Raw genomic sequence first — 72,089 nt, forward strand, 5'->3', positions numbered from 1 at the left:
TCATCATTTCAAGCTGAAGCTTGTGATAAGAAAGTGAACACTAAAGACAAGAATATTTATTTTCATTCAACTTACTGTGGTAATATATTGGTAAATAATTAAACAAGGAAAAGGCATCTGGTCATGTCTCTTGGTGCAGACTGATGGAAATATTACTTCTATCTACACATTATCACGGGGAGAACCATATTAGTATTCTAGAGTGCATATTGCCTCTGCAGAAAGGCAGCTTTGGGAACTACTCCATGCCTACTGCTTTGAAGACTACAATACCATTTTAGTCCCAAAAATACAACAATTTACAATATACTGTATGTCTCTCTTCCTCTGGTATTTGAGAATTAGGAAACCATCCAAAATGCTGTCTGATGCTGCATTAGACCAATTGATAGAGTTTTGCAAAGACTGTTTCCTTGTAGTTATTATATGGGATAGAATATAGTTTGAAAGCTGATAAGGTCTTTAGGTATTCCAAGGGTGAACTGGAATCTGAGACATTTTATCGGGAGTATGATAATAAGATAATAAGATCTTGAGTCAGATTCCTTCTGCAGTTGTACAGAGCCCTAGTGTGCAGTTTTGCTCCCCTAATTTGCGGAAGGACATTCTTGCTATTGATGGAGAGCAGCGTAGGTTTACATGGGATGGCGGGACTGTCATATGCTGAGAGAATGGAGCAGCTGGGCTTGTACACGCTGGAGTTTAAAAGGATGAGAGGGAATCGCATTGAAACATATCAGATTGTTAAGGGCTTGGACACGCTAAAGGCAGGAAACATGTTCCTGATGTTGGGGGAGTCCAGAACCAGGGGCCACAGTTTAAAAATAAGGAGGAAGCCGTTTAGAACGGAGACGAGGAAACACTTTTATTCCCCCACAGAGGGTGGTGAGTCTGTGGAATTCTCTGCCTCCGAGGGCAGTGGAGGCGGGTTCTCTGGATGCTTTCAAGAGAGAGCTAGATAGAGCTCTTTAAAATAACATAGTCAGGGGATATGGGGAGAAGGCAGGAAGAGGGTACTGATTGGGGATGATCAGCCATGATCACATTGAATGGCTGTACTGGCTCGAAGGGCTGAATGGCCTACTCCTGCACCTATTGTCTATTGTCTATTGATTGCATAAGCTTTTGGGAATGCAATGTTTTACAGAATCCATTTTGTCTAATCTGTACAGATGTAAGGATTGATCTTCAGCAATTCCGTTTTCATTAAGCTACCTTTATAATTTTCAATGGTTTAAGTCAGCACTTAAGTTTGAACAGAATATTTGTTACATGGAACTAACTTAACTTCTGATATATACTCCCCTTGTAAATTACTCATTTTGAATAGATTTCATTAAGAAAAAAAAACTATGATGTGATTGATATGGAAAAGTATGCAGTACCAATTGAGTAAATGTTATTCTGGTTGATTAACATGAATAAGCAGTTCATTTCCAAACCGTTTGAAAAATCCTCACTAATCACAATATATGGCTATTGTCATTTTCTTCACATGCGGAAAATGAACCATCAAGTCAATATAGATGCAGTCACACAAAAATATGATAGTTACTTTAAGCAGCCAAATAAAAATTGTTCAAATACGTGTAATCTATCATTCCATTAAAAAGATTATTTGGATTCAATCTAGGAAAGAAAAGTGGCAAAGTGTAGAGAAAATAAAATCTATCAATTTGAACTAACTTTCATCTGTTGTCCTTGACTTGCATTCAGCTTATGCAGCCTCTTGAGAGAGGTGACCAGAAAGAACATCTTGAGTCTGATCTCACTGCGCTTGGACTGCTGACTGCCATTGCCCAGGTTTTCCTGATCGCACGCTTTCTTGGTACAGATGCAAAGGTAGAATCACATCATGACTTTGGAGGCACCAGGTAAGGACTAGTGATGACTAGTGATGCATTCTCTGGAGGACTGCCTCAAAAATGTCTGGCAAATTCTGATGAAAGGTCAATCTTGCAGCAGAGCTATGACTTAGAGTCAGAGTCACTGTGTCCTACATCATACAAACAGGTCTTTCTGCCCAATTTGTCCAATGCTGACCAAGATGCTCCATCTACATAGCCTGCATTTGGACCTTATCCTTTTAAATCTTTCCTATCCATGCACCTATCCAAATGTCTTTTAAATGTTGTTATAGTACCTGCCTCAACTACCCCCTCTGGCAGCTCATTCCATATGCCCACCTGCATCTGTGTGAGAAAGATGCCCCTCAGGTTTTCTCTTCTCCCCTCTGCCATCTGCCAGGTGATGCAAAAGACTGCAAGCACCTACAACAAGATTCAAAGACAATTTCTTCCCAGCTGTTTTTTGAACAGATTGCCCATGCTAAAGATGAGTTACCCATCTTCCAATCTACTTTGATGCGGCCATTGCACTTTTTACAATCTTCACTTTCTCGGTAGCTGCAACATTATATTCTGCAATCTGTTTATTTTCTCCCTTGACCTACCTGATAACTCATTATTTGCCTTGGTGGCACTCTGCACTACCAGCTATGGTTCTTGGTACACATGACAATAATAAACCAATGTAAATACCAGTCAAGGAGAACACAACTTAATTATTTCCATATGGTAATAGATCCCCTTTGTCTAACTGTAGCTTTTAAAATATTAATTTCATTCTTGTTATTTTAGCCCAGCCCTGATTCCACATCTAAAAAAGGCCATTAATGATATACCATTAATTGCTTTGTGCAATTGAGAAGCTATTCCATATTTCGGCAGCTCAAAAAATCACCTTCTGAACACCACTTTCCTTTGATGCCTGTTAATTTTGTATTTATATCCTTAGCTTTAGGCCCTGGAACCACTAGGTAGAAAATTGACAACATTCCCACTTCTGACTGATGTTCAGTAGCTCCTGATAGAAATGTATTTTTTTCAGAGAGGACAGAATGAGGCTTGACCGTCAAGTTTCTGAATGAAAAATAAAAGAATACCCACATCTACTATGTTAAAAACCGGCTGGAGGCAAGTATGCAGCAATTGCAAAGCCCTGTGAGTCCAATATTCATGGAACTCTGTCTCAGCAGGAGTCAAAATCGTAATCGGAGCGAGAAAGGGACAGAATTATTAAACCAGTTTCTTTCAATAATGTTATGATATCTCCTTTAGGATGAGGATATTTTCAATGTTTTTGACAATTTTATGGATTTTCTTTCAAAGTGCTTGGTGCACAGGAGAGAAGCAAGGCAGAAAGAGAAATTATTTATTTATTATCTGGCCCTGTTAATCTTTTACATTTCACAAATAAAAATGTAAATATAAATTGTTGGTGAACATGCAAGCTAATTCACCGAGCTGCCAGCAGGTATTTGTTGGCGGATAAGATTAGGTTGTTGTCCGCATGTCTGGCTCCTGGCTCAATCCACAGCAGTGCCAATTTGAACAAAGCACTTTACAACGAGATCCATGACAGCCATCTGAACCACTATTAGTGCAGCCAGTTGGTGATTTCCACTGTAGTTCTGGATGCTGATGTTCTTCCAATGGCATAATCCTATATATTTTGGCCCTATCAAGGCTCCCTGTGGTTATGTGGGCAGAAGAGTGGAGAGGAGAATTATTTTCCTTCTTCTGTGGGCATGTAATAAGTGCTGAGGGATTGCTTCTTGATTTCAGCCAGGGGATTGAGAAGCATCAGCAAAGCTCAATAAAAGAAGCCGCCAGGCCTGCCTGTATCACAACCTAGACAAGAATCCATCTTGGGCTAATATCTACCAAGTCACATAAGTACCCTGAAAGTGTCAAACACTAACATTTCCGTCGAGATATCATTTTTCCGTGACATTCAAAGGCATTTTAATTGGCAAATTCACTAGTTTCTTCCGTGTGGGAGTTACCATTGATTAGAAATTTAATTGGATGAAACATAAAATGATGTGGCTGAAGATTATTACGTGGCAAAATATTCACTGAAAAGCATTTCCAACAACCATTAGTCAAGATTGTGATGTAATTTTGTTTATCTGATTCAGTGCTGCCCTAACAAAATTCATGGCTTTGATATCATCCAAACCAAAGCAGCCCATGTGAGTGACTGGTCCATTAAACACCCCAAACACTAAGCCAACTTCTCCTCTCCATCAGCAGGGTATTCTGCAGCAGTGTGTACCATTATACATACTGCATGGCTACGGGTTACCAAAGCATATTCAACCATACCAGTGAACCAGTCGGCTCAAATAATATTACACAAGGTTGAAAATTGTAAGGATCACCGCAAAGTCACAAACTATTCTGACGTGAAAGGATATTTGCACTTCTACTTGCATGTAGCTTGATTGTATTCATGTATAGTATTATCCGATTTTATTGGATTGCACGCAAACAACGGCTATTCACTGTGTCTCAGTGCACGTGGTAATAATAAGTAAATAACAATATTGTTCAACCAAGATCCCAGGACTCCATTCCGAACAGCAATGTGAGAGTTCATTCACTACAAGTACTACAGCCATTCAAGGAATTGACTTTCTACTGGTTTCTTCAAAGATGATGTGCAAACATTGCACTAATAATAATACCGTTCGACCTCGGGCCTCCATACCTAACAGCAACGTGAGACTTAATTCACTGCAAGTTCTACAGCCATTCAAGGAATTGACTTTCTACCAACTTCTTCAGGGTCTTCTGAGATGATGGGAAAATATTGCACTGTTGGCCCCATTCCTCTGTGGCTGCAGCCAGGCTGATGGAATATAATTCCTTTAGAGTGGAGCTGGCTGCAGATGGCTTGGAAAGATGAGCCTGCACAGCTCTGGGTTCAGCCTGATCTGTCCTGGTCAAAGCAGTAGTAGGTTTTGGTCAACCTTTTGACAGGCAACCTTTTGACAGGCAACAGCAAGGTCTCAGCTGACGTCGCAGTGTGAGATCATCAATACGTCAATCGGTCAATCTGTGCTCCCCCAAGGGAGTTTGTCCCCCTAGGAATCTGGCACATGGAAATTCTTATACCCTGCCCTAGTTCATGCCCAGTAACACAACACATTCAAACTAGCCTTTAGACAGCAGTGAGTTGATGGCCATCAACTATTTGATCAAACGATAGGAACCCTCCTTGGTTCCCTGCTTGATCAAGAGTCAAGAGTGTTTTAATGTCATATGTCTCAAAATGGAACAATGTAATTCTTGCTTGCAGCACCACAACAGACATGTAAACACAATACAATGTAAACACAATAATACGAAGAGTCAAGGGCCTGTCCCACTTACGTGTTCTTGGCACGCAAATTACGTCCCGCTGCGTTACTCCAGCTTTGTGCCCATCTTCATGCGTCACGCGCTCCAGACGGCTGTGCGGTCGAATGAAATCGCGCACGACCTTCGCGGGACCGTCACGGCTCAACGCGACCATGAGGTAGCGTAATTTGCATGCCAAGGACACGTAAGTGGGGCAGACCCTTCAGGGCGGCACACATTGGTGTAGCCATAGAGCCACTGCCTCACAGTGCCAGAGACCCTGGTTCAATCCTAACCTCGGGGTGCCGTCTGTGTGTTTATAGGTTCTCCCTGTGACTGCCTGGGTTTCAGTTCTTGACTCTCTGTCCAAAGGAAAATGCTATGCATAGGGCCATAGTGAGGGAAGAGGGAAAATAAGAGACTTATATTTATACCAGATGCAACTTGTAAATGAAAAGTAATCATGATGTGGACAGATGGGAAGTGAGAACATGGATACAATGATCGTGTGTTCACCTCTTACCCATCTTTTCACTTCTGACCCTCACATCACGCAATCTCTTTGAAGGTTGCAAATGGTGTCAATATGAATCTCCTATTTCTCATCACACCAGGATCCTTGGTCCTTTTGCACTGGGCTTTGTGTGGCCTAATGTGACAGTTGTTTCCCATAATTCCCAACTGCCTTGCAAGTGCCCTGCGACTGCAAGCGCTAACTTTTTATCTGAGAAGACAGATGGAACTGATTGTGTTGCAATGGGCATGGATGATGTCTGTCTTAGTTGGATCGCTGGGACTATGTGGAAGCTGAGGTGTGCGCGTGGGACTTAAAGTGGTGGTAAGTATGTGAGGATGCGGCAAGACAGCTGAAGGTAAGTTTTGTAATTGGTGGAAATTTCAAGAATATGTGCAAAATGCACAAAGAGGTAAGTAAGATGAGCAATGCAATTGTTGAGAGAAGGAATTTGAATATTTTTCACTATTTGCCATACAGTAGATATCCACCAATTGCTAGATAGATAACAGCAGAATGTAATTAATTTAATTATCCTGAGTCTCATCTCCAGAGCAGTGGGGTGAATAAGTAATTTCCACTGCTGAAAATAACCAAGTGTTAAAACCTATCTGCAACTGTTGTGTATAGAAACAAGGAGACAACTGTTGCCTAGCCACAAAAAGCTGGAGAAACTCAGCTTTCGGGTCGAAACGTCACCAATTCATTTTCTCCAGAGATGCTGTCTAACCGACTGACTTACTCCAGCTTTTTGTATCTATCTTCGGTTTAAACAAGCATCTGCAGTATGGTGCTATGCCCCAGGTAACACATCTCAGTGCACAGAAAGCTCAGACAATTATCCTCAATCATTAGCTGGTTGGTGTTTTCAGTCTGCAGATATGGTCATCTGTATATCCCGGTAATCCTGGAATTCTATCTTTTTTGGCTTTGAAATTATGAAATACTCGGATGATTTTTCAGCTTCAGTCAGGGTTTAGAGCTGGAGATGATGGATGCACACGTTCAACGTTCCTTTCAGTTGTCAGGTCTCCAATCCAAAAGTGTCAGTTCTCCACCCCACTTTGAAGTGCAAAGTACATCTACTTGCATTTCAGACAAGAACCATCGCTGTGAGCACAGGCTCACCCCAAGGCTGTGTCCTAAGCCCCCTGCTGTTTAGTCTGCTTACACATGACTGTACTGCTAGACTCAGTAACAACTATATTAACATGTTCGCTGATGACACAACAGTGGTGGGTCTCATCAGCGCCAATAATGAGTCGGCGTACAGGATGGAGGTAGAGCTGCAGTGGCAGCCTTGTCCAACTCCTGGCAGTGGCAGTCTTGTCCAACTCCTGCTCTCCACACCTCGAACACCTGGCGGTGAAGAGCCGTCCCTTCTACCTCCCGAGAGAATTCACCTCCGTTATCCTGACCGCGGTCTACATCCCACCCCAGGCAGATGTCCGTCTGGCACTGGAGGGGCTGCACGCCTTGGTCAACAAACACCAGACGTCTTACCCCGAGGCATTTACCACCATTGCTGGGGACTTAAATAAGGCGAACCTCAAGAAATCACTCCCCAACTTCCACCAACATGTCTCCTGCTGCACCAGAGGACCTAACACCCTCGACCACTGCTACACCACCATTAAGAATGCCTATCATTCTTTCCGTCGCCCTCATTTCGGTAAGTCCGACCATACCGCGGTGCTGCTTCTTCCTGCCTACAGGCAACAATTGAAGAGCGCACCCCCAGAGGTGAGGACAGCACAGAGCGGGGGGTCGGGGGCTGGGGGGGGGGGGGGGGGGGGGGGGGGGGGGGGGGGGGGGGGGGGCAGAAGAAAAAAACTGCAGGACTGTTTGGAGTCTATAGACTGGGCAATGTTCAAGGACTCGGCAACAGACTTGAACGAATACGCCACAGTCGTTACAGACTTCATAAAGAAAAATCTTCCGAGTGTTTCCCAATCATAAACCTTGGATGAACTTTGAGATCCGCACTCTCCTGAAGTCCAGACACAGGGCATTCACCTCCAATGATACAGTGGCCTACATGAAGACCAGATACGACCTTGGTAAGGCCATCAAAAAGGCGAAAAGGGACTTCTGCTCCAAACTGAAGGACGAGACAGATGTTCGGCAGCTGTGGCAGGGCCTGAATGCAATCACCTCCTACAAGGCAAAACCAGGAGGCAGCTCGAATGCCAGTGTAACATCACTCCCTGACGAGCTCAATGCGTTTTACGCACGCTTTGACAGGGAGAATACTGATGTGCCTTCCCGATCCCCCATTCACTGTGATGGCATTTCAGTCATAGTCACAGAGGCCGATGTCAGGAAATCCTTCAGAGGGGTGAACCCTCGGAAAGCGCCTGGACCTGATGGTATACCCGGTCGTGTTCTAAAAACCTGTGCTGACCAACTGGCGGTTGTTTTTATGGACATTTTCAACCTCTCACTTCTGAGGTCAGAGGTCCCCACCTGCTTTAAAAGGGCATCAATTATACCGGTGCCCAAGAAGAGTAAGGTGACATGCCTCAATGACTATCGACCAGTGGCACTAACGCCGGTGGTGGTGAAGTGCTTTGAGAGGTTGATCATGGAGCAAATCAACTCCTACCTCGACAAAAACCTGGACCCACTGCAGTTCGCGTACCGCCACAACAGATCAACGGTGGATGCGATCTCGCTGGCCCTCCACTCCGCACTGGACCACTTGGACAACAAAAACTCATATGTCAGGCTGTTATTCATTGATTACAGCTCGGCATTTAACACAATCATCCCCTCCAAACTGGTTACCAAACTCGCAGAACTGGGTGTCTGCGCATCCCTCTGCAACTGGATCCTCGACTTCCTCATCCACAGACCAGTCTGTTCGTATTGGTGGAAATGTGTCAGCCTCGATAACAATCAGCACGGGAGCACCTCAAGGCTGCGTGCTCAGCCCCCTGCTGTACTCACTCTATACCCATGACTGCATAGCGAACCACAGTGCGAACTCCATCATCAAGTTCGCTGCGACACCACTGTTGTGGGATGTATCACTGATGGGGATGAGTCAGAATATAGAAGAGAGATCGAGCAACTGTCCATATGGTGCCAGCACAATAACCTGGCCCTCAACACCAGCAAAACCAAGGAACTGATTGTGGACTTTGGAAGGAGTAGGAGGGGGACCCACAGCCCCATTTATATCAACGGGTCGATGGTTGAAAGGGTCAAGAACTTCAAAGTCCTGGGCGTGCACATCTCTGAAGATCTTTTGTGGTCCGAGAACACTAACGCAATTATCAAAAATGCTCATCAGTGCCTCTACTTCCTGAGAAGATTACAGAGAGTCGGATTGTCAAGGAAGACTCTCTCTAACTTCTACAGGTGCACAGTCGAGAGCATACTGACCAGTTGCATCGTGGCTTGGTTCGGCAATTTGAGAGCCCTGGAGAGGAAAAGACTACAAAAAGTAATAAACACTGCCCAGTCCATCATCGGCTCTGACCTTCCTTCCATCGAGGGGATTTATCGCAGTCGCTGCCTCAAAAAGGCTGGCAGTATCATCAAAGACCCACACCATCCTGGCCACACACTCATCTCCCTGCTACCTTCAGGTAGAAGGTACAGGAGCCTGATGACTGCAACAACCAGGTTCAGGAATAGCTACTTCCCCACAGCCATCAGGCTATTAAACATGGCTCGGACAAAACTCTGATTATTAATAACCACTTTCTGTTATTTGCACTTTACCAGTTTATTTATTCAGGTGTGTATATATTTATATCATGGTATATGGACACATTTATCTGTTTTGTAGTAAATGCCTACTATTTTCTGTGTGCTTAAGCAAAGCAAGAATTTCATTGTCCTATACAGGGACACATGACAATAAACTCACTTGAACTTGAAAAGGTGAATTTATTGTTGGGAACAAGGAATTGGCAGATGAGTTGAACAAATACTTTGGGTCCGTCTTCACGAAGGAGGACATAATCTTCCTGATATAGTAGTGGCCAGAGGATCTGGGGTGACGGAGGAACTGAAGGAAATCCTCATTAGGCAGAAAATGGTGTTGGGTAGACTGATGGGACTGAAGGCTGATAAATCCTTCTGCATCCCAGGGTACTCACGGAGGTGGCTCTAGAAATCGTGGACGCATTGGTGATTATTTTCCAATGTCCTATAGATTCAGGATCAGTTCCTGTGGATTGGAGGGTAGCTAATGTTATCCTACTTTTTAAGAAAGGCAGGAGAGGGAATTATAGACCAGTTAGCCTGACATCGGAGGTGGGAAAGATGCTGGAGTCAATCATAAAAGATGAAATAGCGGCACATTTGGACAGCAGTTACAGGATCGGTCCGAGTCAGCACGGATTTATGAAGGGGAAATCATGCTTGACTAATCTCCTGGAATTTGTTTACGATGTAACTAGGAAAATGGACAAGGGAGAGCCAGTGGATATAGTGTACCTGGACTTTCAGAAAGCATTTGACAAGGTCCCACATAGGAGATTAATGGGCAAAATTAGGGTACATGGTACAGGTGCACAACCTTTTATCCGAAAGCCTTGGGACCAGACACTTGTCGGATTTCGGACATTTTCGGATTTCCGAATGGAAGATTTTTAGCGTAGATTAGGTAGGTAGCGCGGGCGGCTTGAAAAGTCTGGAGCAGCTGCCTCCTCCCCGGAGACCGGGAGAATCATTGCATAAATGTTAGTCAGTTAGTTTGGAGGGATTTTATGTGGTGGTGGTGGTGGAGTAGGGGTGAAGGGGGAAACTTTAATTCTTAGTCCCCTACCTGGTCGGTGACTCCCAACCTCGCGGAGCTGGGGGCTTCGTCCGGCCGCGGGCGGCGCCGGTTGGAGCTCCGACCCCGGCAACTCTACCCCTGGCTGCGCGGCTCCAAATCCAGCGCCGCCCGCGAACGTTGGGTCGGCGGCCACAGCGCTCCGGAGCTTGCCGCACGGCGACCCGGTAAGGCATTGCCCGCTCCCCGCTGGTATCCCAGCACTGCGACGCCGCCGACTCCCGACATTCGCGGAGCTGGGGCGTCCGGCCGCGGGCCGCGCTGGATTTGGAGCACCTCGCAGCCAGGGGTAGAGTTGCCGGGGTCGGAGCTACAACCAGCGCCGCCCGCTGCCCCACCGGCCACAGCGCTGCGGAGCTTACTGCACGGCGACCCGGTAAGGCATTGACCGCTCCCCGCCTCTCCGACCAGGTAGGGGACTAAGAATTAAAGTTTACCCCTTCACCCCCCCTTCACATAAAAGCCCTCCAAACTAACTGACTAACATTTAAGCAATGATTTACAGATGTTTAATCGTCTCCTGGTCTCCGGGGAGGAGGCAGCCGCTACAGTAGTACAGACCTGGGTTGACCGTGGGTCGTTTCGGGTCAAGTTTGGCGCCAAACGCGAGCTTTGGTGCGCAGACGACATCTGGAAAAAATGGCCGGTTTTCGGAGTTTTTCGGTTTCCGGAACACCGGATAAAAGGTTGTGCACCTGTATAGGCGGTAGATTGCTGACATGGATAGAAAATGGTTGGCAGACAGGAAACAAAGAGTAGGGATGGCAGAATGGCAGGCAGTGACTAGTGGGGTACCACAAGGCTCGGTGCTGCAGCTATTTACAATGTACATCAATGATTTAGATGAAGCGATTCAACGTAACCTTAGCAAATTTGCAGATGACACAAAGCTGGGTGGCAGTGTGAACTGTGAGGTGAATCCTATGACAATGCAGGGTGACTTGGACAGGTTGGGTGAGTGGGAAGAAGCAAGGCAGGTGCAGTTTAATGTGGATAAATGTGAGGTTATCCACTTTGGTAGCGAAAACAGGAATGCAGATTATTATCTAAATGGTGACAAGTTGGGAAAAGGGGAAGTACCACGGGATCTGGGGATCCTTGTTCATCAGTCAATGAAAATAAGCATGCAGGTACAGCAGGCAGTGAAGAAAGCGAATGGCATTTTGGACCATAACAAGAGGAGTTGAGATTAGGAGCAACAAGCACCTTCTGCAGTTGTACTGGGTCCTAGTGGGACCACACCTGGAGTATTGTGTGAAGTTTTGGTTTCCTAATTTGAGGAAGGACATTCTTGCTATTAAGGGAGTGCAGTGTAAATTTACAAGGTTAATTCCCAGGATGGTGGGACAGTCATATGCTGAGAGAATGGAGCGGCTGGGCTTGTATACTCTGGAATCCGGAAGGATTAGAGAGGATCTTACGGAAACATAAAAGATTATTAAGGGTTTGGACACGCTAGACGCAGGAAACTTGTTCCCGACATTGGGGGAGTCCAGAACCAGGGGCCTCAGTTTAAGAATACCGGGTAAGGCATTTAGAACGGAGATGAGGAAACACTGTTTCACACAGAGAGTTGTGATTCTGAGGAGGCCAGTTCTTTGGATACTTTCAAGAGAGATAGGGCTTTTAAAGATAGCAGAGTCAGGGCATATGGGGATAAGGCATGATTGAGGATGATCAGCCATGATCACATTGAATGGCGGTGCTGGCTCAAAGGACCGAATGTCCTACTCCTGCACCTATTGTCTATTGATCCACCTACACTAGTCCCACCTGCCTGCATTTGTCCCATATCCTTCTAAACCTGTCCAAATATTTGTTAAACATTGTGATAGTACCTGCCTCAACTACCTCCTCTGGCAACTTGTTCAATATACCTAGTACCCTTTTGTGTAAAGAAAACTTGCTCCATCTATTTAATCCCACCCCCCCCCCCCCCCCCCTAACTCTTTGTAAAACACTCTTTGCATTCACCCTATCTATTCCTCTCATGATCATACACATTGTTATTGTATCATAAGAAGGACAAGCCAATGGCAAATGCTTTCTCAGGCATTTACTTTACTGAGCATTGATTAAATCTGGGGTCAAAACACAAAGTTAATGTGAGCTACTCAGCATAGGAGGGCACTGATCAGTAACCCAGCAGGAAGCCAGTACATGATTGAGAGAGTATGCTCTGTGACAGCTCTGTATATCTGTGCAACTATTCTGTCAGTACAAAGGAACATTACTTAGCTCTCATGCACATTGGCAGAGGTTGCCCACAACATTAATCTTCTTATTGAGTTCTGATGCAAAGTTGTAAAGGTACCCAACATGTAATTTGTGAAATATTTTGCAATGTTAAATATGCTGTGTCAGTACGAGTTGGTATTTATTTCACTTAATACATTTTGATACTGAGACCTATAAGGAGGTAATCAGGCAGATGGCCAAATGTTCATTTAAAGCATACATTTTAAAGGGTATTATTTGGAGGATAGAGAGATCCAATGGTAAAGAGACTTAGGGAAATAATTCCATAGATTCCAGGGGCGGCACGGTGGCGCAGCGGTAGAGTTGCTGCCTTACAGCACTTGTGGCGCTGGAGACCCGGGTTTGATCCCGACTATGGGTGCTGTCAGTATGGAGTTTGCACGTTCTCCCCGTGACCACATGGGTTTTCTCCAACATCTTTGGTTTCCTCCCACACTCCAAAGACGTACAGGTTTGTAGGTTAATTGGCTTGATATAAGTGTAAATTGGCCCTAGTGTGTGTAGGGTAGCATAAATGTGCGGGGATCATTGGTCGGCTTGGGCTCGGTGAGCCGACGGGTCTGTTTCCGTGCTGTATCTCTAAACTAAACTAAACTTCAGTTAAAGGCGTGGGGGTTAATGGTGGAACCGATAAATATGCAAAGAACCAAGAAGACAGAGTTAGAGTTACAAGGGTTGTAGGACTGGAGGAGATTACAGTGATAGTGAGAGAGGCAAGCAAGTAAGCATTTGGAACGTAAGATGGGAATTCCAAATTCAACTTCTGACCATTAACTTCTCTACATCGGTGAGACCAAGCGCAGGTTCGGCGATCGCTTTGCCCTACACCTTCGCTCAGTTCACAATAACCAACCTGGTGTCCCGGTGGCTCAGCTCTTCAACTCCCCCTCCCATTACGAATCTGACCTCTCTGTCCTGGACCTCCTCCATGGCCAGAGTGAGGCCCAGCACAAATTGGAGGAACAACACCTCAGATTTCACTTGGGTAGTTTACACCCCAGCAGTATGAACATTGACTTCCCAAATTTCAGAAAGTCCTTGCTTTCTCCCTCCTTCCCCTCCCCCTTCCCAGCTCTACCACAAGCCTACTGTCTCCGCCTCTTCCTTTCTTTATCCCCCCCCCCCCCCCCGACATCAGTCTGAAGAAGGGTCTTGATCCGAAACGTCACCTATTTTTTCTCTCCATAGATGCTGCCACCCGCTGAGTTTCTCCATCATTTTTGCCTACCTTCAATTTTTCCAGCATCTGCAGTTTTATTCTTAAACATAACAGAAGCTTACATCAATAATCCCAGGGGGAATGATACTTGGGAGCAGAGTTCTGGAATGCCTCACCTTTAAAGAAGTTCACCGTGATGGAGGCTGGCCTGGAATGTACTGTAATCGTCAGGTCTAGGGATTTACAATTGATGGGAGATGGTTTCAGTCGGAGCTGAGCTGAGAAAGAGATGCAATTGAATTATTTCACGAAGGTGTAATTAGGCAGCACTGGCGAGAATATAGGTAAACAGCCTGAAGCTGTTTACATAACACCAAGCTCGTAAAAATGTCTGGTTAAGTTTCTAGCAGTAACTTGAATTCATAGCTTTCCTTGCTGCATTGCAGATATATCATCACTATGGACTAGTTTACTGCTGCCAGTTATAGCTGTTGTGTGTTTTCCTGTGTCAAATATATTCTAATGCAATTATACGGCTGTCATATGTTAGATGGTTATTCTCCACAACATGATAACAGATGGCTTAGAAAATAATGTATGAATGATGTACATTTAATAAAACTATCATTGTATTATCCTTCAAGCAGAAGTTATAATTAGTAGCCTTTAGAACTATTCAAAAACGCATAATAGAATTGCCTTGGGCAATGTCAATTCAGAATCAAAAAAGCATTATCCATTATGTACCAGATACATCATCAACATATGTCATATTTGTTACAATTTACAATACTTTCAAAATGTAATACCACATTGGAGTTTGGCCCAAATGAACACCATCTCCTGGTGGATAATTTACACATTTGTTCCTGTTATTTCTATAATGTGATAAAATTGAACCACAGCAAATTGCAGACATAAAATTTGAAAGATCCGAGGTAGTAATTATCGCATCCTATCTGAAATACCATAAATGTAAAGTTGTAGATCAGTACAAGATGTCTGAGGCTTCCATTCAAGCAGTAGTCCATTTCATTTACCAGTTTATATAAAGGATTTATTCATTTTCTCATTTACTTAAAGATTTAGAATCAAAACATACAAATTAAGTTCTACATTTTGTTCTCCTTAAAGCTTTGAATGGTCACTTTTGTATAGATATTAATATAGTATTGCTTCAGAAGAGCTATCTAAAGGAAATTAAACCTAATTTCTATTTATTGAAATGACATGGCAGCTTTGCCACTAATTATTTTGGCATCTTATTTTCTTTCACCAGTTGACTAACATCCATCATTTAGTAAAACTGTCGGGAGCTCTTCAAAGATGTGTTTCGTTTTTTCTGGCATTGATTTATATTGCATTTGTCTTGTTAGATTGTCAGTTGATTATCCTGTCAAATCAACGCTTTTGATGGTTTATTACCTCATTCTTGGAACTGAGTAGGGAATTTTATCTTTCTAAAAGAATTCTTAGTTTATCGGTTTATCATGTTGCTTCTATTCATGAATTCATGCAGAACTAAAATTAGAACGAAAATTCCATAAATTCTTATTTTGCTCTTCAATCTTTGCAAGTAAGCTGAATTAAGTGAAGATAAACAAAAAGTTTAAAAAAAAACAATAAGTACAGACAAGGAACTGCATATGCTGGTTTATATAAAGGGACACAAAGTCCTGGAGTAACTCAGAGGGTCAGGCAGCATCTCTGGAGAATATGGATAGATGAAGTTTTGGGTTGTGATCCTTCTCCATTTAATGAGGAGAGATGTACATAGGCACTATTCTTCTGTGCTTGTACTTCTCCGTGGATTGTCACCTTGTCATGGTGGAAAAGCTAGTGTGGTCCTGAGATCCTGAGAACAATGCCCTCTGAAGCTATGCTCCTGGTAGGGCCACTCATGGCAGTAAGGTTGAGGAGTCCCTGATAAAGAGCAATCCAACCAAGACCTCAACGGTGGAACAGCCGGAGGATGATGGCTGACGTTAGTGGAGCGTCGCAACGGCTGGGATGGCAGATGAAGGCTGCAGCAGAAAAGGGTCCGGTGGACATCTTGGACTCCATGCCACTGGATCCTGACCCAGACCTGTCAAGGACCATGTGGTGGCTGTCTGTGCACCAGTCTCCCCACGTTAAACAAAGTCATGCACAGGCATCCTCCATAGAGAGGAGCTCCAATGATGATGAGTATCCAGCAGATGAAGAATTGTGTTCAGCCCTGAGTTGTCTCCAATGTCCTGAAAAGCCTGAGGTCTTGTTGTATGATCAGAAGATGAGAGGATCCATGATGTGCCGTTCTCTATGCCATTATTTTATATAGCTGCAAGCCCAGATTTGGTATAATGCTCTTGCCTCCGAATTGATAGATTGTGGATTTAAGGTCCTACTCAAGAGGCTTGAGAATTACATCTTGTCTGATGTTCTGCTATTGTAGAGAGGGACAACAATCATTTAAATGGAATGCCAAATTGTCCATCCTCTTCCCAAACACTAGATTAAAGAGCAAGAGAGTACACCCCAGTGTCCTGATCATTGAAAAACATGTATCAATAGCTTATTTGGCGATCATCATATTGCTGTTAGTGGGACCCTGCTATGTGCAAAGCTGGCAGTCACATTTCTTATGATACAGTGAAAATATTAATCTGGATGAAAAACAATTTACACATCTCGGGAGCAAAAAGGTGCTAAGCAAATGAAAATGTTGCTTTCTTTAGTAACACACATCGCAGAGCTTCTCGTATTTAGCTATTTATTTCTTTTAGTGCATGTAACGGGTATAGCTTGGACCTAATAGCAGCACAGAATCAGGCAGGTCTAATTGGTAATTAACTTTATTACGATACTGTAACACAGAGTAGTAACACAGGAATGGGTACACCGTACTCACACAGAGGCTCAGGATTGAGCGAGGGTTCCGAAGAGGGGCAGGCAGGAGACGTAGTCGGGGTAGCGGAAGGTCCGGTAACCAGGAGATCCAACACACGATGCAAACAAACCAGCGAGGGACAGACGAAAGGAGAGTCGAAGCCAGGCAGGAAGTCGAGGAGCCGTTGCAGGGATACACCAAACAGCCCAGGAGAGAGGCAGACAGAAACCAGGAGGTACGGGATGAAGGCCATGGTCGGGGACAGAAGGCTGAGGTGCTATCCGGGAAGACGACAGGACGGAATGGTCAGGGGCAGGCAGGTTCGAATCTGTGTAGGCAGTCGGGAAATCGCTGGAGAGTCTTGCATGAATGCTGAGAACAATCTGGCACTGTGTGAATGGTGAGGAGAGTCTATATACCGGGTTAATAGGTGATCAGAGGCAACTGAGTGCAACAGGTGAGGACAGTTAGGCTGATGAGAGGGGAGTGGCTGGCAGGCAGGTGAAGAGAAGGAGGGACCGGTGGGAAAGTACTGGGAGGTGAAGTGGACGAGAATGAGGAGAGGGCAGACTGTGACAGTGCAACAATGTTCAAAATAAACTTTTCTCAAAAAAGGCTTTGTATTGTGGAGATTTCATACATTAGTTGCACAGCTGCGGATTCAGTACCATCAGGGTACAGTTACACTTTCTAAAATCAGATCATTAAGGGCCTGTCCCACTTGGGCATCATTTGCGCGTTATGCAGATGATGAGCGAATATTTTGTACATCCCAAAATCCTGGGGCGGCGAGCGCAACCGCGCGTCACTGCCTACATCACCACACACCATGCACCCGTAATGCAAACCATGCGCGCATCACATGCGCGTCACGACCCACGCGTAAATGATGACGCATAAATGACGCGCAAATGACGCCCAAGTGGGACAAGCCCTTTAGCCTTCATTATGTTCTCTTTCAATGTCAGTCAAATATCTTGAGCACAGTGACCTTGTTTTTAACAATGGAGATCACTGAGAGCAGAAATAGCAATGATGCATGTTCCAAGCCATGGGAAGGCAACATGCTTTATTGAACGCTCATTGGAACATTTGCTTTTGCAGTTGTTATTTTTGTTATTAAGAATTATGTTTAAATATGTTCCTGCATTCTTTATCTATGTGAGTTAAATATGAACATCTTTGGTTTAATCTTCTTTTCCCCGTAAAGAATCTCTATGCCCTTTCCATCTTAATGTCATCCTTTCCATTTTTGGGTGACCGGGACTGCAAATAATTTCATTATGATTATTCCTCACAAAAAAAAAATCCAATAAGCAATAGCAATTTGGTAATTTATTTCTCACTGATGGATTTCCAGTGGTATTGCTTATGAAAATTCAGGAGTCTGCAACAGCTGTGATGTTCAATTGTATTTTACATATTGCAAATAAATTTGTCCTCCTTGATGACATTGTAACTTTTAGATCGTCTCATTTGCATTTTCATTTGCCAGTAATATTCGTCACAAATATTGTATAACATGGCAGCATCCAAATGCATGGAGATTAGAGTGGAGCCTAAACAGAAACTGCTGCCTATTGACTTAGGTAGAATCTGACAAGTGTGGAAAACAGTAAGGAAGCATTTTACATCTTAATGGTATCAGGTTAGCAACCTCTCCCTCAATGTCAGCAAGATGAAGGAACTATTTATTGACTTCAGAGATATGTTGGGAGTATATGCCCCAATCAGCATCAATGGTGCTGAAGTGATGATGATTTAAAGCTTCAAGTTCCTTTGCATTAATATTGAAGGCACACCAATGCCTCGACCTCTTCAGGAGACTGTGGAAATTTGGAATATCTCAATTGACTCGTAAAATGTTCTGCAGATGCACCATAGAAGGTGCACTGTCGGGTTGCAAGGGTCATACCACAACTAAGTTTGGGAACAGCTCTACCTAAGACAGCAAGAAATTGCAGAGTCGTGGATGTTGCCCAGTCCATCACACCAGACCAGACTCCCAACTCCATCTAAACCTCACGATGCCTCGGAAAAGCAGTCAACATAATAATAGACTTGCCCCATCACAATCATTTCTTATTGATCCCGCTCCTGTCTGGCAGAAGATTCAGAAGCTTGAAAGTCTGCACCACCAGGAACAACTTATTCCTCACTGTTATTTTTTTGAACGGATCTAACATTAGTTAGGGTCCTATCTGGTCCACCTCTACTCTAGAGCAGACATTGGATTTTATATATGGAACTGGTGTGCTACAATGCTGAGAATTGTATATTGTGCACTCTGTATCTTTCCCTTCGCTCTACCTATTGTACTTGAGTTTAACTTGAATGTATTTTGGTATCATAGTATCTGATCTGATTGGATAGCATGGAAAACAAAGCTTTTCCTTCTACCTCGATACACATTATAATAATAAACTTAAACCAATAATTAAACCTAAGGAACCTTATCTTAGTTGGTCAAATCTATATTGCTGAATACCTCTATTTCTTCATTGTTCAACAATATAAATTGTGGGAACATTTGCTAGTCTTTGATGAGGCCCATATTGGTTGTTCTGATGCATCTCTGCTGAATGTTGGATTACTAGTTGTAAGGCAAAGTACCCTTTGGAGAAGACTTGAATGTAGTGTTACCAATTTGATTTATTTCCTGAACTTACCCGAGAGAACCAAACTTTCATTGCCATGCGTGGTGGTGGAGGTAGATACGAAAGTGGCAGTAAGAGGCTTTCATATAGGCTCATGGATATACAGGGAATGGAGAGATATGGATCATCTGCAGGGAGAGATTAGTTTAAATTGGCATCATGTTCGGCCCAGACATTGGGAGCCAAAGGGCCTGTTCCTCTGCTGTAGTATTCTATGGTCTATGTTTGCAGTTGAATGCAGCTTGACAAATGGTGGTGTCGCCAGCATTAATATTTCAGAATTGCTGCTGATTGTTAATCAGAATCTCTCTATTTCAGGCGGTGGAATCCATGTTTGCAGTGTGGGTGGGGGCTGCGGTGATTTCCTGTGGAGTATTGACTAGGTGGTGTACCTTGGATGTACTGAAATGCTGCATAGAGTCGTAGAGCTATTCTGCATCTAACCTGGAGTAACTCAACAGGTCAGTCAGCATCCTTGGAGAACATGGATAGGTCAGGACCCTTCTTCAAACTAATAAAATATAGAACATAGTACAGCACAGGAACACGCCTTTCACCCCATAATGTCTGTGCTGAACATGATGCTATTTAATCAGCCTCATCTGCCTACACATGTTCCACATACCTCCATTTCCAGCATATTCCTGTGTCTATCTAAAAGCCTCTTAAATGCCATTATCTGCCTCCACCACCAACCGAGGCAGCAAATTCCAGGCATCCATTCCCCTCCGTGCTAAAAACTGTCCCACACATCTCCTTTAAACATTCTTTCTAAACATTCAGACTATTCTTTGACATTTCCATCAAATATATGGATGAACGTCACCTATGTTTACCGTAGTGCTCTAGTGAAATGCTTCATTATTTTCTTGTTTGACACCATCTTCTGCACTATGACCATTGATTTAAAGTGTAGTCAACAGCTCCCAACAATGTTTGCAGTTGAATGCAGCTTGACAAATGGTGGTGTCACCAGCATTAATATTTCAGAATTGCTGCTGATTGTTAATCAGAATCTCTCTATTTCAGGTGGTGGAATCCATGTTTGCAGTGTGGGTGGGGGCTGCGGTGATTTCCTGTGGAGTATTGACTAGGTGGTGTACCTTGGATGTACTGAAATGCTGCATAGAGTCGTAGAGCTATTCTGCATCTAACCTGGGCCTTTGGCCCAACCTTCCCAAGTTGTTTGGCAAACTGTACTAGTCCCTTTGCCTGCATTTGGCCTATAGCCTACTAAACTATTTTTATTCATATATATGTTTAAATATATTTTTACAATCATAATTGTATTGCTTCTATTGATACAGATTTCCCTGAATGTACATTTTGCCCCAAAAGGTCCCTCTTAAATCTTTTCTCTCTCACCTTAAGCCATTGCCCTCTAGCTTTGGAATCCTCTACCCTGGGGGGGAAAACTTTGAGGATTCAATTTATCAATGCCCCTTATGATCTTAGACAGACACTAAAAGCTGGAGTAACTCAGCGGGTCAGGCAGCATCTCTGGTGGAAAGAAATAGGTGATGTTTTGGGTCGAGACCCTTTTTCAGACTGGAGAAGAGTCTGAAGAAGAGTTTTGACTCCAGAGATGATGCCTGACCCAATGAGTTACTGCAGCGTTTTATGTCTGTCTTCGGTATAAACCAGCATCTGCAGTACCTCCCGATAATCTTTACGACCTTGAACAGCTCACAAGATAACCACAGAGTTTCCTATCCTCTAAAGAATAAATTCCCAGCTTTTCTAACCTCTCCATAAAACTCCATAAAATCTGCCTGTTTAGGCAGCAAGAATTACATTGTCCTATCTGGGACACATGGCAATAAACTCCCTTGAATCTTGAATCTGTCCATGAACTGAGACTGTGTCTAGAGTATCAAGTGCATTTAAAACACAGAGAGCTTTGGATGGGCAGATGAACGTGGAATTAATGCTTCTTTGGAGATGTGTTCTCTTATATCTTGCAACTATCTCTGCATTATTCCTCATCTATATTCTTTATGATCTACATATTCTGCATGGGATTAGTGCCTATTATGCTCCTCCTGCTTCACCTCTTCACCCTATTGCATGATAAAAGTCTAACAGTAATGCATTATGTGTCCATCTTTAATATGTTGGGGCTAGGAAACATTAATGTATCAGGTATCTCCTGTTGCTGGATGCAGTGAAAAGCAGGTCGATGGAGAGACATTCTTCCCTCTGATAATGTTAAAGTAACAAATCTGTAGCTGATTCATTTCTATTCCTCTCCCTTTTAAAATAATGATGTTACATTTGCCAATCAACAATCTCAGGATCAATTCTGTAATTCCCTGGAAATGCAAATCAATACATCTATTATTTCCATGGAAACATCTTAAACCATTGTGGATTACACATTTCAGGCCCAGGTGATTTGGCAGCTGTCAATGCCAATAATTTCTCCAATAATATCTTCTCACTTAATACTAGTTTATTTTATTTCCTTGCCATAATGAGACTCTTGGTTCCATAACATTTCTGCAATGTTACATGTGTTTTTTTTTCTGTGAAAGAACCAAGATTTTGATTAAATCACTCTGCCATTTCTCTCCTCCTCGTTACAAATTATTCTGTTTCCAACCATCAGGCACTTACACCTGTCTTCCCCAGTCTTTTTCTTTTTCACATATTTGCAAAAGATTTTACACTTTTCCATTTTTCTGTTCCCTGAAAATTTATTTCCATTTTCTGTTTTTACTTTCTTAATTCCGTTGTCTTTCTTTGCTTCCAAACCTCAGAATTGTCATATATTCTGAAGATCGAATATTTAACATAGTTTTATAACGATGGTTGGATCACTTTAGCTTTTTGTATTTTTCATTATGTGGGAACAGGTAACAGTTGTAATTCCTGCATATGTCTTTTGTTTTTAATTTGCCTACCCACTATCATGTTTTTAATGAAGCTATCTAATCTATCATGGCATACTCACTTCTAAACCTTCATATGTACAAGAAGGAACTGTAGATGCTGGTTTATACTGAAAATAGACACAAAATGCTGGAGTAACTTAGTGGGACCCATTCTTTCTTCTTTCTATCGAGAGATGCTGCCTGTCCCGCTGAGTTACTCCAGCATTTTGTGTCTATCTTCAGTCTAAACTTTCATAGTTGTTTATATTTAGACCCTAATTTCAGATTGAACTATTTTACATTCCATCTTAATGAAGAATTATGTCCTACAATGGTTATTCTTCTCTAATGGACCGCACATGACATAATTAGTAACAAATACTTTCTTATTGCACATACCAAATGTAAGCATTTTCCTAGTTGGTTTCTCATCATACTGGTACAAAAAGCCATCACACATACACTTCAAGAATGCTCCCTTCAAGGAATAATTGAAGATTTGTTTATAATTTCAGAAACGCTGGAGTAACTCAACAGGTCAGTCAGCATCCTTGGAGAACATGGATAGGTCAGGACCCTTCTTCAAACTAATAAAATATAGCACATAGTACAGCACAGGAACACGCCTTTCACCCCATAATGTCTGTGCTGAACATGATGCTATTTAATCAGCCTCATCTGCCTACACATGTTCCACATACCTCCATTTCCAGCATATTCCTGTGTCTATCTAAAAGCCTCTTAAATGCCATTATCTGCCTCCACCACCAACCGAGGCAGCAAATTCCAGGCATCCATTCCCCTCAGGTGCTAAAAACTGTCCCGCACATCTCCTTTAAACATTCTTTCTAAACATTCAGACTATTCTTTGACATTTCCATCAAATATATGGATGAACGTCACCTATGTTTACCGTAGTGCTCTAGTGAAATGCTTCATTATTTTCTTGTTTGACACCATCTTCTGCACTATGACCATTGATTTAAAGTGTAGTCAACAGCTCCCAACAATGTTTCTTGCCCTCTGCTACATCTTAGCACTACACAGACTGTTTCCACAGCTTCATTTTCTGAGCCAATAACCTTTCTCACTGCAGCACTGACTTCACCCTGTATTAAGAATCACACCCCACCTTCTTTCCCCTTTTGTCTGTCCTTCTAAAATGTTAAATATCCTTGGAAATTTACTTCCTCGCATTAGTCACCCTGCAGCCATGTCCCTATAATGACAATCATATTGGATCTGGCTGCACTTAATCCATCCACTTTGTTACGTTGAGATTTATCTTTTCAACCTTATCTTAACATTTTTATTTTGTATTATAGACTTACCTTTCCTCCCATTGAGTCCCCCCTCCCATCTATACTTCTGGTCAGCCTCCCTCATTCCCCTGAAGTTCTTGTCATGAAATCACTTCAGTATTAAATTAAACCCATTGAAACAAATCCTCACAGTAATAGTTAGTCATCCTCTAATCTACTGTGAATTACAGGCTAAAAAGTTATGGATATTGGGACATTATGAAAGATTACCAAACCTATTTGTTGCTCACTAGTAATGAACTGTGCACGGCTGCTGGAGGAGAGCATTAAGGAAGGGGAAGAAACTGCCAAAATGAAGTATTATCTCCCTGAAGTCACACTATTTATCATAGTTGTTGATAACTCGAAATGTCAGCATCAGTAATTGAAGGAGCTCTTGACTGCCGCTTCACTCAGTGAAGCGCAGAGTCACTATATAATGCTTAATTAGGTGTATTAGATTAACTTGCATTCTTCTACAAAGGTTTTTTTGTTTTCTGTGCTTGGCTGGTAGTCATCTCTTTGTGCCTTGACATTCCCCACTCCTTTGCACCTGGACTGTACAATGCACACAGATTCTGAATTTATGAATAATTTATTTTGCATCTCCCACATTTGGAGCCATGAAATATTATTCAACTTTAGCATGTTATTTAATTACTAAATAACTCAGTAACCGAACGCGTTATGGTGACTTCTGAGGCAGATGGTGCACAATCTCTTCCACACAATTTATTGTTATCTTATGAAATGAGGCATTGGAACTTAAAACAAATTGACAAGCATTATTCTCAGAATGCTTTTTAACAATATCTACGCCATAACAAATCAATCAGAATTTTTGGTGAATTATGACATTCCAGAATCCAATCAACAGCAATTGCCAATTGGTTTCTCACGTATAATAGTGAAGATTTATCTTAAAAAATTAACTTGTCGCTGAGACAATGTAAAATGCTCACATAAAAATCTCCAATGCATTTATTAGACAGATCACGGCAGCTGATTTTGGGTTTGTTTACATGTTTGACCAACATCAGGTGGGCTTTGGAAGGGAGATTTGCTCTTCAACCCAAAGATGCCGACAAGAAACATGATTGATTTTGTGATCAGGACCGATTAGACTTTTAGTGGTGATGGAGTTGCAAATATTCAGCTTGGAAGGGTAGCTACTGAAAGTCGGCTCCAACTGCCTTTTTGGAGGCAGCATGCGGAAACGGCAATGCTGGAGCAGCAGGAACCAAAACTAACAGCTCAGAAACTATTCACCACTTCATCTTCATTTGTGCGAGGTACCAAGGAGATAGAGACAGGAAGGGAGTTCTGCTTCATGATGACATTAAATGGTGACAAATGGTGGCTGATGCAGCTATTAAATCAGCACGCATAATGAAAGTTAGCTACTCTAAGTAGACCAGTCCCAGTAGAATCATACAGTGCATTGAGAAAGTATTCAGACCCCTTCACTTTTTCCACATTTTGTTACATTACAGCCTTATTCTAAAATTGGTTACAGTCATTTTTTTTATCATCAATCTACGTACAATACCTCATAATATAAAAGTGAATACAGGTGTTTAGTAATTATTGCAAAATAATAAAAAATAAATAACTGAAATATCACATTTACGTAAGTAATCAGACCCTTTGCTGTGACTCTCAAAATTGAGCTTTAGTGCATCGTGTTTCCATTGATTATCCTTGAGATGTTTCTACAACTTGATAGGGGTCTACAAGTGGTAAATTTAATTGATTGTACATTATTTGGAAAGGCACACACCTGTTTATATAAGGTCCCACAGTTGACAGTGCATGTCAGAGCAAAAAACAAGCCATGAAGACGAAGGAATTGTCCGTAGACCTTCGAGACAGGATTGTGTTGTGACACAGATCTGGGGAAGGGTATAAAACATTTTTTGGAGCATTGCAGGTCCCGAAGAGCACAGTGGCCTCCGTCATTCTTAAATAAAACTTTGAAACCACCAGGACTCTTCATAGAGCCTGGACAAACTGAGCAATCGGGGGAGAAGGGCCTTAGGATAGAGACTTACTAACATATTCAGGGAGGTGACCAAGAACCCGATGGTCACTCTGACAGAGTTCCAGAGTTCCTCTGTGGAGATGGATGAAACTTCCAGAAGGACAACTATATCTGCAGCACTCCACCAATCAGGCCTTTATTGTAGAGTGGCCAGACAGAAGCCACTCCTCAGTTAAAAACACATGACAGCCCACTTGGAGTTTGCCAAAAGGCACCTAAACAAAATTCCCTGGCCTGATGAAACCAAGATTGAACTCTTTGGCCTGAATGCCAAGTGTCACGTCTGGAGGAAAACAGGCACCACTCATCACCTGGCCAATACCATATTTATGGTGAAGCATGGTGGTGGCAGCATCATGCTGTAGGGATGTTTTTTACAGTGGTAGGAACTGGGAGACCAGTCAGGATCGAGGTACAGATGAACGGAGCAAAGTATAGAGAGATCCTTGATGAAAACCTGCTCCAGAGCGTTCAGGACCTCGGACTGGGGCAGACGTTCACCTTCCAACAGGACAACAACCTAAAGCTCACGTCCAAGAGTGGCTTTGTGACAAGTCTGTGAATGTCCGTAAGTGGCCCGGCCAGAGCCCGGACTTGAACCCGATCGAACATCTCTGGAGGGACCTGAAAATAGCTGTGCATCAACACTCCCCATCCAACCTGACAGAGCTTGAGAGGATCTGCAGAGGAGAATGGGATATATTACCCAAATACAGGTGTGCCAAGCTTGTAGCATGATACCCAAGAAGACTTGAGGTTGTAATCACTGCCAAAGGTGCCTCAATAAAGTACTAAATAAAGGGTCTGAATACTTATGTAAATTTGATATTTCAGTTATTTATTTTTAATTATTTTACAAACATTTCTAAACACCTGTTTTCACTTATTTTATTGTGGGCTACTGTGTGTAAATTGCCGATTTTAAAAAAATGAATTTCATCCATTTTAGAATAAGGCTGTAACATAACAAAATGTGGAAAAAGTGAAGGGGTCTGAACACTTTCTGAATGCACTGTATATTGATGCAATAACACTCTCCCTGTGCCTCGGCACTTCCTCACCACTACTGGACAATACACTCTTCCGCTCTTTACTGGACAAGCCATAGATTGCCACTGCTCTCATTCATGCACTCCATATCTGCCTCCATCTATAAAATTAGCATTTTTACATTGTTTTATTTGGCCAACGGGTGGCACAATGGCACAGCTGATAGAGTTTAGTTTCGTTTAGTTTATAGATATAGTGCAGAAACAGGCCCATCGGCCCACCGAGTCCGTGCCGCTGCGACACCATGCCAGCGAGCACCGAGCTGCTGCCTCACTATGCTGGAAGCCCAGTTTTAATCCTGACCTTGGCTGCTGTCTGTGTGGAGTTTGTACGTTCTCCCTGTGACCACGTGGGTTTCCTCCAAGTGTTCCGGTTTCTTCCCACATCCCAAAGAAGCGCAAGTTTGTATGTTAATTGTCCACTGCATATTGTCCCTAGTGTTAGAGAATGGACATGAAAGTGGGGTAACATAGAACTAGTGTGAATGGTGATTATTGGTCGGAGTGGATTTGGCAGGGTCGTAAGATCTGTTTCCATGCTGTATCTTTCAGTCCATCAATGCTGCTAATATGCACTGTTTCAACGTGAAGACATAGATGCTACAATGACGTTAGAGTCATTGACTTATACGGCACAGAAACAGGTCATTTGGCCCACCATGTCCTCACCAATCTTTTTGCCCATCTACACATTCCAATTGCCTACATTAGAGCCATAACTATCTGTACCTTGCCCAGTCTGGGACTAATCCACAATGTCAGGTTGTCTGGCAGGACAAGGTGGGTTGAAAAGGCTGTTTCCGTGCTGTTTAGCTCGATGACTGTATGAATCTATGAGCTCTATCACTTTAGATAAGTTACTGTCCCAATGCCTCTTAAATGTAATGATTGTATCTGATTCCCCCATTTGGTCTGGCAACAATTTACAGATATCAACCACTTACTGTGCAAAAAAGAAATTCCCTCAAATTCCCTCGAAAATGATTTCCTCTCACCTCTCTCACCCTATGCTCTCCTGTTTTTTTTTGATAAAACCTAGCATGTAACAGTACCCCATCAATGGTTCTCATAATCTTATATACTTCCATCAAGTCCTCCCTAGCCTCTTCCACTGGTGAAAACAGGCTGAACTTACCCAATTGCTCCCCATCACTGAAGTTCTCTAATCTAGCCATATCCTGGTGAATCTCCTCTGCACTCTCTCCAGCACAATCACATCCTTTCTATTGTGTGCTGACCAGAACTGTATACAATATTCCAAGTACAATCTAACCTGTGATTTTTTGTAGTGTTGTACAATAATATCCCAACTCTGAAATTCAATGTCCTGACCTATTAAGGCAAGCAAGCCATATGTCTTTTTAACATGCTATTTACTTGTGCTGCCACTTATATGAAACTATGGATTTACCCTGTATTTCATATTACGGTATATGGACACACTGATCTGTTTGGTAGTAAATGCCTACTATGTTCTGTATGCTGAAGCAAAGTAAGAATTTAATTGTCCTATCAGGAACTCATGACAATAAACTCACTTGAACTTGAACTTGAACTTGTATTTCTCTCTTTGGCATCCTATCATTTGATGAATGTTGCCTACCCATGTTTGACTTTCCAAAATGCATCAGCTTGCATTTGTTGGGATACAATTTTACATGCCGACCTTTCACCCAACTATCCAACTGGCCTATATCCTGCTGACTTCAGAAAACCTTCCTCAATATCACCATCTGCAAACTTGCATTCCTCCTACATTTGCATTCAATGCATTATCACAAACAGCAAAAGTTCTATCACCCATCCTTGGAGTACACTACTAATCACCAACTTCCAATCGAAAAAAGCATCCTTCCACCAGTACTCTCTGTCAAGCAAATTTTTGATCCAGTTGGCCAGCTTGCCTTAAATACCGCGTGGCTTATCCTTTCGGACCAATTTACCATTTGGAACCTTGTCAAATGCCTTACTAAAGTCCATATGGCCAACAATTACTGCCCTGCCCTCATAAATTCCCTTGGTTATTCCACAACTTAATGAGACAGGATTGCCTCCTCACAAAACCATGCTGACTATCTTTCCAAATGAACATAAACCCTGTCCCTCTGAATTTTCTCCTATTATTTCATGACCACTTACATGGGGCTCACAGCCTGTAGTTACCTGGCTTGTCCTTGCTGCCCTTTGTAAATAAATGAATAGCCTTGGCTATATCCAGAGAATAGTAAACCAATGCCAATTCTTGCTGCGTGTGTCAAAATGTGATGGCTTTGTTAGAAAAGGTTAGCCTCCTGGCGTGCTGTGCTTCAGTGAATTGTCCTGGACACCTGCACACTACAAGCAAGCCTCCTTAGTCTTGGACTCCCTGCAGCTGCAGTTCAGTATAATGCCACCTACTTCTCTTGCTCCAGCTGAAATAATGGCTAAAAGAATCTTCATCTCCAAAGAGTACTGTCAGAACCTCCAAACTTCCCATTAGCAGTCCAGACATTACAAAAAAACCCATCCTGAAAGCAAGACACTGCAGAAAAATATGAACAAGGTATTTAGTTTTGTGTAGTTTAGAGATGGAAACAGGCCCTTCAGCTTACTGAGTCCACACCGACCGCCATTACCCATTCACACAAGTTCTATGGGTAACGTTTTGGGTCGCCCCTGTCAGAAGAAGGGTCTCGACCCGAAATGCTGCCAATGAGAATTAATAATAGAAGATCCCCTGTTTGCCTTGTGCTTTCCTGCACTTACCAAAAACCTTTCTCAAGCTCTCAACATGAACTCACAGTTTACTCCGAATTCTGTGCCATTTCAGTTGCGGCCCGGGGCTCATGTTGTCGACCTCCTTGTGGTGAGCCCCATCAACTGACCTCAGTCAGGTGAATGACAACAAACAGACAGCAACAGCACAGTAGCTTGGCGCCAAACCGGAGCATGCGGCCTTTTTAGGGCGGGCTCCTATGGATGTCAAACCAGATGGCACCACCCTGGTGCAGATTTCTGCTGCCTCCAAGCAGTTGCTGACCATGTGAACTCCACTTGTTACAGCACAGAAATATGCCCTTCAGCCCAAAAGATCCATGCTGAACTTGATGCCATGTTAAAATTATCTCTTCTGCCTGCACATGATCCATACTTTTTCCACCCTTGGTAAAAAGATTCTGACTGTTCATGAAGTTTATCTTTTGATATCACTTATGTCCCATTAAAGTGCTGTTCAACTGATTTGCTTGCCTGTCATGGGCAAGTAGATGTTGTAAAAAGTTCCCCCTCTTCAGGTGCAGTCAGTCCTGCCTTTCAGATGTGCCTTACCTTTCTCAAAAATACCTCTATCCTTCCAAACCATTGCCCAATTTCCCACTCCCCTTTCTTCTTTGTTATCCTTGAGCAAGCTTGCCTGGAAATGCATCCTAGTTATTAGCACCATTCCCATTATGTAATAATATCATCGGGCTTTAATCCACTTCAGAAGTTCACTGCTTCAGAGCATAATAAACCGGACGTTGCATCCGGTAAGTTTCTTCGTAACAGCTTGGAAAGAACTTGCAGACAAAAGGGTCCTCTCAAATCTGTATTTATTGTTCCCTCGGCTCAATGAATTCATTGCTTGAGTTTCTTTAATCTTATTGACCATGCTGCAGTAACTCCGTGCCTTTTACAAAATCATAAATGGCACTCATTTCTATATTCCATCTCCCAAAATGTGAAGTTGCATTGACAATGAAAGAGTTTGTGCCACAATCATTTATCTGCAAAGCTGACAGGGATGTACAGATGGTGCCAAGATTACATTGAGGGATGGAACACAGAAGCCTGGAAGTGCCAGCACCAAAACAAGCCCCTCTCATAAATATCATAAAATTGGTCAAGGGTAAATGTGAAACAATGTAACTTAGGCTACTTTTCAGCGGACTGCCTGCGACCTTCAAGCTCACGACACTCGCCTAAAAAACCACAAGCTGCAACGGCGACCATCAGAACGGAACACACACACACACACAAACACATCGCAAAGGCTGGGGCCAGGGAATGCGGGGGAGCAATGTCTGAAATTCACACGGTGCAAAGCCAAGGTGATACAGACACACACCGCGATGAACAGGAAGGTTAAAGACAGCTAGCACAGTGTACGGTAAGTCCTTTAAAAGAGTGGGGACGGGAGGTGAGAGGGGGAGATAAGAGGAGGAGGGATAAGGGGGGAGATAAGGGGGAAAAGTGGTTGGAAGGAGTGGAGACAACTTTTAAGAAGCCAGACAACTTTTAATAAGCCAGAGATACACAGCTGTGAAGTTTAGCTGGGTATTTAACATTACCAGTCGGTTTTCCTTGGTTCTGAAAACTCGTGTTTACGTTTGTTTTTCCCCCAATGAGCCAATGAAAAAGCCCGGTCAGCAAAGGAGATTAACGAAAACTACCTACGGCTACCTCGACCACCTACCACGACATGGCGACCCCACTACCATTGCACCTACGACTACAAAAGTACCGATTTTCTCAATGGCGACCATACTGACGCCGCGACTAGTTCCCAGAATGCGGGAACTCCACTCGACCATGAAGGAGACTCACCAGAGGCCACCAGCGAACATGTGGCAACCATGTGGCGATCATGAGATGAGTCCAAAAAGTCACCTAAGTGGGACAGGCCCTTAACATGCCAAAAACCATGCTAATACGTGCCCTGCAAAGTTCATTTCAGTACCTGACAGTTTGTAATCAAAGAATGGTGATCGCACTTTAAGTCAACCTCCATGGTAATCAGTCATCAGCTGCAAATAGAACATAGAACAAGGAATAGTACAACACAAGAACAGGCCTTCGGCCCATAATGCCTCTGCTGAACATGATGTCAAGACTATCTCTTATCTACCAGCACATAATCCATATCCCTCTATTCCTTGCATATCAACATGGCTATCCAAAAGTCTCTTTAATGCCACTATTGTATTTGGCTCAACTTCCAGCCCTGGCAGCTCATTCTAGGCACTCAGCCCTCTCTGTATAAAAAAATAAAGTTGCCCTGCATATCTCATTTAAACTTTGTCCCTCTCGCCTTAAAGCTATGTCCTCTACTATTTGATTTTACTTCGGAGTCACGTGAGTGACTACGTGAAGAGCCCGCTCAGCACGCATGCGCGGCATTATGTTCAGCAGTGCAACAGCGGCGCATCGGGAGTCAGGCGCTCCCACTACGGGGTGAAAGAACGGACCGTCAGGTAAGCTCTGAGGTCGGGTTTTCTTTCACAGGGAACCGCCTGCTTTCAGGCAGAGAAGAAAGGCTCTAGAACAAACCTGTCGCCCGCTCGATTCCACGGAGGAGCGTTCCATCTGGAGGGAGGGGCAGCAACAAGGCGGTAGGACCGCTTACCCGGCGCTCCGCTATTCCCCGACACCGCGCTGGAAGTAAAGCCATGGAAGAGACGTCCGACCGGTGGCTTCGACTTGTCGGACGGGGACGTCTCTCCACCCGCCCGGGGGAGAGACAGCCGCCTGAGCCGCATGGAGTTGAGTTCCTGTTGAGTTCCTGAAGCAGTTGTTTTTACTCAAGATTCCAACATCTGCAGTCACTTGTATCTCGATTATTGGTCAGAGAAACTTACATCAGTGCTAGGGAAATTACTGGTAAAGGTTCTTCAGGCCAGGATCTACTAGCATCTGGATAAGCATAGACTTATTAGGGATATTTAGCATGGCTTTAAGATGTATCCATTTTGTGTAATGGAAAAGTAGAGCACAAGTGCTGGAGTAACCCAGCAGGTCAGGCAGCATCATGCTGATTCCAGCATCTGTACTCGGTCCATTTTCAAGTAGGTTCAAATGTTCATTAATTTACGTGTAAGTAATGAAGTGGAGGACTCTGAAAAAAATATCTGGATGTAGAATTTAGTTCTAGCCTGAATGGGTAGCGTATTGGCTTCATGCAAATCAATAAATAGCCCTTGAATACATTGAGCTTTATTATGAAGTCTGATAATTTAATTTAATTGTTCATAGGTTACCTGAAAATCTTAGCTCTGCATTAAAGAATATTGTCATTGTTTTCGAATTAAAACCATTTTGAAGTATGCCATGTTTATAAATAAAGTCATCAATCATGAAAAAAGGTTAAAAAAAAATGTGTATGGATTCTGAAGCCATAACATCAATAGTTACCTCTGTGATGCACAAAATGTTTCACTCAGTGATGTGCACAAAAAAAATGTTGTAATTTGTCAATAGACATATTGTTTTCCTTTCACACTTAAAAGCAATTTTAATCTAGCCAGTCAGTGGCATTATTAACATGAGAAGAATTGGTGTTAGTGGTATTGACATGATAATAATTTGCACAATCATTAGTAGAAATTTAAATTTAATTTTGGTTTTAGAGTATTTAGTTAAGAGAAAATGGTCCTTCGGCCCACCAAGTCTGTACCGACTAGCAATTCCCGCACATTAACACAAGCCTACACACACTAGGGACAATTTATACTTATAGCAAGTATACAAACCCAAGCCAATTAACCTCCAAACCTGTACGTCTTTGGAGTGTGGGAGGAAACCGAAGATCTTGGAGAAAGGCCGCGCCGTCACGGGAAGAATGTACAAACTCCGTACAGACAGCACCTGTAGTCGGGATCGCACCCGGGTCTCTGGCACTGCAAGCGCAGTAATAATGGATGGGATTTATATAGCGCCTTTCTAGATACTCAAGGCGCTTTACATCGCATTATTCATTCACTCCTCAGTCACACTCGGTGGTGGTGAGCTACTTCTGTAGCCACAGCTGCCCTGGGGCAGACTGATGGAAGCGTGGCTGCTAATCTGCGCCTACGGCCCCTCCCTCACCACTAATCACTCACACACATTCACACACAATCACATGCAGGCAAAGGTGGGTGAAGTGTCTTGCCCAAGAACACAACGACAGTATGCACTCCAAGCGGGGTTCGAACGGCTACCTTCCCGTCGCCAGCCGAACATTTAGCCCATTGCGCCATCTGTCGGCAGTAAGGCAACAACTCTACCACTGCGCCACTGTGCCGCCCATTATTATATTAATGTGTAAAATCAATTTATTCAATAATATTAAGAAACCAAAGTAAAAAAAAAAAAAATTCTTCTTTGTGTCCACCTTCTTTCTGTTAACTAAATATGAAACAAACTTGTTAAAGGAAATTGACATTGCATATTTTACAGAGAATGTCAATACAATTTTGAAATCTGGGGATGCAACTGCAACATAAAATCATGGAATAGCAGAACAAAAAGCAAATAATTTGGTCTCCTTCAGTGTTCTTCTTTTCATAGGTCACCAAGAGCTATTTTACTCTCCTGTAAATGATCAAGTGTCACTTAATGGTACACAAAATTGCTGGAGAAACCCAGCGGGTGCAGCAGCATCTATGGAGCGAAGAAAATAGGCGACGTTTCGGGCCAAAACCCTTCTTCAGACTGATGGGGGATGGGAGGGGAGAAGGAAGGAAAAAGGGGAGGAGGAGGAGCCCGAGGGCGGGGGGATGGGAGGAGACAGCTCGAGGGTTAAGGTTCTGTTCTGAATGTTCTGTTTAGAATATCTTTCTAATTTTACTTTTTAAAGTGATCTTTAAAAGGTCTGAAGAAGGGTCTTGACCCGAAATGTCATCCATTCCTTCCCTCCATAGATGCTGCCTCACCCGCTGAGTTTCACCAGCATTTTTGTCTACCTTTTAAAAAGACTCGGTGCTGGGACCGCAGCTATTTACAATATAAATCAATGATTTAGATAAAGGGATTCAGAGTAACATTAGCAAATTTGCAGATGACACAAAGCTGGGTGACAATGTGAACTGCGAGGAGGATGCTATGAGAATGCAGGGTGACTTGGACAGGTTGGGTGAGTGGGCAGATGCAGGGCAGATGCAGTTTAATGTGGATAAATGTGAGGTTATCCACTTTGGTGGCAAAAACAGGAATGCAGATTATTATCTGAATGGTGTCAGGTTGGGAAAAGTGGAAGTACAAAAGGATCTGGGGGATCCTTGTTCATCACTCACTGAAAATAAGCATGCAGGTACAGCAGGCAGTGAAGGAAGCTAATGGCATGTTGGCCTTCATAACAAGAGGAGTTGAGTATAGGAGCAAAGAGGTCCTTCTGCAGTTGTACAGGGGCCTAGTCAGACCACACCTCATTGTGTGTAGTTTTGGTCTCCAAATTGGGACATTCTTGCTATTGAGGGAATGCAGCACAGGTTCACGAGGTTAATTCCCAGGATGGCGGGACTGTCATATATTGATAGAATGGAGCTTGTGTACTCAGGAATTTAGAAGGATGAGAGGAGATCTTATTGAAACATAACATTATTAAGGGATTGGACACGCCAGAGGCAGGAAACATGTTCCCCATGTTGGGGGAGTCCAGAACAAGGGGCCACAGTTTAAGAATAGGGGGTAAACCATTTGGAAAGGAGATGAGGAAAAACGTTTTCATCCAGAAGGTTGTGAATCTGTGGAATTCTCTGCCTTAGAAGACAGTGGAGGCCAATTTGCTGGATGCTTTCAAGAGAGAGTTAGATAGAGCTCTTAAAGATAGCGGAGTAAATGGATATGGTGAGAAGGCAGGAACGGGGTACTGAATGGGGATGATCAGCCATGATCACAGTGTATGGCGGCGTTGGGTCGAAGAGCCGAATGGCCTACTCTTGCACCAATTGTCTATTGTCTATTGGTCATTAGCTATCTTTCAATATTAATGTCAGGAGCGGTGAATCACAGAATCTAACAAGGCACATTCTTTTTTTTTCTTCTAATCTATTCTTGAGATCTTTAAATTAATATCTTAAATCTGTGTTTTATAACCCTCATAATCTTGAAGACTGTACAGCTCTTTCTAAACTCTCATTTGGAACTGTTTTGTAACCACTTGTAAATGTAATCATGCCTTTCTTTATATAAATCTTTTATTTCCAATTATTTAACCACATCAGAAAACATGAATAATAGGAATTGCTGTTGAATTTCTTTAATTGAATGTTGATCCATATCTCCCTCTTGTTGCCAACACCAGTTATTTTCTTCATACATGACCTTTTCCAGGAACTTCTTCTTGACTGCCTTAATGAAGTTTAAAAACAAATATATCTGCTCCTTAGATTTTATATATAGCAATATGATTAATGTGATATTTCATTCATTGGGGAAGGTACAAGCACTAAATGATTGATTAAGCAAATGCACTAATGAGTTTGCCAAGATATTTCCCACGAGTTTTATCAAATGTGCTTTTTGCCCATGAGCTGCATGATTACAGTACATACTCTTTTATCTTGCTTTTGACCAAACTTATTTTAGTTTAACTGTTGCATGCCTTGATTTTCTGGTTCAGTTAATAAATAAAGGGCAGGTATGGTAAAATCACTGGTCAGACGCCGGTTTCAGAAAGGAATAAAAAAGCTTATTGTTATTTTCTCACTGATTTTTAATATTTAGTTTAGTTTAGTGACACATTGCGGAAACAGGCCCTTTGGCCCACCAAGTCTGCACCGACCTGCGATCCGAGCATATTAACACCATCCTCAACACATTAGGGACAACATATTTCTACCAAGGCATTTAACCTACAAATCTGTACGTCTTTGGAGTGTGAGAGGAAACCAAAGATCTCGGAAAAAACCCACCCGGTCACGGGGAGAACGTACCACCTCCGTACAGACAGCACCTGTAGTTGGGATCGAACCTGGATCTCTGGCGCTGTAAGCACTATAAGGCAACAATTCTACCATTGCTCCACCGCTGTATTCAACTGGAATGTCATATAAAGACCAGATTTTTAGTGAACAAATTAATAACTTTCATAATATTATATATATTGTTTTAAATTATTGGATATATATTTGTTGCAAAACTGTTTTTCATAGATTGCCTTTTCTCATAAATCTGGATATTTATGCCACGATAAATTTACAATAATAGTTTATGCAAACCATCTACTGAAGTCTTAACTTGTCAGGACTTAATGATTTAGCTGTTTGCAAATTAATGAGATACCTGCATAAAATTTTAAATTAGAAATTGCCTTTAATTATTCGATGATTAAATCACGTCCTACAAATTAATTTTTTTACAGAATTGCACTTCCAATCAATATTTTAATTAAGTCATTCATCTTATCCACCGAGAATAGAGTATTTCCCATTGGTCAACAGCATCTGCTTTGAGCTTCCCTAATCTATCACAGTCCCACAGATCAAAGAAGTTCTGTCAGAATTACGAGGGATGATATCCCCAACCCTAAAACCCTTCTGGAAAGTTGGCACCCTCAACCTCAGACACAACAAAACTGGCCACAACTTGCAAGGGAGAGGGTAAACCAGGAAGATTTTGTTCACTTCAGGGCATCTAAACTGCTTGAGGAACCAATACATTTGATAATGATGTTGTACCTAAGAAACATTGTATTCCACCAAGCTAAGCAGCAATAATCTGAAAAAGGGTCTTGACCCGAAACGTCATCCATTCCTTCTCTCCAGAGATGCTGTCTGAGTTGCTCCAGAATTTTGTTTCTATCTTCAGCTAGAGTTCTTTGTTTGGTAGGTTGTAAATCCAATGTCAGCATAGAAATATAGAAACATAGAAAATAGGTACAGGAGGAGGCCATTTGGCCCTTCGAGCCAGCACCGCCATTCATTGTGTTCATGGCTGATCATCCACAATCAGTAACCCGTACCTGCCTTTTCCACATATCCGTTGATTCCGCTAGCCACCTAGAGTTCTATCTAACTCACTTTTAAATTCATCCAGTGAATTGGTCACTACTGCCTTTTGTGGCAGATAATTCCACAATTCACAACTCTCTGGGTGAAAAAGTTTTTTCTCGTCTCAGTTTTAAATGGCCCCATTATTCTTAGGCCCCTGGATCTGGACTCCCCCATCATTGGGAACATTTTTCTTGCATCTAACTTGTCCAGTCCTTTTATAATTTTATATGTTTCTATAGCAAGGCAACGTAGCCAAAAGACGTCTGTTTCCATGGCGATTTTAATGTTTTCCTGCCAAATCTAAGTACGTGGTTTCATTGACAGAAGTAATTCAGGGTTGACGTTGATCAATTTAAAATAAGCACACCAATATGACCAACAAGTCTGTTAAGCCACTTAGAGCCTCTTTCCCCAGTCAAATCAATAAGCTTCAGCACATCTCCAATTGAATCGCCTGTAATTTTGCAGAGAATGTTTGGTTATTTATTTTTCTGCAACATGGACATTATAGACAATAGATATAGAAAATAGGTGCATGAGTAGGCCATTCGGCCCTTCGATTCAATGTGATCATGGCTGATCATCCCCAATCAGTACCCCGTTCCTGCCTTCTCCCCATATCCCCTGACTTCGCTATCTTTAAGAGCCCTATCCAGCTCTCTCTTTAAAGCATCCAGAGATCCTGCCTCCACCACCGTCTGAGGCAGAGAATTCCACGGACTCACCACTCTATATGAGAAAAAGTATTTCCTCGTCTCCGTTCTAAATGGCTTACCCCTTATTCTTAAACTGTGGCCCCTGGTTCTGGACTTGCCCAACATCGGGAACATGTTTCCTACCTCCAGCGTGTCCAAACCCTTAACAATCTTATATGTTTCAATAAGATTGCCTCTCATCCTTCTAAACTCCAGAGTATACAAGCCCAGCTGCTTAATTCTCTCAGCATATGACAGTCCCGCCATTCCGGGAATTAACCTTGTAAACCTACGCTGCACTCCATCAATAGCAAGAATGTCCTTCCTCAAATTAGGGGACCAAAACTGCACACAATACTCCAGGTGCGGTCTCACTAGGGCTCTGTACAACTGCAGAAGGACCTCTTTGCTCCTATACTCGACTCCTCTTGTTATAAAGGCCAATATGCCATTCACTTTCTTCACTGCCCGCTGTACCTGCATGCTTACTTTGATTGACTGATGAACAAGGACCCCCAGATCCCGCTGTACTTCCCCTTTTCCCAACTTGATGCCATTTAGATAGTAATCTGCCTTCCTGTTTTTGCTACCAAAGTGGATAACCTCACATTTCTCCACATTAAACTTCATCTGCTATGCATTCGCCCACTCCTCCAGCCTGCCCAAGTCACCTTGCATTCTCATAGCATCCTCCTCACAGTTCACACTGCCACCCAGCTTTGTGTCATCTGCAAATTTGCTAATGTTACTTTGGATCCCTTCATCCAAATCATTGATGTATATTGTAAATAGCTGCAGGGTCCCAGCATCGAGCCTTGCGGTACCCCACTAGTTACTGCCTGCTATTCTGAAAAGGACCCGTTAATCTCCACTCTTTGTTTCCTGTCTGCAAACCAATTTACTATCCATGTCAGCACTTCATCCCCAATACCATGTGCCCTAATTTTGCCCACAAATCTCCTATGTGGGACCTTATCAAATGCTTTCTGAAAGTCCAGGTACACTACATCCACTATCTCTCCCTTGTCCATTTTCCCAGTTACATCCTCAAAAAATTCCAGATTAGCCAAGTATGAATTCCCCTTCGTAAATCCATGCTGACTCGGACCGATCCTGTTATTGCTGTCCAAATGTGTGGCTATTTCATCTTTTATAATTGACTCCTGCATCTTCCCCACCACCAATGTCAGGCTAACTGGTCTATATTTCCCTGTTTTCTTTCTCCCGCCTTTCTTAAAAAGTGGGATAACATTAGCTACCCTCCAATCCACAGGAACTGATCCTGAGTCTAGAGAACATTGGAAAATTATCAACAATGCATCTATGATTTCTAGAGCCACTTCCTTAAGTACCCTGGGATGCAGACCACCTGTCCCTGTGGATTTAACAGCCTTCAGTCCCATCAGTCAACCCAACACCATTTCCTGCCTTATGTGGATTTCCTTCAGTTCCTCCGTCACCCCAGATCCTCTGGCCATTACTATTTCAGGAAGATTGTGTCCTCCTTTGTGAAGACGGATCCAAAGTACCTGTTGATCTGCCATTTTCGTGCTCCCAATAATAAATTCACCTTTTTCGGTCTTCAAGGGTCCAACTTTGGTCAAAGTGCCTGTCCTTGGCACGCAAATTACACAACCTCGTCGTCACATTTAGGTGCACGGGCATTGTATGGCTGCGCAGGGCCGCTCCCACTGAGAAGCACGGAGGGGTATGGAGTTGTGCGCGACATTGCGCGGGGCTCCGAAATTTTTGTAGCGAATGAAATTTTCGCGCGGCAACTGCCTGTCACGTAACTGACGGCCAAAGTGGGACAGGCCCAAGACCCTGGCGCGACACAACGTCTCACCTCCAACAGCAGAAGAAGCAGGCAAAGGATCGCCGAACTCGGCCTGGGGCGACCGTTGCGGTCCGGTTCCGCCCCCACTTCTACTCCCAGAGCGGGGCCAAGAAAATTGAAGATAGACACAAAATGCTGGAGTAACTCAGCGGGACCGGCAGCATCTCTGGAGAGAAGCAATGGTGACGTTTCGGGTCAAGACCCTTTTTTTTCAGACTGAAGAACGGTCTCGACCCGAAACATCACCCATTGCTTCTCTCTAGAGATGCTGCCGGTCCCGCTGAGTTACTCCTGCATTTTCTGTCCATCTTCTAATGACGTCACGCACTCCATACGCTGTGCGTGTGCATGAAATCGTGCGCGACCTTCGAGGGACCGTCGCGCCTCAACGCGACCATGAGGTTGCGTAATTAGCGTGCCATGGACACGTAAATGGGACAGGGACTTAACTAATTTTTTCCTCTTCACATACGTAAAGAAGCTTTTACTATCCTGCTTTATATCCTTGGCTCGCTTACCTTCATACCTCATCTTTTCTCCCCATATTGTCTTTTTAGTTATCTTCTGTTGCCCTTTAAACATTACCCAATCATCTTGCTTCCCGCTCATCTTTTCTACATTGTACTTCTTCTCTTTTATTTTTATACTGTCCCTGATGTCCCTTGTCAACCACGGCCGCCCCTTACTCCCCTTGGAATCTTTCTTCCTCCTAGGAATGAACTGATCCTGCACCTTCTGCATTTTCCCAGAAATACCTGCCATTTTTGTTCCACACGTGATTTCATACAATAAAAGGCACAGTGGTAAATGCCTACTATGTTCTGTGTGCTGAAGCAAAGTAATAATGTCATTGTCCTGTCAAGGACACATGACAATAAACTCACTTGAACTTGAACTTGAGAAAATATCAGTCATCGAGTCACAGTCACAGCAACTCATCCATACTGATCACGTTACTTAACCCAGTTAGATCCATTTGACACATCCTTTAGTGTCCATGTATCTGTTCAGGTGCCTTTTAAGTGTTGTGTTTTTACCTGCCTCTGCCACTTCTGTTGGCAGTTCATTCCAGAATACACCACCTTTCAGTGAAAAGGTTGCCCCTTACGTCCATTTTGAATAATATTTTTATCCCCTCACCTTTAATCTATACCCTCTAGTTTAAGTCTTCTCTACCCTGGGGAACAGTATGTGGCTATTCACCTCATCTATGTCCTCCATGATTTTAAATATCTCCATAAGATCACTCCTCAGCTTCCAATGCTTCTTGCCTATCCAGTGTCTCCTTATATCTCAAACCCTCCAGTCCCATCAACATTCTTAAAAATCTTTCTTGCATCCTTTCCAGTTTCCAGTTTTGCACCCTTTCTAGAGTAAAAAAATATTCTGCTAAGACTACACAAAACACCTTTCAACAGATGCTGCAATTCATTTAGGAAAGACAGCAGCACAATAAAAATAAAAGACAAAATGGCTGCATGAACAAGGCCAGTTGATCAAAACCAAAGGAGCCAAGTCGATGATCTGTCAGAGAGTGAGGGGTCCCTACAATAAGTCAGACATTTACTACTAGACTAAAAGCAGTTGTGAGTTCTGTTAGGAAGGTTAGATCTCCTCATGACTGTTTTATAGCTGAAATACACATTGAATTGATCGCAACTACCTCAATCTTTGAACCCCAGCAGACACTGGCATGCTATCCAATGGTCTGGACTCCATCATGAAGCACGAGAAACTGGTATCTCCTCCAATTCCAATTCATTTCTGAAATATCCTCACAAACTATGAAGGACAGTAACGCCATTAGTTTGCAAAACCTCCCACTCCATTGCCATTCTCCGTTCCAAATTAGAGAAACCAAGCCTAGGGTAATTACATCAACTCCTTGACACACAGTTTGCAATGCAAGTTGATGTGAATGCATTCCTATTAAAAGTGGTTTCATAAAATCTAAATACTGTAGGTCTCCGTTGAAAATCAAGAAAGAAGATTAAAATAATAACGGATGTAACCACTGTGTACCAATAATGACGTCTAATTTTTAGGAAGAAAATGTAATCTATTTCCAAATCACCATTTAGCCTTTCCTTTTTTTTATGATCTTGTCTCTTTGTGTGCTCTATATCAACGCACACAATGGTCAATGGTTCAGTCTACTTCTTCCACAGCATTACATGCAGTAGATCCTGCATTTCCATTGCGTTGATGGCAATGAACATGTTTAAGTTTCCAGGTTCTTAGCTTTCATCTAGAGAACTCAACATTGAGAACTTGCTGCTTACAAAAGATGTGACAAGAGGTCATCTCTCTGCTGCCATATGGCATTGCAGATCAATGCAGACTACATCTACTGCAGATTTTGTCTCAGCTCTCTGGAACCATGCGGAGGGGACCTGGTGGTGGGATGTCACTTATTTGCCAATAGATGCCAAAATGCAACTGATCAGCTTGTATTTGGAGATTGAAATCATTCACATACTGAAATTGCCTGGAGTGGAGCTTCCCATTTAAAAGTGGATTGAGTCAGCAATAACTTTCATTTCTGTCAATGTAAAGATCTACTTGGTGATATTTTGTACCCCATGCACAAATAAATGCTCAGCTTGCATAGGATAGGATAAAAGGATGAAGAAATGTATAATTCCTGGCATCACTCAGTAGGGTCATAATGTTAAACTCACCTGCGTTTTATCCAACAGTGCCTGAAAGGCCTCCATCAATAATGATCTCTGATCCATCTTGATGTAAGGATTACATTCTTTTTCTTTCCCTATGTTTGAGGGTTTTTGCGGCACATACAGTATGTAAGTTAAAATAGGGGCCGAGTTAGAGTTCTTCTGACTGCCCCATGGGCACTTGTTCAACCTGACCAACACCCCATCCTTGCCCACAAGGAATTTGAAGGAGATTGCTGGGCAATGTGAAAATGGTGGGGACCAGTCTCCAATTTCACCATCCTCTTATCCTGCGTTTTCTGTGTCTGGAAGCTGAGCATTCACATGATGCATCAGAGAGCAAAATCTGTCACTTTTTTGTGCATTTTGTACAACTAATTTCTTTGTTATTCTGTCTCAGGCAAGATCAACTGTTGACTTGTACCAATTAAAGCAACAAAACTGCTGGCTTTTAGACTTCTCCCAAATGCATTCTCTGTCATCTTGAATCCATTACCGTGGTTCATCGAAGACTTGTGAAACACAAGCTGTCTCCCACACGAATTCAATTTGTTAAAGTTCTACCTGTTTAATGACTTTGCAAATCAAGACATGCATTGTGGACTGACAGCTTTGACTGACACCTGTGCAAATTATTTCCCATTTATTCATATGGAGTCTGTTATCGCTGTTTTCTATTTAGTGATGTGCATATATGGTTTTGCTTTTCATCCCCTTGACACTCTGTCCAATTTGCCAGACTATTTCATTATCACTTTTGCTATATCTAACCTTCCCCACAATCTACATTTCATTTTTTGATCTACAGGTTAAGAATCTAACATCAACAAGGACAACATCATTAATGATGCATAATATAGTCCCATTTCTCTGCGTACTTTTGTACATTTTCCCACAGCTCTGGGCAAAATAAAGGAAAAGTACGATGGTTGGGAAGGAACTGCAGATGCTGGATTATGCCAAAGATGGACACAAAATGATGGAGTAACTCAGCGGGTCAGGCAGTATATCTGGAGTAAGAGAATAGGTGAGGTTTTGGTGTTGGAACCCTTCCTCAGAGAAGAACCCTTCACCTCCATCGAAAAGTCACCTATTCTTTTTCTCCAGAGATGCTGCCTGGCATGCTGAGTTAATCCAGCATTTTGTGTCTATCAAAAGTATGATGAGTTTCCTTTAGAACTATGTGGTACCTTTGTAGCCAGGAACTTGGTGGTTGTAATATGGCAGTGGCAACGCTTGCACATGGAGTAGCAAGCAACATTGTCCCTATGTGTAGGCCTCTCATGCTACCTCCTTTCTCAGGAAATCACATGGATTGATTTCCTGATTCACAACTGACTCGGGAACTGTAACCATGGGGACAGCATCCCAAGAGAGTACTTGCTTCGTAATGATTTTAATGCCAGTTGAAGGCATTAAATTAATTTGGTTGGTTTATTTTTTCTTGTCAGACATGGTAAGTATCGTAATTCCTGTTGGATAAAAAGCACCAGGCTCCATTTACTGGTCCTTTTGCTATCTTCGATTCTCTGTCCTCACAAACAAGCTGATTGATTTTCACAACTTCCTATTCCACCCAGAATAAATCTGCTGCTTTATTCAGCTTTCAGTTCAGCAACACAGGGCCTGAGCTATGTGGGAAGAGGTTGGGAACTATTCTCAAAGAGCTCAGGAGGGTGAAGTACAATCTTACAGTTGTGTACAAAATCATGAGGGGAATAGATAGGATGTATGCACATCTTTCTCCCAGGGTGGAGAATCACAAATTGGAGGGCATAGGTTTAATAAGAGGGAGGAAAGATTTAATAGGACCCTGAGTGGTAACTTGTGTACAGAGTTCTACCTGGTGGGTGAATGGAACAATCTGCCTTTGGGAAGTAGTTGAGGTATATAGCAACATTTAAAAGCCATTTGGACAGGTACATGGTTAGGAAAGGTATGGAGAGATATAGGCCAAATGGGACTGGCTTAGATGGGACATCTTGGTCTGCATGGACAAGTTGGGCCAAACAACCTCATTCTATGCTGTATGACAACTATACAACTCTCACACCTTTGAGTCATGGTGTCATATAGCTTGGCAAAAGACCCTTCAACCCACTGACTCTGTGCCAGCCATTAAGCATTTACTCATACCAATCTTATGGTAATCCTATTATATTTTCCCTGTATCCCCTCAACTATCCCAGGTGCTACCACTCACTTACATACCAGAGGAAATTTACAGATGACCCATCATTTCCCCCCAGAAATGCTGCCTGACCTGCCGAGTTACTCCAGCACTTTGTGTCTATCTTTGGTCTAAACCGGCAGTTCCTTTCTACACATTTTGGCTAACTACCCTACCATCCCCCATGTCTTTGGGATGGGAGGAAATCCATGTTGTTCCACAAGAATGTGCGAGCTCCATGTAGAGAGCACTGGGGTCAGGGTTCAACATCGGTCTCTGGAGCTGTGAAACAGCAGCTCTATCATTAAGCCAGTGGGCTCTTAACCTGGGGGTTGTGACCTCCTATGGGGTTGTTTGGGGCTTTGCCGGGGGTCATGAAGGGGCCACAAATAACATATCAATTTGTTGAGCCCATGTTTAGGAACCTAACAAAGGTACATACCACATACAGTATTTTGTTCGCGTATGCGCATACTGGTGCCAAAAAGGTTAAGGGCCTGTCCCACTTACGCAACCTTTTCAGTGATTGCCAGAACCCGTCATAGGCTGCCGAAAAGTTTCAACATGTTGAAAATTGAGCGGCGACCAGAAAGACACTACGACTGGGTGACTAGGAGACCTCTCACGTCCATAGAGGCGACCCCTGGCGACCTATCACGACCATACAAGAGACTCCCTGGCGACATGCCCCCTGGTCCCACCCCACGACACCCGCGACATGTTGCCAGGGTGTCGCCTGTGCGGTCGTGAGAGGTCTCCTCGTCACCCAAAGAGTCGTAGCGTCCTTCTGGTTGCCGTTGAATTTTCAACATGTTGAAAATTTTCGGCAACCTATGATGGGTGCCGGCAGTTGCCGAAAAGTCACATAAGTGGGACAGGCCCTTTAAGAACCACTGCGTTAAGCCATTGTGCTATTCCTTGATTTTTAAGTTGGCAACATGTTTTTTTTTAATTAGTCCATCTATTGAAGTTCTCTCTTCAAGCCCTTAGACAGTGGAATTAATTTTCCTCAAAACCTTTTTTAAATCTGTGAAACATAGAAACATAGAAAATAGGTGCAGGAGGAGGCCATTGTGGTCATGGCTGATCGTTCCCTATCAATAACCCGTGCCTACCCATAGAAATCTTCCCTCCTTGTTTAAAACCTTCCTAAAACAGTCCCATTCAGCCAAGCTATTTTTATCTGATTGTGTTTCTGAGGGTGCAGTCTAATTTTATGAGGTAAAAAGTATCAGTAATTTAAGAGATAAATGTACAAAACATTATTTTTCCATTTGCTACATGTTGTAAAACTTAATCTTAAACTTTCACTGGAAAACTAATCTCATTTCAATACATCCACCTTTCATAAAGTGCACCTTAAGAGTACTCAGTAGTCCTACTTCTAATAGTTATGCATATATAGTGCTCCAATTATTCCTGCATTTTTTTATTTAACAGATCAATTAATACTCACCCAATTGCTTACAGTAAATCTTGTTTCTCCAGTGCCTCAGCAAAATATATTTTTAGTTTAGTTTAGAGTTATAGCGCGGAAACAGGCCCTTTGGCCCACCGACCAGCAATCCTCATACACCAGCACTATCCTACACACACTAGGGACAATTTTTTTACATTGATACCAAGCGAATTAACCTACAAACCTGCACGTCTTTGAAATGTGGGTGGAAACCATAGATCTCGGAGAGGACGCACGGGGTGAATGTACAAACTCGGTACAGACAACACCCGTACTCGGGATCAAACTCAGGTCTCTGGCGCTGTAAGCGCTGTAAGGCAGCAACTCTACCGCTGCACCACTGTGCCGCCTTTAAAAGGAAGTTGACACCATCACAGAGAAACTCCACTCATGCGACTCCCAAGGTCAGGATTGAACTGTGATTCCTGGAGTTGGGCGGCAACAGCACTAACCGTTGTGCCATCATATTGCTGAAGATCTGTCTCTTATAGAAGCCACTTCCCTGCTTTGTTCTACAATCTGCCCATGCATATCATGGTTCCTTATGTCTTATATTTGCAAACGCATACCTGTTGCTCCCTCATATCAGGATGATATGTTTGCAAAATCCTGTCAGGGGCACTCATCTGGGTTCTAACATCGCACTCAATATTATTTATGTTCTTGCATGCTTTTTACAGTAGGTAAGTGGGAACATTTGAGCAGGAGCTTCAATATATGAAGCGTAGGTTAAAATATTACAAATATTAAGTTGTCAAACTGGAAGCAATTTCAGATTATTGAATAGTTTGCTCATTTGCTGAACTATTTCTCTCTGGCTTCTCCACTCAATTACCTCCTACCATCTGACCTTAAACTGCATTAAATAGTTGACAATTTGAGCAATTGGTTGCATCGGCTAAGAGGCAATTCTGCCGCTGATCCACAGTGTAAATTAGAATGGAAGAACGCAAGCACTGGAAATGATATAGGTAGAAGCCTAGCAAGTGAGTGCTTCCATCTTTCCACCTCAAAAGGCCCCTTATTTAAAAATTTATCACGCGAACTGACTATAAAAAAAAAGATAATTAAGATACAACTACCAGAGACCTACCTTGCCAATATGGTCTGAAGAAACGTCTGCATTTGATTCCAATTTGTTGGTCAACCTCAACATTGTCTCAGTCAGGCCTAAGCCTCCTCTAGCCCAGTTGCCAATGTCTGGCCACCTGTTTCTGAGCCACAAAACAAAGGCCACGCAGTTGCATTCCTCCAACAACAAAAGTTGATGGATGACTAATATGGATGTACATTGTGAATAAGCAGAGGTTCAGTTAGATATAGATATAGATATGCCATTTATTGTCACTATACATGTACAGTGAAACTGAAAGCTGCTCGTACTCAGTGCATACATACAATTTAGCACAACAAACAAGAAACAGAAAAAAAAACAGAAGGGAGATGGGGGGGGGGGGGACATATATACATATATCATATATACATATATACAGATGGAAGTCCGTGTTGGGCGGTGTAGTCAGTGCATGTGTGAATTTGAATTTATGGTAGATATAATTCTCGGAAAGCAACTATTCCTGAGTCTGTTTGTCCTGGATTTGATGCACCTATAGCGCCTTCCAGAGGGCAGCAGGTCGAACAGTCCAAACGCAGGATGGGAGCTGTCTTTGATGATCTTCTTTGCCCTGCTAAGGCAGCGGGAGGTGTAGATGTCCATCAGGGAGGGGAGAGGGCAGCCCAATGCTCCTCTGCGCTGTCCTGGTTACCCTCTGAAGCCTCTCCCTGTCTGCCATGGTGCAGCTGCCATACCATGCTGTAATGCAGTATGTCAGCAGGCTCTTGATGGACGAGCGGTAGAAGGTCAGCAGCAGGTTAGAGTCCAGGTTGTGCTTCCTGAGGACCCTCAGGAAGTGCAGCCGCTGCTGAGCCTTCTTGATGACCGCTGTCGTGTTGTCCGTCCAGGAGATGTCGGCAGCGATATGGACACCGAGAAACCGGAAGGTGTTGACCCTCTCCACACACTCGCCGTTGATGTGTAGGGGGGCTAAGTCGGTGCTGTGCCTCCTGAAGTCGACAATGAGCTCTTTTGTTTTCCTGGTGTTCAGAGCCAGATTGTTTTCTGAGCACCAGGTTGTCAACTTCAGGACTTCCTCTCTGTAGGCTGCCTCGTCTCCCTTCGAAATAAGTCCGACCACAGTAGTGTCGTCAGCAAATTTGACGATGCGGTTGTTGTTGTGGGCCGGACTACAGTCGTAGGTGTAGAGACAGTATAAGAGGGGGCTTAGCACACAGCCCTGTGGGGAACCGGTACTCAACCTGCGAGTGGAGGAGAGGTGGGGGCCGAGTCTCACAGTCTGGGGCCGGTTGGTGAGGAAATCCTTTATCCAGGCACATGTGACAGTGGGGAGGCCGAGAGTGACCAGTTTACCAATGAGAATGTCCGGAATGATTGTATTAAAGGCTGAACTAAAATCCACAAAGAGCATCCGGACGTAGCTCTGCCCCTGCTCCAGATGGCTCAGCACAGAGTGGAGAGCTACGGTGATGGCGTCTTCTGTGGATCTGTTTTGGCGATAGGCGAATTGGTGGGGGTCGAGGTCTGGTGGTAGATAGTCCTTGATGTGCTGGAGGACCAACCTCTCGAAGCACTTCGTGATTACCGGAGTGAGGGCCACAGGACGGTAGTCATTAAGGCTGGTGATGGTAGACTTCTTCGGCACAGGGACGATTGTGGCGGATTTTAGGCAGGACGGAATAACTGCCTGGGCCAGGGAGAGGTTGAAAATTCTGGTGAAGATGGCAGTGAGCTGGTGGGCGCACGCTTTGAGCACCTTACCAGGTACTCCATCTGGGCCGGTAGCCTTCTTGGGGTTCACTGCCAGGAGCACCCGTCTGACATCGTGCTCCGTTACAGTGAGTGGGGTAGTACAGGAGCTAGGTGAGGGTGGAAACAGGGCTGTAGCAGGTGAGTGCTGCTGTTGTGATGTTTCAAAGCGGGAGAAGAAGCAATTTAGCTTTTCTGCCAGCGGCGCACTCAGGTCTTCTGACTTTGTGGCACAGCCTCTGTAGTTGGTAATGTCTTGTATGCCCCGCCATACCTCCCGTGTATTATTGCTGGACAAGTGGGACTCTATGCTCCTCTTATGGTCCGCCTTGGCTTTTTTAATACCACTTTTCAGATCGGCTCGAGCAGCCCTGTACAGAGCCGTTGCTTTGAACATTCTGCTGTAAGTGGGTGACAATTAAAGTATGGGGAAATGGATCATAGAGTAGGACACAAGGGTCTTGACCCGAATCGTCACCCATTCCTTCTTTCCAGAGATGCTGCCTGACCCACTGAGTTTTCCAGCATTTTGTGTCTATATATAGTAGGACAATCATTTTCAGGTTTATTAAAATGAACATGGTTTAAGGAAGTGAATTATTTCTCTCAAGTTTATTGATATTTTTCAAAATAATTACTTATCTGCAATGCGTAAAAATGGGTTTTATTTTGCATATGTGAAATATACATTTAGGATGGAGAAGTTTTAACGTGAGGAAATTAAGACTTTACATAAGGCTTGATAGAATTCAAATACATCATCCTTGCACTGCAAAGCATAACTATAGATTGTTTATTGTATGCAAGCAGATGTTATTATATATAATAAAGAGGAACTGCAGATTTATACTGGTTGATGTTGGTTCACACTGGTTTATACCAAACACAGACACAAAACTCCACGGGTCAGGCAGCATCTCTGCAGTAAATGGATATGCGGTTTAGGGTCAGGGCCCTTCTTCAGACTAATTGTGGAGGTGGTGCGGGGGCGCGAGGCTTGGGGGAGGGGAGAGTGGACGGTGGAGAGTGGGAGGTGGAACTCGTAGAAAAGAGGGGCAGCCTGGCATTGAATAAGTTGATACGGGTGAGTAGGGTTTGTTGATAGGCAAATGATTGAGCAAATGCAAAAGATACAAGGTGCGAGCCACAAGGATTGAATTTTCAATTGTGAAGCGAAAAGAAAGCATGCAAGTGGAAGGGGACGGGGAAGGGAGAATTAGGCACAAATCCAGGTGAGGCACAGAGGAGAGGGGAGGGGGAGATTTATATAGGGGAAGAAGGGAGAGGGGGAGGCTTATATAGTTACCTAAAATTGGAGAGTTCAACATTCATACCATTGGGTTATAAGATACCCAAGCAGAATATGAGATGTTGTTCCTCTAGATTGCCTGTGGCTGCAATCTGGTAATGGAGGAGGCCCAGTTACAACTTCTGCATCTTTACGTCTCCTGCAATCCTTCCCTGTTGCTCATAGAATCACAGTGTGAAACAATGTGGAAACAGGCTCTTCGGCCCAACTTGCCCACACCGGCCAACATGTCCCAGCTACACTAGTCCCACCTGCCCGTGTTTGGTCCATATCCCTCCAAACCTGTCCTATCCATGCACCTGTCTAACTGTTTATTAAACATTAGGATAGCCCCTGCTTCAACGATGTCCTCTGGCAGCTTGTTCCATACACATACCACCCTTTGTGTCTACCCCCTCACCCTTCCCTGATTCCTCACGTTCACCTGCATCACTGTTACAGGTGCTTCCAACACCCATACCTTAAACAAACCGTTCCTAATGTTAAAATTGCTTCAACAACCAGGCTGCAAGATGAATGACAGCCTGATTTCCATGTGGCCACCAAACAAATTGCTGGGGGAACTTAGTGAGTCAGGTGGCATTTGTGGAGGGATTCCATGTGTGGAGAGGGTAAGAGATTTAATATTTCTGGCCGATGTCCATCATCAGTGCATGGACCAGAAGCCAATGGCTCAATGGTTCTTTATTATCACATGTACCAAGGTACAATGATTTTTTTTTTGCATACAGTTCAGTAAATTATTACCATCCATAAATACAATCCCAGATTGAGCACAAAGTGTATAGATGCAGCCCACCAAGACCGTACAGAAAAGAGTCACCAGGTTTGGGGCCATTTACAAATTCCAAGCTGCAGCTGGCCATAAAGGCACATTACAACCATCGCCTCCATCCGGATCCTCCAGCGAACAGCTGCCCCTCTCCTCACCCAGCCACCATTCAGCTTCCATGCTTTGGGAGTGCCACCCTCAGCCAACATTGAGGGCATGGAAGGTAAGACCACTGTTCCTCTTACTGCCGCTTTGTTCTTGCGTCTGCCGCTGCCAACTCCCTCCACCCTCCTCTCTGGTCTTTCGGCCGCCAGGGACAGGCAGGGGCCGGGCTCGGTGGCTTCCCTCTTCAGGCAGGTTTCCCGCTTCCACAGCGGGTGAGCCAGGCCTGCTGCTGCTGTATGGCTGCGGCCAATAGTCTTTCTGCTGCGTGTGCCGACAGTCTTTCTGCTGCACCGTCCGTCGGACTTAACTCTGTTTCTCTCTCCACAGAAGCTGTCTGGCATAATGTGTATGCCCAGCAATCTGTATATTTTAAGAGATGACAAACTTATTAAGGTGGAAATGAATGTCAGAGAATTGGCAAATGCAGGATCAAGGTTGCGGGGAATGGCGCATCAAGGAGGTAGCAGGCCCAAATGTTGGGCCAAGCAGCCTGTTTCTATGCTGCTTGACTCTATTAATCAATGAGTGTCTCTCAGAATAACACAGAGTGCTGGAATAACTCAACCAGTCAGGCAACATCTCTGGAGAACATGGATAGGTGATCTTTAGGATCGAGACCCTTCTTCAAATTGATTGTAGTGGGGAGGGAGTGGCGAAAGAGATGGTGCAGAAGGGCTTGGGGGCAAAGAGGAGTGGGGCTTATGGCATGATTGGCATCTGGTGTTCCCGATGTGGCCTCCTGTACATCGAAGAGGCCAAGCGTAGACCGGCCATCGTTTCGCTAAACACGCTAAGACTGACCAAATGTCCCCGACGCCAACCATTTATACTCCCCTTCCCATTCCCACACTGACTTTTATGTCCTGGGCCTCCTCCATTGCCATAGTCAGGCTTTCATCCACAAAATGGAGCAACAGGACCTCATATTCAGCTTGGGTAGCTTACAACCCAAAGATATAAACATTAAATTCTCCAATTATAAGTTACTTCACAACCCACAGCCCCCATTTTCCCCCCCCCCCCCCCCCCCTTCCTCCTCAAAAACCTCATTCCCTCTCATCCTCCCCCCCCTTCCCCTTTCCCGCCCCAGAGCCCTACCTAGATTCCCATTAATTTTCCCCTCCATCCTCCTCTGTACTTCCTCCTCTCTGGCTTTACAATCAATAACTCCTTAAACCTGCTCACAATCTTCCTTTCTTTTCTCTCCTTTGTTCCAACCATCTGCTGTAAAATAATCCCCTTACCTCCACTGACCTATTCCCTGCCATGCTTGTCTTACTCCTCTCTCCTTTTCCAACTTCCTTCATCTGTCCATGTTCTCCAGAGATGCCGCCTGACATGCTTTCACTCCAGCACTATGTGTCCTTGTGCATATTACCCGGCATCTGCAGTTATTTGTCTCTATGAGCATCTCTTGGATGTGGTTTGGATCATTAATTTAGCTCTCCTTGCAAAATGTGTACTGAACATTTTATATTGTTCTGAAATTAATTGAATTTCATTCTGAATTCAAATTTTTTTTTTTTTTTTCCACTGAAATTGAAAATACCAGGTCACTGACCGGTTATTAAAAGAGGAATTAGATGTCTGACAGTTCGTCAGAAATTATGTTTTTGACCAAATTTGAAAAGATGGCTCTTCATATTTGGATCTTGTTCCCCTGTGCAAATGGGGTTTGTAATTTAAATACATTGCTTATAATAGTGCCTATCTTTGGTGACATCAGCAAATGGTGATCCATGGTTTGTATCACAATAAAAATAAATGGTGAATAGTGGTTGACCCAAGGGCCTCTTTCTGTTGATTTATGTAGCTGAAGATGGTTATTCTTGCTCTGTGTCTTGCTGCTCAGTCATGATCCTAGCCAAGTCAATAATCTGATTTTAATTCCTTGCTCTTTAACCTACAGCTAATAATCTCCGAGGAGTGACTATAGAATGCTTTCTGGAAGTTGATTTAAATAACATGCATTGAAATTTCCCTGACCATGACTTCAAATTCCTCTTCACAAAATTCGATCAGGTTCACCTAGCATGACCTAGTCTTTACAAATCCATGCTGACTGCTTTGATGATCTGAAAATGCTCTAGTTGTTCATTTTGCATTTTGTCAGTAAAGCCCCAAAGCAAATTGAATCACAGAACCTTTTCTCATTAGGTTATCAGCGAAATTTGCATCATTCAGATCATTAATTATTTCACTTTAATTGTCCCACAATCGGCTTTCACAGTTGATTACTTGCTCCATTATTTCTGGTATTTTTATGGAAGGGCAGAAGAAGATGAACAGCAATAATAGGGATTATGCAGTGGCACAACTGGTAGGGCTGCTGCTTCACAGCACCAGATCCCCTGCTTTGATCCTGACCTCTGGTGCAGTCCATGTGGTGTTTGCATGTTCTCCCTGAGACTATGTGGGTTTCCTCTGGGTCTTCCGGTTTCCTCCCACATCTCAAAGACGTGTGGATTTGTAGGTTAATTGTCCTTTGTAAATTAGCGCCCGGTGTGTAAGGAGTGGCTGAGAAAGTGGGATAACATAGAACTATTGTGAACAGGTGATCGATGATCGGCGTGGATTGGTGGACTGAAGGGCCTGTTTCCATGCTGCATCATTCAATCAATCAATCAATAGCTGACCCACTTGGAACAGTTAGAAATCATTAGATAGACTAGAGGCAAGGCTGGCTCCACACCATAATTCATCAGCACTGTGGCCGGGATGTTGCAAAGGCCATATTAACTTTATCTTTCCTATATGCTTATCTATTTCCTCATTTTCCTGCAGTCCTGACATCCTATCTATCTCATTGTAGACCTTTGAACTATCTTTAATTGCACTTTACTGGACTTGATCTTGCACAAAACACAACACTTGATCCTGTATCTATACGTTGGCTTGATTGTAATCATGTATAGTCTTTATGCTGACTGGATTGTGCGCAACTATGTACCTCGGTACATTTAACAATACTATACTAAACTAAACTAAACTAAAACGGGAAAGCAGACTATTATCTAAATTGGGAAAGGGGGAGATGCAGCGAAACCTGGGTGTCATGGTACACCAGTCATTGAAGGTAGGCATGCAGGTGCAGCAGGCAGTAAAGAAAGTAAATGTTATGTTAGCTTTCATTGCAAAAGGATTTGAGTATAGGAGCAGGGAGGTTCTACTGCAGTTGTACAGGGTCTTGGTGAGACCACACCTGGAATATTGCTTACAGTTTTGGTCTCCTAATCTGAGGAAGGACATTATTGCCATAGAGGGAGTGCAGAGAAGGTTCACCAGACTGATTCCTGGGATGTCAGGACTGTCTTATGAAGAAAGACTGGATAGACTTGGTTTATACTCTCTAGAATTTAGGAGATTGAGAGGGGATCTTATAGAAACTTACAAAATTCTTAAGGGGTTGGACAGGCTAGATGCAGGAAGATTGTTCCCGATGTTAGGGAAGTCCAGGACAAGGGGTCACAGCTTAAGGATAAGGGGGAAATCCTTTAAAACCGAGATGAGAATAACTTTTTTCACACAGAGAGTGGTGAATCTCTGGAACTCTCTGCCACAGAGGGTAGTTGAGGCCAGTTCATTGGCTATATTTACGAGGGAGTTAGATGTGGCCCTTGTGGCTAAGGGGATCAGGGGGTATGGAGAGAAGGCAGGTACGGGATACTGAGTTGGATGATCAGCCATGATCATATTGAATGGCGGTGCAGGCTCGAAGGGCCGAATGGCCTACTCCTGCACCTAATTTCTATGTTTCTATGTTTCTAAAACTAAACTAAACTAAACAAAGCTACACTATGCTAAAATCATTTTTTATAAAGAAAATTAAAATGGATGAAATTTCCATCTCTGATGAGGACCATGAGCTGACCACCTTGGATCATGCATCGGTTTTTCTGTTGTAAATTAATTGTAAATGTGTCACCCTTAGATTTTGCTTCATTCTCATAAATCCCTGCATAAGAGAATGTTCATGATGTCTCCTCAATCTTCCACAAATTATTTAATTATTAGTATTTAATTACTAGTATTCAGGCTCAGAAACAGCAGGATTGCAGAGCTGTGATCTGTATTGTCGGAGATCGGATAAGCTTAGCTCTGTTCAGAATTCATGTAGACCTGTGCTGTGGTTTCAGTAGATTAGATCTCACTTATAGATATAATATGAGTTCCTATACACTGAATAGAACTAGTTCTGGTCTCCTGGGGGAGATTGATAGAGATAAATATACTGGGTCAAAAGGTTGCAGATTGTGGGAGAATGCAGTCCTGTGTTGCAATAATCTGTCATATCTGTTTGTGAATCACACCAATTTAATACAATGATAGTCCCAAATGATATGATGGAGGCTGCTCTCATTGTGAACATAGTAATGTAAGAAATAGGAAGTAGCTCTCTTACTCATCAAGATCGTGGCTGATCTTCCACCTAATTCCATTTTCTTGCACAGTCCCTGTATGCTTTGATTCCCTCAATATCCATAACTCTATTGATCTCTGTTTTGAAATAAATCAATGAGTGAGCTGTTACATCCCCCAAGGACATAGACTTCTAACTGCTCAGGACCTGATTGGGGAAATGTCTATTCAGTTCAAGACTAAGCAGCCCATCCCTTATACTGAGATTGTGACGCAGGATTTTAAGAGTCGGGTGTCAAGAGTCAAGAGCATTTTATTGTCAAATGTCCTGAAACAGAACTATGAAATTCTTGCAGCAACACAACTGATATGCGACCATGAAATATAGACACAAATTGCTGGAGTAACTCATTGGGTCAGGCAGCATCTCTGAAGAAAAGGATTAGGTGATGTTTTTTTCAGAAACGTCATCTATTCCTTTTCTCCAGAGATGCTGCCTGACCTGCTGAGTTACTCCAGCATTTTGTGCCTATCTTCAGTGTAAACCAACATCTGCAGTACCTTCCTACACAGATATATAAACATTGTATTCTGTGGATACCATAATAAACAACAAAAAAATGTCAAAGGGAAAAAAATCCCTCCAGACTGCCGAGCCCTGGAAGAATTATGTAAGTTCTCCTCTCATTCCTCTAAATTCCAGGGAATACAGCCCTAGTCCAATCAATCTCTCATCAAAGAGGGTGGACAGGGAAACTGCCTTCAAATCATCCTTGTGAATCTTCACTGCACTCCTTGATTGATGTGGTTCCATTTTTAGGTAAACAGACCAAATCCATACTCAAACCTCCAAATGCAATCTCACCAAGGATCTGTACAATTGCAATAAGATTTCCTCACTCCATGATTCACGTTTCCTGTAAAGCCGGAGGGAGGGATATGGGTGGAAGGGGATGGAGGAGAGGGAGATATAAGGGAAATTGGGGTCTCAGCGATAGGATATGTGAAAGTTTGAATGGTGGAGTGAGGCACTCTTACTGCAGTTGGATAGACTAGGTGAGATTGCAAATGGCAAACGTAATCACTTGTTTCATTAACATGTTGGCTTTCTGTGACTTATTTTCAAGCACCCCTAGGTCCCTTTGAATATTAACACTATCCAATCTCTTATCATTTAACAAATACTTCCCTTTTCTATTTTGTGCACCAAAATATGCTCACATTATATTCCATATGCCAGGTAGTTGACATTCACTCAGCTGGTCCATATTCCTCAAACGCTCCCAAACACTTTTATCCTACTTACAGTATAGCAGCAAAACTTAAAGTGCTGGAGAGACTCTGACTCCATGACTATTAAATCTTAAAAATTCAAAGTTCATTAATTTCAAAAATCTACAAAAAGTTAAAAAAAACTATGAAATTGGGAGACATGAGTTCTAGTAATTTGTTAATTCACCTTTTAGTTTAGTTTAGAGATACAGCATGAAAACAGGCCCTACGGCACACTGAGTCCGTGCCGACCAGCAATCACCCATACATTAATTCTATCCTATACACTAGGGATCATTTTTTTTTAATGGAAACCGATTAACCCACAAACCTGTACGTCTTTGGAATGTGGGAGGAAACTGGAACACCCGGAGAAAACCCTACGCAGTTACAGGGAGAACATACAATTTCCGTACAGACAGCACCCATAGTCAGGATTGAACCCAGCAAGAATATCACCAGCAGAGGAATCTTTAAGATGGTGGATGTGCGGATCTGCGGGAGTGGGCGCCTGCCCGAAGTCCGTCTCTACACATTTGTTATTTTAAGTCCTGTTAAAAAATGATAGTGGAGGTCTTCTATGTGGGGGGTGGGGGTGGGGAAGGGGGAAACTTTATTTCTTAGTCACCTACCTGGTCGGAGAGGCAGCATCCCTCCAAGCTGCTTCTTTGCCCCGTCCTCGCGGCCTACCATCGAGAATGGAGCGGCGTTTCCTGTCGGGACCGGCCGGGACTACAGCTTCGGCGGCGGTGGCGCAGCGCTGGGATGCCAACACGGAGCGGGCGATGCCTTGCCGGGTCGCCGTGCGGTAGGCTCCGGAGCGTTGTGGCCGTCGATCCCAACATCGCGGAGCTGGGGCTGCAGGCGTCAGGCCGCGGGCAGCGCTGGATTTGGAACGCCGCAGAGCCAGGGATCGAGTTCACCGGGGTCGGAGCTCCAGCCGGCGCGGCCTGAGGACTACGAGTGCCCCGGTCTCCAGGGAGGAGGCAGCCGCTCCAGACTTTTCCAAGACGCTGAGGAATGTTTCACCCGACGCCGAAGTTCCATCTTCACGGCAAGAGGGCCCTGAAAATCATCGGACTGGCTGCACGGCCACAAATGGGCCCCGACCTCGGGTGTTTCACAGAGGAAGAGGACTTAAATTTCTGGTGCCTTTCCCCACAGTGGAAAGTTTTGATTCTGCTGTGGGGGGACGTTTGTGTTGAACTCTATAATGTGTTGTGTCCATTTTATTCATTTTTTTTTAACCTTTTTCTATGGTTTGTAATGGAACATTATTTAATTTATGTAAAGCACTTTGGTGTCAATGCGAGTTGACTTAAAACGTGCTATATAAATAAAACATTAAAAAATTTAAACCCGGATCTCTAGCATTGTAAGGCAGCAAATCTACTGCAGGGCTACTGTGCTGTACCGTCCTGAAAACTTACACAGACCTCCAAATGAGCCTTTTAGGACCTAGATCTCCAGCAATTTAACACAATGATAGTACCAGCTAAAAAAACATCATGATACTGTATTCAAGAAGGAACTGCAGATGCTGGAAGATCGAAGGTACACAAAAATGCTGGAGAAACTCAGCGGGCGCAGCAGCATCTATGGAGCGAAGGAAATAGGTGACGTTTCGAGCCAAAATCCTTCTTCAGCGTGATCATGTTCGCCTGCACTCACAACTGAAGAGCTCAGTTTCGTCCACCAAGTTTATTTACTGGCCTGCGTCCAAAATGTTCAGATTGATTTTTCCATTTATTTTTACCAGATCAATAAAGCTACTCTAACTCTGGCAGTGCACACCATCTCAAGCAACTGCTAGCAAACTGCAAAAAAATAGTCAGCTGAAAAAATGCATATAAGAAAGCAAGATGCCATCAGTATGCAATCCTGACAGATTTCCTCCCAGACAAAAAAATCCTTTTGTTCCAGTAAATAGTATTTATCTGTAAATTAAAGAATCACAGCTTTCAGACAAGCTTCAGTAATATGATTTAAAATATTTCTGAATTGATGCTTCAGAATGCTTGCTTTTCTGTAACACAGAGTTAAGTAGTTAGGGACCTAATCATGTTTAATGCCAGTCAATTTTACCTTTGAAACTCAGAGTTTGAAGTGATCTCGAGATTTTATTTGAAAATGTAATGGGAATGATACTGAAATAGAAAAGTGGTCCAAATGTTAATTAGTCCATCAGTTGTTGCGAAGGAGCCTGGTTATTGGCCCAAAACAGACCATTAAACCATTTATTCTGTCAATTGAAGTAACAGATGAAGAAATGGAAGAAGATAGACACAAAAAGCTGGAGAAACTCAGCGGGACAGGCAGCACCTCTGGAGAGCAGGAATGGGTGATGTTTCGGGACGAGACCCTTCTTCAGACTGAAAGTCACGGGAAAGGAAAACGAGAGTTATAGATGATGATGTAGAGAGATATAGAACAATGAAAGAAAGATATGCAAAAACATAATGATGATAAAGGAAACAAGTTGTTTGTTGGGTGGGAGCGAGAAGCTGGTGCAAAATCAAGTGGGGAGGGATGGATAGAGAGGGATGCAGGGGTAACCTCAAGTTGAAGAAATCAATATTCATGCCATTGGGTTTTAAGCTGCCCAAGGAAAATATGAGATGTTGTTCCTCCAATTTGTGTTTAGCCTCACTCTGACAATGGAGGATTCCTAGGACAGAAAGCTCAGTGTGGGAATGGGAAGGAGAGTTAAAGTTTAGCAACCGGGAGATCAGGTAGGTCCAGGCAGACTGAGCGAAGGTGTTCAGCAAAAAGATTGCCCAGTCTACGTCATTCATTCCTTCTCTCCAGAGATGCTGCCTGTCCCGCTAAGTTACTCTAGCCTTTTGTATCTACCTTTGGTTTAAACCAGCATCTGCAGTTCCTTCCTACACAATGAAGAAATGGCACTGGATCTAGCAGTCTGCGATTTCCTGATTGACACATCAGTAGACACACCCTCCAGCCTCTTCTCTCCCCTACTACCTGATTTATTTTTATTGTCCTCTTGGTTTTCCAACACCATTGGCAATTCCCAACAAGGTTTAAATCTTTCACCAGATTTCATGTAGTCAACATAAAGATGTCAAATACGTCAATGCGACTGTGGAAATAGAGCATTTTGCACCCTCGATCTTTTCAAATCCTCCACAGTACTTGACATCATGCATTGCTCTATTTCCCTCCATTTTCTCTCCTCTGTGCATCACCTCTGGGATGTCTCAACTTCATCACCATCAGTAATTGCTTCCCCTTTCCACTCTTAAAACTGGTTTTTGAACCTGTCTCAGTCCTTCAGCTGAGGCCACTGCATGGTTGTTCAGGGAAACGATAGGGAAACATCTTCATCTCTGTCCTCAACCTCCGCAGGTGGGAATTCTTGGCTCTATAAAATATGGGGGGCAAGATGATGTTGAGGATAATGGATGAGGGGTACAACTAACACTATCTGTTTGAACGTTGGAAGAGATTATGGGAAGAATGACAAATGGGAGAATTAGATATGAGCAGATACCATCTACAATGGCCTCTGTAACACGATGAGACAGGCATTCTCTTATGGCCTCTCCAATATTTAACAATATTCTCCTCCAATTTGATAATCTGATAGATATAGATTAATCCTATTTTGGTTTCCAGCTGCTGACATCTTCCCCTGCAGGATTGTATTTTGCAATCTTATTAAGAAATGTACCCACTGCAATTGAAGTTGTGATTTGAGGGTGTGAGGTTTTGTGTAGAAATGCATGACTGTGCTTGGCATTAAGGCAATATTTAGTTAATGAGTGTATCATCAAGAAGCCCCAGTAAACCTGAAATCAATGAGCATGCTTGGCCATTAATCAACATTAAGCAATATTGTGGTATAGTTAATGAGTGTATCATCAAGAATGCCCCAGTAAACCTGAATATCAATGACAATGCTTAATTCACAGCCACCTCAAAATGAAACAGCCCATGTCTACATTAAAATCACAAGAGCAGATCAACAACTATTCCTTTTCTCCAGTTGACTATACAAATTTGTGTCTTGCCTGCTGACAACCACAAATCCTTTCCACCATCTATAAAGAACTTCCAAATCCATCCAGTCAACTGTGATGGACCATACAAATTTGCTCCACTTGCTGACTCGTGTGTGCACCTCTGACCTCTGACACACTCAAGAAGTTTGTCACCACTCAGGACAGAGCAGCCCATTTGATTAACACCCAATTCCACCACCCTGAACAGTCATACCCTCCAAAGACACAAAATGCTGGAGTAAGTCAGCGAGACAGGCAGCATCTCTAGAGAGAAGAAGTGGGTGACATTTCGGGTCGAGACCCTTCTTCATGCCCTCCACCTCTGCTCCACCTTTCTGCAGTGTGTAGAATTCACAAAATATACTGCAGTTACTAAAGCAGACTATTTTCACAACACTTCCGAAGTAGTCATCCTTTGCCTCCAACATGTACAGCCGGGGAACATCAACAAATGCTAATCCCTCTACAAGTGAGACAACATGTTGAGTTAAAAATGTTTCTTAGTTCCTTCATCATTACAGGTCTAAAGTTTAGAACTCTGTTTGCATCAGTTTTGAGGAAATATATTCAGCTGAAAAGCCACAAGACTTAAAGTTCACCATCTCTTTCTCATAAAAAAGCAATAAATGAGCTATTAAACGCCATGTGCCATTATATCTACTTCTTAAGGCTTTATTCTTGGAATTGGCCCAAATGCAACTGTCACTACTTGGCCATGGACCCTAAAACCTTTCTGGAACTCTACAGATTAAGACCTCCTACCTTTCCACATTATGCACCGACGTTTTCAATGGATGCATCTTAAAATCAAGGGTGCCTTCACTTCTACATTCACAGTGGCTTGTGCCAGTCTTCAAAGTCCAAGGAATGACTTCCACCACCATTTGCAGGCAATGGCTACCTCCTCTTTAGAAAGGGAGTCAGCTATGAAATGGAGCAAGTCATTCATGAAATTTGATAATTTGCCTCAGTCCTTCAAAAAAAAAACCCCATCATGTAATCATGATATTGAGATAGCAACATGAACTTTCAGCAGGGCATCAAATTGAGATGGCGTCCAATATCTCGAACATGGCAGCCTTAGATTTGGTGCTACAGTCTCTCAGGTGGGACTTGAACCTATAACATTCAAGGGAAATTGGTACATCATAATCATTTGTTAAAATTGGAAGATGTCGGAGCTTCAGACCTCAGTGAATTGTCAAGGATCTAAACCTAATTTAGTCAAATGTTGTTTATCTAGAATTTACTTGTTGAAGTTATTCACATGAACAAGATCCTTTTGCTCTCATTTGTCATTGCAATAAATAATTCAAACTCAGGCAGATTTGATTAATTACTAAGAGTATCGCTGAATGAAAATATATAGCAAACACTGTAACATTGAGGCGTTGAAAGGGGTGGTAAAAGGCAAAGTTTTAACAAACTTTTGTTGTAGTTCAGTTAAAGTCCTGTTGCATTGTTCGAAATCAGAATCAGAATTAGAATAGTATTTTATTTGCCAAGTATGTTTTGCAACATATATGAGGAATTTCATTTGCCAAATCAGTCATACAAATAAAAGCAACAGATCACCCAAAATGCATTTTAACATGAACATCCACCACAGTGACTCCTTTTAATTCCTCACTGTGATGGAAGGCGAAATAAAGTTCAAGTCCTTTCCCTATGTTCTCCCGCGGTCGGGGGCCTCAAGCCCTCCGTTGACGGGACAATCTTGACTCCCATAGCTGGCGGCGTCTGGGCCCTCCGCGTCGAGGCGATCGGTTCCCGCATCGGGGGCGTCTCAGCTCCCCCGCGCTGGACGATCGAACCTCGCATCGGGGCTGGTCGAACCTTCCGTGACGTTGGAGCTCCCGACTCGGCTTCTCCCGAGACTGCGAGCTCTTGATGGTAAGTCCGCAGGCCGCGGTTGGAGCAAGGGATCGCTCCGATGTTAAGGCAAGGGATCGGCTCCAATGTTAAGTCCGCGCCCCGCGGTGGGCTCAAAGTCAGTCCGAGGATGCCGCAGATCGAGCCAGAGAAATCAATGCGAAAATCAATCGCATCTCCAGCAGGGTAAGAGCCCGAAAAAAAGTTTCCCCCGATCCCCTCCCCCTCCTCCCACATAAAACAAACCGGAGAACATTAAAACAAACATTTAACAACCACTAAAAATTTTAAAAAAGATGAAAAAAGAAACCATCGTATGGCGCCCCTGGTGGTAAATAAACAAGGAAGTCTCAATGTGTCATAGCCAAAAATATTTTCTCACCAACTATCAGTGGAGAATAAAAGAGTTGATTGTTAACTCCGTTACCGTTCCTAAAGCAATCTTAATCCAGAGTTAACATTTTATTAACCTACATAAAATTGCAACAAAAGTAATTGTTGTTGGTGCACTTTGAAATCGATGAGGAGCTCTAAAGCAACATATTTGCTTATTATTTTTCATATTGTGAGAGGTTTAATCAGCCATAAAGTTGTTCTTGCATTCATAACAAATTCCCACAGCTAATAGATATGCATCCTCTGTATCTCATCAACAAATGACATTTATTGAATTGTACTTTCAACCTGAAACCTATTGATTTTGTCGTCAAACCATTTACTGCAATAGGAACAATCATTACTTTTAACTAAAAGTATACTTGTTACAAATCAATAAGAGTTCCTAGGAGGTCTGGGTTATGTTCCATTTTATAACAATGCAGTTTGACTGGAAAACACTATTTTTCCATTAGAGTAGTGTGTGTTCTGGGCATATCTAATTAACCATAAAAAAACATTTAAATGGCCTTTGTTGCAGTCTGATCCGAAGAGGGAGCAATAAGTGTCTTATAAAATCCAATATTCATTTTTGTTTTGTTTAGTTTAGTTTAGAGATACTGCGCAGAAACAGGCCCTTTCGGCCCACCGAGTCCGCGCCGACCAGCGAACACCGCACACTATCCCATACATACTAGGGACAATTTTTACATTTACCAAGCCAATTAACCTATATACCTGTACGTCTTTGGAGTGTGGGAGGAAACCAAAGATCTCGGAGGAAGCAATTCCGTACAGACAGCACCCGTAGTCGGGATGGAACCCGGGTCACCGGCGCTGCATTCGGTGTAACTTTACCGTTGCGTCACAGCTGTAACATATATAATACATGACATAGAGCAGATGGGATGTTCTGATACCCTGATAGATATACATTGTTTCAACTATTCTAGTGGCAGTGTTAGTAACTGTAAAAGTAATAGCTATCCATTAAAACTGTAAGGAACAACACACTTTCAATGTAGAACAGAACCTGAGCATTATTGTCAATCCCATCACATTTGTAGGTTAATCAACCTCTGTAAATTGACCCCAGTGTGTAGGGAGTGGATGCAAAAATAGGATATCGTAGAACTACTGTGCGCAGGTGATCGATGTTTAGCGTGGACACGGTAGGCCGAAGAGCCTGTTTCCATGCTGTACTTTTCAATCAACCAATCAATTATATCTCAGTTTTGCTAGAGAGACTATGAAATTTGTCAGACTTATCACATTCAATCAAATCTCAAGCACATCAATATTAGAGGACAATGAAACTACTCACAGATATTTCAGTACATAGACAATGCTTCTCAAACAGTTAAAGCAGTTATGTCGTAAGTGATAGTAGTAGAATTAGGCCATTCAGCCCATCAAGTCTACTTCGCCATTCAATCATGGCTGATTTATTTCTCCTAACCCCATTCTCCTGCCTTCTCTCCATAACCTCTGACACCAGTACCAATCAATTATTTTTAAATGTTAATGATATTTTAACTGCACCTATTAAAAATTTTCAAAAACAATTGGAATAAACTAGAAAGATTAAATGAGAACTTAACGTTTGAAGTTTGATCTTTATTTTATGAGAAGTTGCAGTGAGGGATTATGTGAAGAAGCCCGCCAGTCCGCATGCGCGTCAATCTTCAAAGTAGCTGTATGAACCCACAGAATAGTTACTGACCTAAGCTATAGAAAGATTGAAGGCTAGAACTACCGAATGATCTTTATGAGAATAGGGTTGGGAGTGGAGGGCATGTAATCCCTCACTGCAACTTCTCATAAAATAAAGATCAAACTTTAAACGGTAAGTTCTCATTTAATCTTTCTATTTTATTTCGAAGTCACGTGAGTGACTACGTGACGATTTCAAAGCTCTGTGGTTTCATGCAGTGACATAATCTGTGTGTGAAACACTTAAACAGATAAACCCTTAATGGTAGGAAAACATAAGTTATTAATATCATGATGCTAACTTGCATACATGGCCATTGCTCTAAACTGACCTGTAGTCCCAATAGACTGTTGAGTTAGACAATAACTTATGCAACAATGTGCATAATTCTATCTGCAAATATCCAGACATATTCCACCAAATTTTATAATTTATTAACCTGCACTATGTAAACCTCATGCTGTATGATGAAAATGGAATCCATTGTATTGGCTGCTAATGAGCCATCAGCAATATCTTGAGACTATTGAAACAAAAGAACTATTTTCCATTTCATAAGCACTAGCATCTGAGTGCACTTGTATACCTAATGACATCCCTGATCTCTGCTCTGGTCGGTGTGCTGTCAACCTCAAATGCACGCAATCCTGCTCATTTGCTTATGAGATTATTTCTTTAACATGCTACCCTAATGTCAGTATGACATGGAGACTAAGCCAGAGATTGAGTAAGGCTGTGTTCTTTATGCTGAGATCAGCTGCTGAAAGCATAATCATCTTAAGATACTGGTCCCATTAGGAAAATGTTGAGGAATATTTGCATTACAATTTACTGATGTACATCGTACATTACAATGAGTGTAGGCTATTAGAGTGGTCAAATAAAAGACACCCTGTATAACGTTAGAGAATAGTGGGTGAAGAACTAATCATTTATGTCCCACTAATGGTATTACAGAAATGATAAAGCAGCACAAGCAATGTCAATTGTGCTGTCCTATAAGTTCCTCTAGGCTCAAACTGGAAGCCACACAAACCTGTTACTTCCGTATAGAATTGACTCACATATGTTGTTCACAAGGTTCTCATACAATCGTGCAGAGCTAGCTGCCCGAGAAGACAGGCTGTCCCAGCCGTCACACGTGAATGAGTAAATAAGAGTTGCTTCAGCCGCCTACCATGGCGTGGTTGAATAGGCAAATTGGCACTGTTAAATTTCATGTTGCCTCATTTGTAATATCGCAAAAGATATCTACCGACAACTCATAAGTTTTATCATTTGCAATTTTGCATAATACCTAAAACTCGATGACATAATGCCTATTAATCTGAGAAGGGCAGCATAGGCTTTCACCACTAGCTTTGTTATTAAACAGCAGAATCTGTGCCTATGTGTATAGATATGACAGATTATGCAACTACAAGATCGATTCCCTGAGTCAGTTAAATTGCAGACACCCAATCATCCATCTTAGACTGGGTAAGTAAACCCACAATTTGATTAGCCTAATGCTAACCGATTCGGCCTGCACCATATTTCTGTAATCTTAAGAAATATACCCCTCTAGTCCTTGGCCAGACCACTCATCCTCGGATGAGTTGTCACTGGTTGCCCTCGGAACTGCTGTTCCTCTATTGATCCTAGGGACAGAAATGTTTTGGTTTTCCTAGCTATTCATACATATCCCTGATAATATATAATCAGCAGCTAATGACTTGAGCTGAAACCACAGTCTCCCTTAGATGTGAGAATACAAGTTCCCTGTCAACTCTTGACTAAGAGTCACCATGAATACGTAGGATTTTCCTTCAGAGTGGAGATAGCGTAATGCCAGGCTGAATAAGGAATACCTCACAGTCCTTTGACTGAGACCACATGTCTAAGTCTCCAGAGTGCATAACACAATCTCTTCAACCCACCACTCAATCAGGAATACTGGTATTGAGAGCCTATGGTTTATTATGAATACATTGTTGAATCACAACATAAACCTGCAGGTCAGATAAAGTTATAATATATGCCAGACGAGCTTCCTGCTGGTAACTACCTATACCCAGAGGATGGCAATGATGATTCCAATGAACCAGTAACTCTGCTAACTGAGGAGAAATAAACCATATGTTGAGAAAACATCAATTACTTTATTCTATTGACCAGTCTGATAACCTCTCATAAATGATGAAGCAGTGCTTCTCTGGTCATTATGACTCATATGGCCAGCCAGTTTCATGATCGTCTACCCCAATCCAGGGTAACCAAACTGTTCCTACTTGGAATTTACAGAGGTTACCATGCAAGGTACCTTGCCAATGTGTCTACATCAACCTGATCTTATCCCAGTGACAGTGAAAAAATGACTAGACAGCCCATGCTCGCAATAAACCCAACCTGGGCTGACAGACTGCTGCATTTCGGAGTTTACGGAGGTTAATAACAAGACCTTACTTACCAGCGTCTCTAACCCCAGGTCAATTTCCTTTGTTGGAGCTTCAGCGAAGTTCCATTTGCAGACCCTGTTCATCATGCTTGTCATTTCGGTTAGATAGGTGATGCCACTGGCCAACTTCTCTTGTCATGGCTTGTCCGTCCCCGAGGGAGCAGCAATTTTAGAGGCAAGAGCACACAGCTTTCCCTCATGCGATTGTCATACACCATGCATTAAAGCATGGAATCCCAGCACATGGTCATGTTCGGGCTCATGTTTGGAGTCAGTCCGTACTGAACTCTGACACTCTCTTAGAGTGGAAGAAAAAATTGCACCCTGAACCAGGCATTGCCATATCCGTATGCCTCGGACTGTCTGTGCATGCTTCCATAATACCGAGCATATTTTGCGACACCATCTCCGATAGTCTTTCAGGTGGGAGGAAAATACGAACCTTAAAACCAGGACAGCTACAGGCATATGACTTGAACTGCCTGTGCATGCTTCCATAATACGGAGCATAATATATATGGCTCCATCTCCATCACTTCATACATCCGAGTGGGAGGACTTATGCAACCCTGAACCAGGAGCTGCCTCAGGCATGTGTGCATATACTTTGGCACCATCTCCATCACTATGTTCTACCGAGTGGGAGGAAAATCGCAACCCTGAACCAGGAGCTGCTTCAGGCATATGTGCATATACTTTGTCAACTATCTCCACCACTCCTTCATCTGAGTGGGAGGAAAATTTGCAACCCTGAACCAGGAGCTGCTGCCTGACATGCCTTTGTAAGACGGAGCATTCTTGGTGTTATAATTTGATTCAACAGATGTTCTAATTGGGACAAAGCCCAATCATATCTGGCATAGATGTCCCAAAACTTGGCTATGACTTTGCCCTGATTTGGGGTTGTCAGGCTACTTCCTTTAGCAGCCGAACCGAGACTAGCTGCAGATCAGTGCTCTGTTGTTATCATGATTATCAAACAGACTGCACCTGCTAGTGACTCCAAGTCCTTGCTCCCTTCCGGAGCCAACGGAAATAACACAGTTAAGGACTGGTCCTCATACTCCAGACAGAGTGATAGGCAATGATGTTTATATGATTAAAATAAACCTATCCCTATAAAATCAGAGATTCGACTACTTTATTGATATGCGTATAGTTGGAGTCTTTGGTAAAATAATCTACCACAATTCCCTCTAATGAGCGGAAATACCATGATGCCACCTGGTGTAGCTCCCACAGGTGACTGATAGGCACAGCTCAAACAAGGCTTCTCAAGCCAGGAGCTCTGGATTGCAATGGCAAGTCCAATTGCACTACACTATAGGTGCAAGTGATAATAAATGTCCTTTGTAATTATCTCTTTTAAACATAAACTTTATTGGCATGATAAAATATATATTTGTGATATTGCCAAAATTTAAACATGGCTATGATAGTCACAAACGTGATCCAATGGCAACAGTTATTAATGCCAACTCTATTATAGCTGCCCAAAATAAAGTATACACTATATGCTGCTGCAGCATAGCTACAGCAGTAACTGATAAAATTCTTCGGTGCTACGGCAGGCTGAGCAGTAGCTCTGGCCGTGGCTACTTTAAAACTCACCTGCTGCTGGATATCTCCTATAGTGAAAATAGACATGGCTGCCGGCAGCCGTAATTTATTAATTTTAGCTCCTTACAGAGCCCCACGCTGCCTCCAACTCAGGCTGCCTGCTCCCCTATGGAGCTCTGATACCGGCAGCTGTATTCACTTAACGTAGCCAGCGGTCTCCCATTTGGGCCGTCTGCTACCGTGCAGATGATAATGGCAACAGCCGCAATCCCAGCTCCTTATGGAGACTTATGCTGGTCTTCCAATTATATCCGCCTGTTCCCGTTGGGGAGCTCAAATTGCGGCGCAAAATTCTACTTACTAAAACTCCTATGGAGCTTCCACGGCGGACGAAACCCCCGGCCACCTCCATAGCTACCCCGGGCACGCTCTAGAGCGGCCCAGTGAATATTGACTTATCTTGCAGGTAGACGCATTTGACGCGCATGCGGACTGGCGTGCTTCTTCACATAGTCACTCACGTGACTTTGAAATAAAATTATCCTCTGCACCACCACTCCAGCTGTTCTTTTTGCTGTGAGCTGTGATGGCCTTTTGCCTGATCCATTGGTTGCATGGATCAGTCTCCCTGTAGGGGTTCCACAACGTGCTTGCAACACAGGTTGATGTGGTACAAGGCCCGCTCACCCTCATAACATGGCTGCTGTATCCCCACCCTCACTGCAGTTGTTTCCTCATGGCCACAGAGAGGCTGGCAATCGGATTGAGCACCATCCAGCTCATTATATAAAATCCATTTTGTATATGTTCTACAAACACTTTGTCTGGTAATTTGTTTGAAGAAATTTCTTTCATATGATAATTGCCAACAAGTCAATTAAATTAATTTGAGTAGAAAGGCTGTGAGCGTGTCTGTTTTACCAATCATGTAGATTAATGGTCTGAAAATAGTGCACAGTATGCATCTGAATTGCAGATGTGGATACCATTGGGCAGACTTCTCCTTTGGGACTGTAGTCCAAAATTTACCTTTAAACACAAATTTCCATTCTATCCCCTTTCGCCTTATTAATCCTCTCTTTCCATTCCTCGTTTTCCGACCGTTGGTTTCTTTTATTTATACTTATTCTAAGATTCAATCATTTACTTGTGAGCACATAAGATCCTGTCCATTTTGAGGCCATGACCACCACTAAAGAATTAGTCATTTGACTAACACAAACCGTTGATAAAAGCATTTATTCAGCCATTTAGGATTCAGATATATAAGAATTAACATTGCAATAATTTGATCTGCTGGATTCTAAGTTCTAAACACATAGTCTGACATTTTGGTATCGTACATCAGGGAATATTGTACTGCGGTCTTTTTGACCGATATAAAAACCAAAGGCTATGCTTGCTCTTTCATAAAAGATCCGACCAGGCATTTTTGAGAAAGAGCCAAGGAATGTGCCAGTGAACATTTATCCCTCTTCTGTCATCACTTAATCAACTCCTCATCATTAAATCTGTGCTCTTTGTGGTATGATCTTATGCACATTTCTAACATTAAAACAACAGCTATGCTGCCCAAAAAGTATCTAGTTTCTTCTAAACTGCATGGAGATATCTGCATTCAAGACAGCATCTCTATATATGCAAGTCTTTCTCTGCTTCGTTTCTGATTTAAGATCAACTTTTGAAGAATTTCACCTTCATATTTATTGAAGTTTTCATTTTTACTTTTCATTCTGGAATAGCATTTTTATAACAATTATAATTTCCTATTTTTCTAATTTTAATATATTTTTCTATAATCCATAATTTTCAAATGTCATCAAATTAAATGATATTTTAACTTTGCTAGTTAACTGATTTGATTTTAAATAACACTTGCATCTAATCAGTATGTATTTAATTTGTTTTCCTTGCCATTTAGCCTGGACACTATTTTAACTTTGAATGGTATCAATTTATCATTTCTAGTTGGCCATTTTAATTTCAAAATTGACTTTCCTAAAATAACCAAATGGTGAATTTTCCTAATAGGTGCTGTGCATGTAAAAATGTCATGATTAAGAGGGTTCATGTCTTCTGGGTACATCTTTGCCAATATTTTCCACCATACCAGATTCAATACTAAATTATTGATCACATACAGTAAATTTGTTGGCTTGCCTCAGCTCATCATCTGGAATTCTGAAAGGCTCTTTCCCCCATTCAATATTAATGTAGAATTTCACATAATTGACAGACACGTTTTCATGATCAATATTTAGCATACATCCGCTGTTCTTTACCAAAGCACCACCATCTTGTAAAACTCTGCTTCTCCCAAGAGTATTATGTTTGCAGGTTATATATGAAATGAAGAAATATGTGATTCAGAGAAAAGTATGTTCCACATTCAGATAAAGGCTACCCAGTCGATGTTATCTTATGAGCACTTAACATACTCATATCAAATTCCTTTGTCAGCTATTTAAATGGAGGCAGTGGCCTGCTTTAAATAAACAGGTTACCATCTCCATTAAAAAAGCAGAGAGAAAGTTGATACATGCAAGTCAAATATTTGCAGAATAACACTACCTGCAGAAATGTCCAGACTTATCTCATCGTGTAACAGGAACGTTAGAAATAACAATGAGGCTGACTCATCTGTCACTATACCAGGTGTTTCAGAAATAAAGGGGTCAGGCTAAAGGTAAGTGGGTGCTCTGATGCAAACAGCTTCATCTATCCACGTGCAAAATAAGATGCAATGTGACTTGAAATAAAGGCACAATTTTTTAAAGAATATTGTTCACATTTAAAACATTAGTCACCATAGATAAACAATGACTAATTTTAAATTAAGAAATATTACTTCTCTAAAATAAAATGCCATGTTCCAAAGTCCATTCATTATGTGTCAGATATTGGAACATTGGATATAGAAAAATACAGCACAGGAACAGGGTCGTTGGCCCACGATGTCTGTGCCAAACATGATGCCAAGATAAACTAATCTCATATGTTTACACTTGATCCATATCTATCCATTCCCTGCATATCCATGCACCTATCTGAAATCATACCTGCCTTCATCATCTCCTCTGGCAGCGGGTTCCAGGGTCCCACATACTTTGAGCAAAAAAACTTGCTCTGCACATTTCCATTAAACTTTATCTTATTTGCATTAGTA

This window comes from Leucoraja erinacea, chromosome 6, assembly GCF_028641065.1.
Source record: "Leucoraja erinacea ecotype New England chromosome 6, Leri_hhj_1, whole genome shotgun sequence".
Classification (NCBI taxonomy): Eukaryota; Metazoa; Chordata; class Chondrichthyes; order Rajiformes; family Rajidae; genus Leucoraja; species Leucoraja erinaceus.